We start from the raw sequence: 60948 nt of genomic DNA, 5'->3' as shown, positions 1-60948 counted from the left end.
GGGCCTCGTCCTGCGTGCCCTTGTTGGAGTGACTAAGTGGGTGTGGCCCGCTCTCCAAGGTGACTGGGAGCAGACACACAGCGGCCAGGCCTGGTGGTCGAGTGCTGAGAAGGCTTTCAGGTGGCGGGGGGACTCCGGCCCTCGTTCTTTTTGCGGTTTAAAGGACAATAGATGGGGGGGGGGGGGGGGGGGGGGGGGTAGTGGTAAAAAGAAGCAAGCTGTTTCCGCCCGGTTTCGAACCGGGGACCTTTCGCGTGTGAGGCGAACGTGATAACCACTACACTACGGAAACGAGCCAGGCGGCCTAGTCTCCGGCTCTAACCCCCAAAAGCGGCATTTCGGCCACAACTATCGGGCCCGCCGACTTCGCTCGAACCGCCCAAGGCCCTGGAAACAGCCCGCGCCCCTGCGAGCGAGGAGCCCGCGCCCCCCAAGCGGCCCCGGCAAAGGACCCCGCGCCGCCCCGCCCCCCGCCCCCGAGGACGGGACCCTAGCGCCCTCAGCGGCCTGGCCTCGGGAATCGCACCGAACGCAGGGTGTCCGCCTCTAGGACGAGGGGCCCCAGGGCAGACGTCGGGTGCGCGCTCTTCCTCCGCCAGCCCGTTGGCTCTGCGCCGCCCCGCGGCCCTCCCGGCAGAGCGGAGTCTCTTTGGTGTCCTCTGGGCGAAGGGGGTCCCTCGGGCTCCTGCCTGCGCTGCTTTAAAGCCACTGACAGGAGGTCCGCGGCCAACACGCTCCAGTGAAATCTCGGTCACGGACCAGAGGGATGAAAAGGAAGAGCCAGAAACCGAGTTGAGTGGCACCGAGCGGAAGAGTGGCAGAGCCACGACTGGGGAGGGAAGGTCTCTTCCTACCTGGCGTTTTGAGTGATTCTTGGGTGGGCTGCCTTGGAGTCTCCCGAATAGGCTGGTGGTGAGACTCGGTGTGACCACAGCCACTTTCAGGGGGGCCTTCAGCACTGGGAACAAAGTGAAGACGAAAAGCCTAGAAAAATAGGTATCTTTAAAGCGGTTTCCTCTCTCCCTCCCGCATCGGAGTGTGTACGGTATTACTGCGTGATCTTGACTGCACTGTAATTTAGCACAACGACTTTCCTAATATTTGGCAGTTTCTCATACAGTGAAAAACCTGACCTGCCCCGTTACCTAGGAATATTGCTATTCACTCCCCCAGAAAAATGAATGCCAACATCCAAAGAGGCTTCTACACCAACGTTCGTGCAACATCATTCATACTAGGCAAAACCGGATACAACCCAAATGCCCGTCAACAGAGGTGATACACAAACCCTTGTATATGTTTAGAATGGATTAAGTACTCTGTAGTAAAAACATCCAAACTATGGTTTAGGCGGTAATACGGATAAGCCCCTCGCATAGTTATATGTACCTATCTGATACTCCTGGGTGATTCCATTTCCAGGAAGTATTAGCAGAGAAGAGTGGTTCCCTCTTTGAAATAATTTGCCAGGAAACTTCCCGGGTTGATGGATATGTTGCATATATTAGTCTGGCTGTTAGTACAAGCATTTACACGTTTATCACATTATTGCACTGTATACTTGGAATATCTTAACTCCACTTACCCTCCTCATTTTTGAGTTATTGGCATTAATTTTATTTCAAAATACATCTTATCTATTTTATTTATTTTTGACAGAGACAGTGACAGTGCGTGAGCAGGGGAGGGGCAGAGAGAGACGGAAACACAGAATCCGAGGCAGGCTCCAGGCTCTGAGGTGTCAGCACAGAGCCCAACGCGGGGCTCAAACTCGTGAACTATGACATCATGACCAGAGCCAAAGTGGGACACTTGACCAACTGAGCCACCCAGGCGCCCCTCAACATACATTTTAAAAACATAAGCATTATTACCATTGCTCAGAGAGTCATATTTATTTGACTTAGCCACGTATTTTACCTATTCATTGCCCGCCCTTCCTTCCTTCCTTCCTTCCTTCCTTCCTTCCTTCCTTCCTTCCTTCCTTCCTCCCTCCCTCCCTCCCTCCCTCCCTCCCTTCCTTCCTTCCGCACAGTTCCCCTGTGACCTGTGCAGTTACTTCTGCCTGAAGAGTTACCTTTTGCACTTTGCATTTCTTTTTCGTTAGCTTATGTGGAAAGGTCTTCACTTCACTCACCCTTGAAAGATACTGGGTCGGGGGCAGTACGTGGTGGCTGGAAATCATACTGAGGTCCTTCATACTGAGGGTCCTCTCATACTGAGACCTTCATTGAGCTCTTCTTTTTCATGTTTTTGCTGAGATTTCAGCTCCCAATCTTTGGACGATGTCATAGGAGTGTCCCCTCCTCCCCACACCCCAATCTGGGTGCTGCTGTGATTGTTTTCAGCTGCCCTTGGTTGTTCAGCAGTTTAAGGGTGTGACCTTCTTGTCCTTACCTGGCTTGCAGTGCACCGAACTTCTTGCACATGTGGTTGGAGAGACCATCATGATTTTTCTTTGATTCTCCATGATATAGTTTCTGCCCCACTTTCTGGTCCTCCAACCCCTGAGACTTTAATTACACACGTGTTAGGACTTCATGACATGGCTCATTATCTTTGTTACGCTCTTAATATTTCTTCCTTTTGGCTCTGTATGCTTCAGTCTGGAGAGTTTCTTTCTACTTACAAATTTTGAGGTTAATACTCTCTCTACCATTGAGTCCAAGCTGCAGTTAAACTGACCTGCTGACTTTTTTAAAATGCCAACTATTACATATATTTAATTTTCATGTGATTTTAAAACTAGATTCTATTTCTCTGATGAAATATTTTATCTTGTCATCTATTTTCTGAACAGCTGAATCATACCACTTTATCTTTTTTTTTCTAACATTTAAGTAATATATTTTTTCAAGTTTCAATTTATTTATTTTGAGAGAGAGAGAGCGAGACAGAACAAGCTCGGGGCAGAGGAAGAGGAAGAGGGAGAGAATCCAAGCAGGTTCTGCCCCATAGATCTCACCAACCTTAAGATCATGACCTGAGCCTGAGCCAAAATCAAGGCAGATGCTTAACCGATCGAGCTACGCAAGTGCCCCTTGATTTTTAAGTAATTTAAAGAAATTTTATTCAAGTGACCTGTACACCAACGTGGGGCTCAAACTCACAACCCAGAGAGATCAAGAGTCACGTGCTCTACCCACTGAGCCAGCCAGGCTCCCCTAAAACCTACCGCTTTGAGTTCTTATCTGAGAACTCAAGATCTCAAGAGGCAATTTCTACGGTTTGCCTTCTTTCTCTTGCTTCTCTTCCTTTACAATCCTAGAATATCGTGGTGTGAAGGACAGCCAGGTTGGAGATGTTGTTTCTCTGAAGATCTTTCACCTTCTCCCCCAGCAGGCAGCAGAGGGGCGCATCACCTCTAATCCTTGACGAAGCTGATTTGCAGCTGGTTCGCCCTCAGGGAAAGCCTCAATCTACAGCTAGTTTGCTCACACTGCTGTGCTGCAGACGTCCGGGGCTCCTACCTGCGACCTTGGTATGTTTCCTTGGGCCCCTCCTCTTCCATGAATCCTGAGCTTCAGTTTTTATCCCCTAAGCACCACGGTAGTGCTGCAAATTCCACTCTCTTTCAGCCACACTCTGCTGGCCTTCCAAGCCCCTTCGATGCACATAGCTTAATTTGCAAATGTATTGTGGGGAACTTCTGTACCAAGCACCGAGCTCACTTAACCCATTCCAGGATCTTGGCTGCTCAAGTCTGAATCCTTGGACAGTTCCATATGTCCTTCCTCTTCCCCCCCCCCCCACCCCCTGGCCCCCCAACTTCTCTGTGCATAGCTGAAGTTTTCTTTTAATACCCCCCGGGTAAGTCTGACTGGATATCAAAAGCTCTTGCTAGAAGCACGGGCAAAAGATTGTCTACCTGGAGCTGAACACTCATCACGCCTGTCCAAGGTCCGAGAATTTGATCAAGTTGGATCCAGTTCCCTGCTGCACTGTCCTGTCAGTTAACTCACCATGGAAATTATCAAGCGACCAGTTTTCCAGGTGTTGGTCACTGATACAGAGGCGGAGAGCCCATGGGAACCATTTAACACTCCTCATTTATTCTGGGGAATGCTGAAAGTCAGCAGTGGTGCAGTTAGAAGTGAAAACGGAAGTCTTAGTTACAATGATACTGGCAGTTTTCTCAGAGCGAGCTTCACCGTGTGAGCAGCACGCAGTTCCTCGGTGCTGTACCGAGCATAACCTATCTAGTCCCCATAACAACCCCGAGACGGTGTAGGTTATCAGCACCCCTGCTTGCAGGTGAGGACACTCAGGCACTGAAAGGCTGGTCTGACTTTCCAAGGGGCCCAGCCCTGTGACGGGGAGGGCCAGCACTCAGGGCCAGGCAGTTTGCCTCCAGAGCCCTCGTGTTTGGCCAGCCTGCCAGCGCGCACTGAGAAGCCTTCACCAAGATTTGCCGTCCCCTCCTGGCTCAGCCTCCCTGATGTTGAAAAGAAAGAGAAGGTTAAAAGTAAGGCCTACTTAACACTGGCAACTAATGGACGGAATGAAGAAGAGAAAGAACAAAACGATTTAGTCCTCCCCAGAAACAGACTCCATGGCTCCTGGGATGATGCAGTCACATCTCCCAACGGAAGTGTTTACTAAATCTTGATTCTTTTTAATAGTCTGAACAAGGAAGTTCCCTAGAGAGGCTCCCCAAAACAAACAAAAACAAAAACAAAAGAAAACAAATCCCGTCAAGTGTGCCTTTTATGTTCAAAGTGTGGAGCAGACAGCTGAGGCCCTCCCACCTACTTAATGCCTCAGGGCAGGAGGGAGTGCCCCTGCAGTGACAAGGGGGACAGAGGAGATCGCATAAAAATGAGACAAAAATCATGCTTCTCAAAGCTCATTAAGGAACACAGCACTTTCATAGCTGGCCACAGCCATGTACCTTTATCACCAATTACCGAAGAGTTTCCATACTTTGATTTACAGCTTCTACTTAGTAAATTTCTTTTTAAACTCAATTGTATATCAGCGTCATAACGGAAACACCACTAGGAATAGCCACAGGCAGGATGTAACTAGAACGTAAAAGGAGATAGTAGTGTTGTGACAGTCAATGAGGGAGGTAATGAGCGGAGCCCAGGAGCCTCCCTCCACAAGCCTTCCCTTGAGGCATGGGCACAGGCAGCCTTCAGAGGAGCCCAGAGCCACGCTCGGGCTGGGTGATCAGTGCATGAAAACCCTGGCCAACCAGGACGTGGAATGGTTCTTCGTTACCAGCCAAGGGAAAACCCGACAGTCCTCCTCTCGATGATCACAGCTCAGGGGAAGCGGAGACATCAGTACACACACAGGAGCTGCTGGTGCTAGGGACGGACGAGGTGGACTAAAATGAATCTAATGCTGAGCGTGATTTCAGGGCCTTGAAAGAAAAAAGTCTTATGTGTAAGGGGTTCAGGAAGATTGCGGTGTGGGCAAGGTAATGAAGAACGGCACATTGATAGGTTGGGAGATAAACTGGACTGTGATTTGGTACTGCTCCCGTGGAAGGCAAGTTTGCAGGACTTCCCCAAATTAGCAGCATATGAACACTATACTACAGTCATTGCACTTCCAGTTCTGTACGCTGTAGAAATACCTGCACAAGTGGCCAAAAATATGTGTATAGGAATTCGTAATCATAAAACCAACTCAATTTCAAAAGCAATATGGAAGAGGTTAAATAAGTATCACACATACTGTGGAAGAAATGCCTCTGTCAAACAAATGCAGAGGACAATGATGATGAGGATCCACTGATCACAACATTATTGATAGAGCAATGCCCAAATCCAGGCACTCCCTGGGGACGGGACACCATGGTTGGCCTCCTACTCCCCATGAAAAAGAACCGAGGCACATCAACACCAAAGGCTGGCGAAGATGGGGGAACAACAGGAACTCTCACTTACTGCTTGGTGAGAACGCAAAATGGTACAGCCACCGTGGAAGGCAGTCTGGCAATTTCTCACAAAACTAAAAATGTTCTTAATATAGCAGCCAGCGTCCGGGCTCCCTGTTAGCCAGACAAGTTGAAAAGTTATGCCCACACAGAAACCCGCACACGGATGCCTACGGCAGCTGTACTCACAATTGCCAAAACTTAGAAGCAACCAAGATGTCCCTTACAGGTGGAGGGATAAAGGAACTGTGACACACACTGACACACACACACACACACACACGAAGTAGTATTTCAGCACTAAAAGGAAATGAGCTGCCAATCCACCAAAAGACATCGAGGAATCTTAAGTGCGTATTAGTAAGTGAAACAAGCCGATCTGAAAAGGCTACATACTGTGTGATTCCAACTACACAACCTTCTGGAAAAGGCAAAACTATGGAAACGGGAAAAGGATTCGTGGTTGCCAGAGAGGGGGCGCAGAGGATGTTTGGGCTAGTGAAACTACTTTGTGTGATACTTATAACGGTGGACACATTTCCGGATACGTTTGTCCAAACCCACCCTGTAAGAGTGAACCCTAATGTAAACTATGGACTTTGGATAGATTCCTGAGTTGTCACAAAGGCACAAAGGCACTGCAGTGGGGGGTGTTGACAACCAGGCAGGCTATTTGTGTGTGTGTGTGGTGGGGAGGGCAGGAAGGGTGTGGGCAATCTCTGTCCCTTCCCCTCAGCTTTGCTGTGAACCTAAAATGCTGTAAAAAATGAACAATTAGCATTTTTTTCAAAAAAACCTCAGCCCCCTAGACCAATTTTCCCAAAGCAAGCAGCTTGAACAATGAAGGCAATCATGTTTAGAAATTAAAAAAAGAAAAAAGATGGAAGTCACAAAAAGTTTCACTTACTCGTCCAATCTTTCAGGGCGGACTACAGAGTTTTACCACACTAGGTAGAACCCGGGTTCTTCTATCTGTTTGAGAAGTTGGCGTTGTAGAGGTATAAAGCTCATAGGCCAGCAGATACCGTCAGAGAATGAGGTTGGGGAGGTGGGGTCGCTCTGAACAGTTAGGTGCTGTGAGGTGGCTAGGACCCAGAATCCAGTAATGTTGTGTACTTTATGTGAGGAAATGTGCAGGTGCAAAACCGCAGGTAACAGGGGAATTGAGGTAAACGTGAAGCAGCCTGTCCCTGGGTGGGCTCAAACCACCAACCTTTCAGTTAACAGCTGAACACACTAACCAATTGCACCACTGAGACTTTACTGGGTGGCTTTTTTGATTTCATTGTGTTGGCACTTCCACCCAGGATGTACGGTTGCCAGTCCTGTAGGAAAACTGCAAATTTCAAAGCTTCAAAAAATAGATTAGAGAGATAAATGGTGTTGTTTATCCCATTTGAAACTGGTATGTCGGGTGATTATGAAACTAAAAGCACAGAACGGCTTTGCCACAAATTGCCCCTTACCTGTTCATTGCCAGTGCCTTCAGAGAGATCGCGGGCTCTGATACCCTGGACCTGAGCCACATAGGGTCCTTAGGAAGCTCAAGGCCTGGTGGGCTCCCATGATGGCTCTTTCTGTCACTCTGCCCTCACCCAGTGAGAGAGTTTGCCCACCCTTCCAAGAGGCCTCGATGTAGATGTGTTGCTTTGGTTCCTATGTGTAGCACGGGAGCTCCAGGGGCAGGGGTCGTTCTGAAGGTCCGTCTTGTTGCCCCTCCCTGAGAACAGAGTCTGACACTCACCAGAGTCTGATACCAGGAAGTTCTGTTAAGACTTGTTGAATACATTGTTGTCTGTAGCTTTTAGCCCCATGAAGAACCCTGAGAATGGAAATGAAAAGTTTTTCAAAGCCCAAAGTTCTTTGTAAAAAGCTTTTATCCAGGTTGACTCCTCAGCCTCCCCAGCAGCAGGCAACAGGAAAGGCCTACAGTGGACCCTCTGCCCAGGAGGCCCCTGCCCCCTTTAGGAGAGTTGTGTCCGCACTGTGGTAGGTGGTGTGGACCCCTGAGGGTGGGGCAAATCAGTGGGGGGGTGGGGAGGGGGGAAAGGGGGTGTTTGGAAAAGGGCAGTGAGACCTCCTAGGAGGTCTTGTGTCGGGACAGAAGCCGGATCCAGAGAGGTGGGAATTGTTTTTGTTATATAACAGAATAGGGAAGGAGGGTCTGAGCTGGGGTGGGAGAGAAAGGCGGGAGGAGGGGGTGGCGGAGAGAGACCCAGAGGGAGGAAGAGATGGGGAGGGGATGAAAGAATTTATACTTACATCCCTCCCTCACTTGCCCTCTCCTTCTCCCTTTTCTTCCCATCCCAACAGCTGAGGAATCCTGATGTAGGGAAATTTAAGGAGACCCAACTAATGTATGCTCAAGAGGGCAAGCTCTATGTTGTAAAGATGGTTTGCCCTGGAGGGTGGGGGGTGGGTGACATAGATAAAAGGGATTAAGAACACTCCTGTCATGATGAGCACTGAGTAATGTATAGAAATGTTGAATCATTATACTGTACACGTGAAACTAATATAAGACTAATTAATATATATTTCAATTAAAAAAAAAGAAACAATGGTTCTGCCCTTGTGTGGCTTTGGCTAAACACACTTCAAGTGTCTCCCTTCTTTGTTCTATAAAATGGGACTAATTAAGAGCATTTTACTTCATTCTATTATCAGATGTGTTTTGACTTAGTTACTATTGGATCAGTCATGTTAAAAGCAGAATCATGAATATTACTGTCATTATCCTCCTAATCTTTTGAAAGCCATTATCCTTATTTATTTCACAAATATGTTTTACTCCTTCTAGAAATTACTGTAAATGGGATCACAGGGTATGTATGCTTATGTCTACTTGCTTCTCTCTATGTAATGTCTTTGAATTTTATCCATTTCATTGAGTAGATCAGCTTTTCATTCCTTTTTATTGCTGAGAAGGATTCTCAGCATAATTGCATAAATATTTCACAATTTCTTTACCATTCTCCTGATGATGGATATTTGGGTTGTTTCCAATTTGAGCTGTTACGAATAAAGCTGCTATGAACATTCTCATTACAAGTGGGTTTTTTTCTTTTTTTTTTAATTTATTCACTTTTTGAGAGAGAGAGACAGTATGAGCAGGGGAAGGACAGAGAGAGAGGGAGACACATAATCCGAAGCAGGCTCCAGGCTCTGAGGGGTCAGCACAGAGCCCAACTCAGGGCTCAAACTCACCAACAGTGAGATCATGACCTGAGCCAAAGTCGGTCACTTAACCAACTGAGCCACCCAGGCACCCCCAAGTGTTTTTGTAGACACTTTTCCACCCCATTTCTTTTGGATAAATACCTAAGGGAGGACTTGATGGAACCAAAGAGGGAGAGGTGTATGTTTAATTTCATAAGAAACTGACAAAATGTTTCCCAAAGTGGTCGCACCATTATAGTCATGCCAACAATGTATGAGATTTCTGGTTGTTGACAAAAATTCCTTGACAGAACTGTCAGGATCCTCTAAACTCTCTTCTCAAGCGGGCCCTGACCTTCAGCCTTCGGAGTTTGTCTTTGCATTGTCCAATTTTAGCAAGAATCCTGCTAAGTCATTTTAACCAGAACCCCCCTCCATGACATCTAGTCAGGTTCCTTGTCCTCCGTCCTGGGAGGCCTGATGACTTTGGCAGGCCTTCAGCAAGAGCCCCTTGGGCTGGTTTAGCCAGAATCACCCCCCCCCCCCACTTACCCCTGAGGTTTCCTCTTAGTAAATGTTCACTCATTAACCCTCTCTCTGGTCCTGCTCTGGGCTATACGTTCCCACTCTCTCTCTTGTTGTATTCAGAGCTGAGCTTGGTCTCTCCTACTACAAAACCCCATTTAGTAGTCCTCCTTAATAAAGCCTGCCTTACTGTTCTTTAACACAAGTCATGTATGATTTTTCATTTTGTTTATTCTACTGAGTGTAATAAAATCTCAATGTGGTTTTAATTTCCATTTTCTTAGTTTAGGGGCACCTGGGTGGCTCAGTCAGTTAAGTGTCTGACTTTGGCTCAGGTGATGATCTCATGGTTTGGGAGTTCAGGCCTTGCATCGGGCTCTGTGCTGACAGTTCAGAGCCTGGAGCCTGCGTTGATTCTGTCTCCCTCTCTGTCTGCTCCTCCCCTGCTCTTTTTCTGTCTCTCAAAAATAAATAAACGTTAAAAATTTTAAGAAAAAAAAGTTTGCTTAGAAGAGTTTATGGTAAGTCTTAAAGTCAGGTAGTGTAAGTTTGCCAGTTTTGTACTTTTTTTTTTACACAGCTCAATAAAATTTGAAATATGCATATATATACACACATCTATATGTACATATATGATATTTCAAATTTTATTTATATATGTACATATATGTGTGTGTGTGTGTGTATATATATATATATAAAATCATCACACAGATCAAAGAATGCTTTACTCTGCTCCTCTCACTTCAATATTGTATCTGTGTCCTTACATGTACTGGTTGATCATATGGCTAAAGATACTCTTTTGTATTCTCTGAAGAGAATATATCTTCAGTCGTCTGCAAAGATAATGGAGAGACCCAATGTCTACAAAATTTAGCATTTCCTCTAGATTGTTTCTTGAAATAAAAGTTAGTTCATTTTCAAGGCCTTTAAATTACTTCTGATCATGGGGGCCTGGGTGGCTAAGTCATTGAGTGTCTGGCTCTTGGTTTCAGCTCAGTCACAATCTCATGGTTTGTGAGTTTGAGCTCCAAGTTGGGTTCTGTGGGGACCGTGCAGAGTCTGCTTGGAATTCTCTTTCCCTCTTTCTTTGCCCCTGCCCTGCTCCTGCTCTCTCTCGTGCGCACTCTCTCTCACAGTAAATAAAAACTTATATCATTTCTGATCATGAAAAATGTGTTGTTTAAGTTTTCTGCTTCATTCTAGGGACAGTCTGTTTTTATTTTCTTATTTGAGAGAGCGCACTCCTGTGACCTGGGGACAGGGGCAGTGGGAGAGAGAAACTCAAGCAGGCTCCATCCTTAGTGCAGAAGCTGATCCCACAACCCCTGGGATTAGGACCTGAGTCCAAACCAAGCATCTAACACTCATCAGCCCAGTCCGCCCCCCAAGTGAGCCACCCAGGTGCGCTTGAAGAGAAAGAATCTTATGGGGAGTCCCATTTGCTAGGCCGACTGTCAAACATGAGCAAATTGGCAACTCCAGGATAGCTGACTTTTTTTTTTCTTTTTGGCATATGAAAGAAGATAGGGGAGAGGCTTAGACACTGTATGGGAGATACAATATGGGGAAGAATAGGCTGGAACCAGTAAACTGATTTTAGGGTTTGGCCGTGGATATCAGATTTGGGATAAAAAGAGGTTATGAATAAGACAGGAAAAACTTTAATAGAGAAACATCAGAATTTAAAGGCTTTGATGCTTTATCATTGATTCTTCTTTGCCATCTGTGTAAAAATAGCAAAAGGTGTACTCAATGTACTAGATCTATACATATCTCTAGATCTTTGAATGTTTATTTTGAGAGAGAGATGGAGAGAGAATCCCAAGCAGGTCTGCACTGATGCAGGGCTCAGACCCCCAGAACCATGAGATCATGACCTGCATGGAAACCAAAGGGCTTACACTTAACCAACTGAGCCACCCAGACGCACAGATATTTTTCAAATGCATATTTAAATAAGTTCCTCAATTCATTGAAAGTAAGATAGGCCCAAGTAGGAGTCAAACCTACCTGGTTGAAGTACCTCTAGGTGTGTGACATTCTCAACTGTAGTTGCTGTGGCCTCTCCTAATGGGATGGAGGCCCTTAAACGTGGGGCGACCCAATGTAGGGGGGGAGGGGGTCAGTGTTGTTGGCAGTGAAAGCATTCACGTGAGGCAAAACAAAGAAAATAGAAGTTTATTGAATACACCGCAAGGGAGCTACAGATAGATCAGCAAAGCAGACTGTCTGCAACGAGGCAGTGGGTGGGAGCTGTATTTAAAGAGGGAAGGTGAGGAGTTTGCGAACGTATGGCATTTTCCCTTTTTTGGGAACTGTGCCTGGTTTTAAGTAGCCTATTGGTTAGTTAGGGCCTATGGGTATTTTGAGATGGGTTGCCTGGTGGGCCCGACTGTATTCAGCCAGAGAGTCGCTGTGGGCCCTTTCTACATTCCACTGCTCACGCCTGTTGTCTAAAAGCGGCCTCTAACAATTGCTTTCGCTAGTTTTCCCCACACCTGAAAGTCCTCATCCAAAACTCATCAGACACTGCTTCCTTCGCCAAAAGATTTTAAAGTAATCTTAAAGTACGTACTTTAAAAATAAACCTGCCAGGTGCATCCTTGGAATCCACAAGAAACCCAGGGACAGACGTTCAAGGGCCAAAAGGAACTCACTTGGGAGCCGGGCCAAGACTTTGGCTCCCCCCCCCCCCGCGACGGAACTCACCTTCACCAGCTACAGGACGCCGATTTCATCTTCGGGCTGTTTGCAGAGGAGGAAAGTCGCGTGGAGTTCCTCCCTCCCCTGGGCTCTGTTTCCACCTCTCCGTTTCTGTCTCCTCCACGACGGTTCAGGAGCCTAACACTGGACAGGGCTGAAAGGGGAGGCTGCCCTTCTCCTCCGCGTCCCTCCCTCCGGGGCGTCGGGGCAGCTTAGTCGGGGCCGGGACGTTACGGCCCGCGGGTGACGCCCGCGGGGCCGCGAGGGCAGCGGGGGCGGGGTCGCAAGCTTGCCGCGTGCATCCGCGTGCATCCGCGTGCACCGCGCAGCTGCGCGTCGCCCGCACCGGACACACTGAATCGACGCCGCCGTCGGGGGGCTCATCCGCAGGCCGCACACAAGGGTGCGGGGCGCGGCAGAGGGAGAGAGAGGGCGCAGCGCGCCGAGGGGGCCCGGCCTTGCCCCTGACCCTGGAGGCCGGGCCCGGAAGAGGCTAGTTTGACGGGCAGAGCCCAGAAAGCCTCAACGGCGGCCCAGCCCCGGGTCCCGAGGGTAAAGGCCCCAAACCCCGAAGTCCTAGTGGAGCGGGGGTCGCGAATGGCGTCATTCTCCCCGCCTGTGTCGGGAGAGTCGTTTGCCTGAATCAGCAAGCCGGTTGTGTGCCGAGACGGCAATTAACAAAAGCAGCAGCAGGATTTTCGGACAAAGCGGGCGTGTGGCGTGAGGGGAAGGCCGGCGTCGAAGAGCACTCTGTGTGGGCCCTGAGCGTGCAGAGCAGCAGCCGAGGTAGGTGGAAAGTGCAGGGGCGGCGGGCTGGGAGGGACCCGAGTCCAGTCTAGGGGCACGGAGCCTGCCTCGAAAGCCGTCTCAGTCCGCGCCACTTCCGTTGCTGCGTCCCTTGTCTTTCGGAATCATTTGGGGGAAGTTAGGGACCCCAGGGTCTAAGGCCGGGCGCCTCCCCTAGGCAACCTCGTCCACTCTTTGCTGAGGAAAAGAGTCGATGAAAACTGGCTTAAACAAACCAGGTGACTCCAAGAGCCTTCCTTTTCCAGAGTCTCCTCCAAAGCTCCAGAGCTAGTGATAGTCATGGCCTTCCCCCAAGTGCTGCTAATATGTAAGCATTAAAAATGAGCCACGTACCAAAAGTCTTACTTAGATGGGGCACCTGGGTGGCTCAGCCGGTTCAGCGTGGGAGTCTTGATTGTGACTTGGGTCCTAATCTCAGGGTTCACCGGAGCGAGTTCCCCTGGTGGTCTCTGTGCTGGCCGTGCGGAGCCTGCTTGGGATTCTCTTTCTCTTTGTTCGTCCCTTGCATTTGTGCGCGCTTTCTTTAAAATAGTAAATAAACATCGGAAAAAAAGGTCTTGCTTGGGGGAGTGTAAAATAAACATGATTTTCTTGTACAGGCTGCTCTCCACTTGGGGCTCATTCTTGTCCTTAATTTTGCCAGGACCACCGAAGTCTAGGGCCTACCCGCACAGAAAAGTCTGAGGCCCCTCTCTGTAGCTTCCCTCATGTCCATGCCAATTCCTCCACACAACCTTTCCTTGGGCTGCTAATGTCTCCCCAGCCACGAGGGTGTCTGCTGGGCCCCACAGCCTCTCTCCTTCCTGGACTTCCCATTTCTTGATAGTCACTCTATAGGGAGACACTGCTCAGTGGTCAGCCCAGCCCAAGATCCAGCATGCTAATCAGTGACCGGATGACACTATATTCCAGATATTTGCCAGCAGAAAAAAAGTAACAATGGCTTTGGTTTCAAGTATTCAAAAGGACCCACCATACTAACCTGTCCTTTCAAAGACAGAGCTCTAAAAAATCCCTTGTTTAGACTTCAGTGTGTTTTGCTCTGGAATTAACCTAAGGGGGTATAGTTGCCCTTTTTTCTTTTTAGCATTGCCTCCTGAGACCCTCAACCCTGTAATAACTTGTGCTGCTAGTGCAATAGATAATCCAGCAGAGAGAACACTGGACACATAAAAGTGCAAGGAAAACCCTCCTTTGACTGGGAATGGAACCCAGACCTCCTGCATAGAAGGCCAGAATTCTACTAGTGAACCACTGATGCTTGTTTCACAATTGCTGGAGTAGGTCTAATCAGAAAGAGTGTCTGGAAGGACTTTGAAAAAGCAATTCTAAAATAGCTTTACACATCAGTTCTCTCTGGAAAACAGAGGTAGCATATAGAAAATACCTGTAGCAAAGACTGTCCTGGGGGATTTCTGTAAGGCAGCACTGTAAAGTAAAGTAATGGCACTCAAATCAAAATATCTGATTTGAAAGAGCCTAATTCTGGGGGTGGGGAGGAAATCTCTTTCCAAGTAGATTAATAGACTTCTAGAAAAGCATCAGAAAATAGGTCACCTGGTTGGCTCAGTTGGTGGAGCATGTGATTCTTGGTCTTGGGATTGTGAGTTTGAGCTCCATGTTGGTGTAGAGATTACTTAAAAATAAAATCTTAAAAAAAAAAATCAGCTCTTGTGTCTGGTCCTTAAGCTAGTGTAGACCTAGGGAAAGTTAATTCCCTCCCTGGCTAAAGCTATCTCTTTGCCTTCTCATTGCTGAGTGCCTCCCAAACCCTTTCCTCCCATTTTTGCACCAGTTCTTCACCCAGTGAAGGTTCAGGAGGCTGGATCTTTGGGTATGTGCTGAGTTACTGAGGAAAATCTGGGTGGTAACTGAGTTCCTCACCTCTGAAGCTTCTTTTGAGTGTCCAGAGAAGACCAAGGATCAAATAGCCCTGCTTTTAAGCTGTGAAGTTTTGCAGAGACCTATACAGGATGAATAAAAGTGAAAATTCCAAGATTTCTTTCCTTCATGACACCATCTTGGCCAGAGAAGGTGGCCAGGGAAAAACAATTTGATGTTTCCTGTAGATGCTAAAATATTGTTTCTTCAACCAGTTTAAAAACTTTCCCCTCCCCTCTGTCTTTAAGAGTCATATTTTCACTTTTTTGCTTACAATTAGCCTGGTACAGATTGTACTGTTCTTAATATGTAGTCTTTTTCTGTCTAACACACTGCTGTAGCTGAAATTTACTTTTACATCCACTTTGAGGGGATTTGGATCCATTATAATTGGTTGTATTTAGTGTTGGTTGGAGATTGCTGAGAGTTGTTTTCACTTCCACTACCTCTGTGTAATTTCTGTCCTTAATAATTTCTCCTTGCCTATTTTAACTGGTCTGTTTCAAAAGAATTTTGTTTTCCTATTGCATTTTTTGAAATTTCATGTCACTGATTAGTTCATGGATTTCATAGATCCCAGGTACAGAGGATAAAGCTAACTTTGTTCCTTAATTCAGGACACTTGATGGTGGGTGCCCTGAGCAATGAATGCCCTTTCCTCCTTGTTGTCTTTCATTATTTTCTTGGTTCATCCCACTCCCATTCCCCCACCCCCACCCCCCACCCCCGACCCCTGGGAGCACATACTCTAAGGAGTTTAGTATATGTCCTTTAATTCTAACTTCTCTTTGCATATTTAAATGTGTGTGTCTTTAAAAAAATATGTGGTCCTCTCTTTAGGGGGGATTGGCTTAGAACCACTTTAAATGTGGATTGGCTCATTCAAAATCCATTTCACCTTCCTTCTAGTTGAAGAGTTTAGAAAACTAAGAATCATACTTCTCAGACTTATTTGCAGGTTGGGTTCTGGGTAGAAATTATGTTCTACTGATTAGATGCACTCATGTGTTTTTGGCAAAAGTGAGGAGAGGCAATCTTCCTATTGCTGTTGCTGATGGCAAGCAAGGTTATGGAACCATGACTCTTTAGAGATACTCGTGGCTGGCAGCCTTATTCTCGTGGCTAGTCACCAATTTAGAGTGTGTGTGAGGCAGTGGTATTGGCAGCAGTCAAAACTTCCTGACTCCTAGGCAGCAGGTAGGAAAGGCATTGAATTTCATGTACCAGTGCTTCTACCTGTGTTCTACTTTGCCAGCCCTTCCAAGGTGAAATCAATAGTTTTCTGATAACATATTTCCTAAACTGAGCTCTGATTCAATAAGATTATTCCATAAATATTTTTTCTATTTCCTAATTCTTCCTATTAGCACTGTTTTCAATATTTAGTTCATCATATCCATCTGCCGCATAGAATACTGTGGCATGTCTCTACCATGTTTATTATCTATTCCTACATTTACAGACATCTAGTTTGTTCCCACCTGCTGGACACTACCAGCTAAAAAGATCTTTCCCATCCATGTCTCATCATGGAATCAGGCAACACTTTCTCTATGGTATACACACAAGGGTAGGATGGCTGGAGAACACTTACATGTGTTCCAAATGGTGACACTAGTTTACTTCCCAAGTATAGAAAAATATACAGCAACACATATGGTGGCTGAAGACCAAGTTTGTGCTTTGTCTGAGTCTTACTCCTTGAAGATAAATTCCCAAAAGTTTGCACCACCCTAACATGTTGGTTCCCAATCATCAAGGTCCTGAAGGCATCTGGACCACACTGATCAAAGGAGTTAATCAATCAAGAGCAGTCCTCTCTCCCTTGGCCATTAGGACCATACTGACCCTGAGAGGTGATGGGAGAAGATTTGCAGGGCCCAACCTCCAGGGACATGGTTCAGTTGAGGCAGTGGGCACTATACTTGTGTTAGCTTTGAAACATGGATTCATAATGAAAGAACCAAGCAGCCTCTGCCTGTGCTCAGAAATTAGGAAGTAACAACTCTGGTGTGCCTGACCTTCTGGCTTCTGAATTAATTCAAATCTGTTCTGTAGCAGCTGGAATAAAGACCACTAAAGATTCCTCTGAGGAAGTTCCTGGAGGAAATGTCCTAGAACTTGGTCTTAGAGGAATTCTTAGTAGTCATGTCTCCAAGGTGCCATTGGAGCATGGAGACCTTTGTTCAGGGGCAATTTTGGATTGCAGATGTCAGCTGGGAATTTCTAGCCTCTTTCAGTGTAGTTCTCTTCCAATTGGTTCTTTCCAGACCAACCTCCAAAAACAGAAGGGCTCTCAGTGTAGTTGGGAGCTATGGGGTCACTGAATCTTGAACCTGAACTATTGGGAATGTTATGAACTATGCAAGCAACCTTGAATTCAGACCATTGATAGTCCAGTGGCAGTAGTTGTGGCTTTATGTACCCAGGTTTGATTCCTGGCCAATGTGTGTGTTTGCTGTTGACCCTAACACAGTTCATTTGCTGCCCTTGCAGAGCATCTGTGGGACTCTCTTGTGCATGCAAGATTAGAACAGTAATCCTTTTTACTACCTCTGCTGGACTGTTTATTTTACTAAACAGGACTGTTTACTAGATTTGTAAATCTAGTCTATGCAGAGATCTAGCATCTAGAAGCTGTCAAACAACAACAAAAAGGGAACCTGGCAATTATTTTGGAATAAAAGATATTCAAGAGTTTGTCTAAACCATAGGTTGACAGCTTTGGGGGCCAAACTGTGATTCTGGAAGGATTAGAGCTTGGCCTGAAGTATAACAACCACTCCTCCAGGTTGTATCTTCCAAGATGGGAGGTTAAATTCTAGTGTGTTTCTGTAGCGTAAAACATTTAGAAATAATATCCTTGCCACATTTGCCTACAACTCCAAGTGATCTAGAGAAAGTATCATCATTTAACTTTGATTTGCATGCTGGACCTCCGGCTGGCCACCTAGTAGCTTCTCACTATGCAGTAGGGATGCAGTAACTGAACCTCCAGGAAGAAGAGTAGCTCTGGGGTGGGCCAGATACCCCAATAATACTAAAGACGTTACAGGTCCAGGGAAAGGCAAGGCTTTTAGGCAGTAATCCATATATTGCTGACAGGAAGCTGTCAGGAGTGTGCTTGGGCCTTGTAGGCAGGTGAAATTAAGTCTAAATCAGGAGCCTGTGGCTTCCAATAAAGCCAGCTGCCCTGTGTTCAGCCCCCTCAGTGGTGCCATTTGGCTCCAGAGAGCCATAGCACATGCAAAAAAAGGAGAAAAGGCTGAATGAAGCACTGGCAGTTATTCCTAAATCTAGACAGATATAGTAATGTGCAAGTACAAAGCAGAAAAGAAGGATGCACAGAGACAGTGAGAGTCTGTCTGACTCTGTATAGCACATACTATAAATGTATTTTAAAAAATTATCAATTTGGGGTGGGGCGCCTGGGTGGCTTAGTCGGTTGAGCATCCGACTTTGGCTCGGGTCATGATCTGGCAGTTCATGGGTTCCAGCCCCGCATCGGGCTCTGTGCTCACAGCTCAGAGCCTGGAGCCTGCTTCAGATTCTGTGTGTGTCTCTCTTTCTGCCCCTCCTCTGCTTGCACTCTGTCTCTCTCTCTCTCTAAAATAAATAAGCATTAAAAACATTTTTTTTTTAAATCATCAGCTTATGTTTGTAGGTAGCATTAATTATGAAGCTGTAGGACTGAGGATTTGGTTTCTGTGCCTGTGGCCCCTTCCATCTTCAAAGGCAGCAATGAAGAGTTTCTCCCTCGTTGAATCCCTGACAAGCTTTGAATCTCTCTGACCTCTAGACACAGATTTAAAGAGTTCATGTAATTATGTCAGTCCACCTGGATAAGAACCCCCAATTAAGGACAACTTAATTACATCTGCAAAATCTCTTTTGCCATATAACATAGCATAATTATGCAAATAGCAATCATAAGAAAGTTGGAATGACTAAACTAGTACCAGACAAAAAAGACAGGAGACTTTAAAACAAAAAATGCTAGGAGAGATAAAGAGTGATGTTTTATAATGATATAGAGCCTAATCCATCAGGAAGTTATACTACTAATAAAAACATTTGCATCTAACAGAGTCCCAAAGTACAGGAAGCAAAAACTGACAGAATCAAGGGAGAAATAGGCAATTGAACAGTAATAGTTGGAGACCTCAATACCACACTTTCAATAATGGGTAGAAGATCCAGGCAGAAGACCAACAAGGAAATAGAAGATTTAAATAACATGACCTAACCGCCATCTATACAACACTCTACCCAATAAGCACAGAATAATACAATTTCTCTCAACTGCACTTTGAACAGTCTCCAGGATCGACATGCACTAAGTCATAAGAGAAGCCTCAATACATTTAAAAGGACTGAAGTCACTTAATTTGAGACATCTCACAAACCAATACTATCACATAGCCTAGTTGCAAGTGGGCAAGTGGGATGGGTAGTCTGTCTGGTCTTCTTTCACTTGGTCATGAGTGTTCAGTGACACAGATGGAGGTGGCCATGGTCACGCATGTGTGGGCCACTAGCCTGGAAAAGCAAAGTAGCTAAAGGGAAGAGACAGATACTCCAGAGAAGTTTCTCTAGTGTCAGGCTCACAAAACCAGGAAGAAAATGATCTGTAGGAAATAAGGAGGTGTCAAAGGATCACTTTCTTTCTTACCTGTGTGGCTCTTTAAAACCTTAGCCTCGGGGCGCCTGGGTGGCGCAGTCGGTTAAGCGTCCGACTTCAGCCAGGTCACAATCTCGCGGTCCGTGAGTTCGAGCCCTGCGTCGGGCTCTGGGCTGATGGCTCAGAGCCTGGAGCCTGTTTCCGATTCTGTGTCTCCCTCTCTCTCTGCCCCTCCCCTGTTCATGCTCTGTCTCTCTCTGTCCCAAAAATAAATAAACGTTGAAAAAAAAAATTTAAAAAATAAAAATAAATAAAATAAAACCTTAGCCTCAGGGCGCCTGGGTGGCTCAGTAGGTTGAGCATAGGACTTTGGCTCAGGTCATGATCTCTCAGTCTGTGAGTTCGAGCCCCGTGTCGGGCTCTGTGCTGACAGCTCAGAGCCTGGAGTCTGTTTTGGATTTTGTGTCTCCCTCTCTCTCTGACCCTTCCCCGTTCATGTTCTCTCTCTGTCTCAAAAATAAATAAATGTTAATAAATAAATATAAATAAAACCTTAGCCTCTGTGTCACTAAATCTCATTGTACAGGAATGATGTGGACCACCAGTAACCACCATTGACCTATCACCTTGATTTTTACCATGCTCTGAGAATACAACCGCAAGTCAACAGATATGGGTCAACACAAACTATCAGTCAGTGTTCTACAAAAATGGCTCTGGACATGAAGAATAACATCAGTTTATAAGTCAGCCCAAGGTGGCCACAACATGCATTCAAAGACATATACAAAAACTCTTTCAGTGACTTTGACAAGTGGGAAAGATACCCTGTGGAGCTAGAATGAAATTCATAAGTGACAATCCCAAAATATGTATATAGAGTGGTTCCTGGGTGGCTCAGTTGTCTGACTCTTGGTTTTGGCTCAGGTCATGATCTTATGGTTTGTGAGTTCAAGCCCCTCAAGGGGCTCTGTGCTGACAGCACGGTGACTGCTTGGGATTCTGTCTCCCTATTTTTCTGCCCCTCCCCTGCTTGCTCCCTATTTCTCTCTCTTTCAAAAATAAATAAATAATTTTTAAAAACCCAACAAAATAGGTATATAAAGATTATGACACAAAGCAATCCATACATACAGGAAGAGGGTGGAGCTAGGAAGAAGGATGTCAAACTTGACTTCAAGTTTAATGCAAAGCCAATAAGCTTCCTCAGTGAGGGAAAAGAAGCAAACATAAGCCTGTGGCAAGAAGAAAATTGAGATACAGGATAGAAATCCTTATAAATTAATTATTCACACATTGAGTTATACTCAGAAATTTTTCCTATAATATTAAACCGGTATGGAATAAAACTAGAGAAGCAAAAAGAACACCAAGACTATCTAAAAGTTTTAAATTTTTCATGAAGGAAAAGTGAAGTGACTTCAGGACAGTCCTTAAGACAATGAAAGATTTTGGGAAAATATTGATTCCTTCATATTTTCTGTGCACTTACAAGAATAAACAATGAAAAATATCCTTAAATTTTAGAAAGAGCTAAGTCTGTGGTATCAGTACATGGCCACACAAATACTGAAAATGGCTGTTGGGGGATGGGGTGGTCCCCACTGGTGGTGACCTTCAGAACAGACCAGGTGATCTTATATATCAGTATGGCCTCAGCAATTGGAAGACTGGGGCTCCTAAGATTCCATGACACTCCCTACTTTCCAGTTCTGTTATTGTGACTCCAGACAGTTGCCCGGCAGGCTGGATGCTTCCTCTGGCACTCTTATCAGAGCCTAAGCTGCGCATGGTAGCCTTGGCTCTGAGCTCTACTATCTTATGCCTTATTTTTGTGGTTGAGAATTCTTAGAGTTGTGGAATGCTGACAGAGTTTAGCCCCAAAGTAAGTATGAATTACATCTGCATACTTTAGCATGTTTAAGTCCATTTTTTCCCCTTAATGAAACTTTGAGGTATAATTTACATACTATAAAACTCACCTATTAGAGTTGTACAGTACAATGATTTCTAAGAAAATTTTTAAAGTTTATTTATTTTGAGAAGAAGGGGCAGAGAGAGAAGGAGAGAGAGAATCTCAAGCAGGCTCTGCACTGCAGGGCTTGAACTCAACAAACTGTGAGATCATGACCGGAGCTAAAACTAAGAGTTGGATGTTTAACCAACTGAGCCACCCAGGTCTGCATGTAGTAATTTACCAGCAGTGCAACTGTCACCATAACCTATTCACTTGTTTATGATTATTTGTTTGGGCTTCTGCTTCCTAGGTTCTGGCTCTACTTCTGCCACAGCTGCAGCATGGCAGAATCTCTCACCACTTTCTCTGATCCGAGGACAGAAATGAGCATCCTGGAAACCAACCAGTACTTGCGCTCCCAGCTGGCAAAAACCAAACAGAGCTTCCGAGACCTCACAGAGAAATTCCTCACATCCAAGGCTACTGCTTACTCCCTGGCCAATCAGCTGCAGAAATACAGTAAGCCCAGTGTGGTCACAGTCACCAGAGTGACTGCCCATCTTCCCTCTGAGAAACTAAACACTCCCCAAACTTTATTCTTCTCTCTCCATCAAAATAAATCTCATCCTGACTATACTCCTGGAAAAGTAGAAGTGGATATGTTACTCTCAATTTGCAGAAGATGGAAACACTGAGGCACAAAGGAATGAAGTTTATAGTGAGAGGGTAGGAAGGCATAGAGGCTAAACTGTGGGTTCAGGCATTAAACTGTCTTTTCTCTCTCAGGAACATGTATCAGACTCTATAAACATATAGTAACACTGTTGGCTTAAATATCTCAGGATTCAGTTCCAACTTTTTCTAAGTACCCGTTTGCAAAGCACTGTGCTAGCCATACTAGCGTAATAGTGTAATAGCATACCCTCCCTGTCTTATGGGAGCTTAAAGCTGTTTCCCACTCAACCAGGTACCTGGAGATGAGAACATCAATAGCAAACACCGAGGGAAGTCCTGATGCCTGGAGCCAGATTCTTTTCCCACGTAAGTTCCAGGAAGCCGTCCCTTACACTCTGTGAGATTGAACGTATTTCCAGGAAAATCAGAGACTCTTTAACACCTTTTTGATCTCTCCCTTGAATATGAACTTTGAAGACAACAAGCTGGTCCAGGATCTGGGCTTTGAGATGCAGGGCCAAAATGAGAATGAGGCTAAGTGGGTGAGGCCTCCAGTGCAGCAGACCAGGTCTGTATAGGAGCTGGCCCTTCCCTCTCCATGCTCAGCTTTCACATTTGGAAATCCTTGGACAGTCTCACACGTGTTTGTCATGGGGTTGGGGGGGTACCAGTGGGAAGCTGTAGTGACTGAAGGAAACATGATGGAAGTGAGGACACATGAGAGACAGGAACAGTAGAGGAGGATGCTTGCTGACATTGAAGTTGAGTTTGCTTTCAAATTCCTACAATTTTTCAGTAAATTAGTAGAGGATGAAATTTGCTTATCCAACTTACATGGAGAAAAAAATTTAAAAAATGCCTACTTATTAAAGAAGAAAAAGATGAGCTTTGGGGTGTGGAAGAATAAAGGGCTTTTTTTCTACATCACTTATTATAAAATCACAATTGTAGGACGAATATTTTGGAGCTAGTAAAGAGATCTTGCCCTAGATCTTAGTGTAAAGATAATACAGTACAGTGATTATGAGCATGTACCCTGGGACCAGACTTCTGGGTCCAAATCCAAGTTATCCTTTTTGTGCCTCAGTTTTCTCACCTGTGATGGTAGTAAGAATATTTGCCTTTGCAGTTAGTTGTGATGATTACATGATAATTCTCAAAAACCTAGGACAGTGCAATGGTAAGCACCGGGTATTCTCTCCCTCTAACCTAACACAACACCTGTTTGCATTTGAACATACGTCTTTCAGATTTTTTCCCCTCCATATACATTTTACACCCTTGTATCCAGATAAACTTTTAAATTTTTGAACTATTGAGGGAATTATTGAAACTCTCAACGTGGGAGAACCATCAGTCCGACAATCTTCGGAGACATCCTAAACACAGGAAATCACTACTTCATGCTTTATGGTTTATTTCAGGTTAATGGTTTATTTCCGAGGCTACCAAGCTTGGTAAAATGGCCCAAGATTTGGAGTCAGACCTCAGGGGATGTGAATTCCTCAGGGATTGTCTCATTCCAGTTGAATCCAGTTGAGCAAGTTACCTGCCCATGAGCTTCTCTTTCCCCATATCTAAGATGGGGAGCAATCATATGCCATGTAGCCTGGGAGATTGAGGAATGAAATGTGGAAATCCCAGCAGAGAGCCTGGTAATGGGGTTACATTTGTCCTTGGGGTGGACCCTGCCTCCTCGTGTGAAGGCAGTGACCAGAGCAGCGTGTCCAGCTTTCCACTGAGGCAGGTGTGTCTGTTTTTTTCAGAGAGTGAAGAGCACAAAGCCCTCATTGAATCTGTGCTAGAGGAGGGAGCGCGGTTTGAGGGAGAGCTGGCAGAGAAGAGGAGCCCAGCTGCAAGGCTGGGGTAAGGAGGTGCCTGTGCGGGAGGGTGTGAATTACGGTCTTAAGTGGACCTTGCGGGCTGCTAGTATAGAAAGCGCATGTGCAAGGAGAAGGGCAGGAGAGTACCTGGCAGGCACAGAACCAGACAAAGACAACCGGCGGGGTTGTGAGAATGGGTGGGAGAACAGTCTGGTCTCTGGGGTTCTCTCTTAAATAGCATAAGAATAAAATGGAGACAGATGCCTGGGATGGAATACTAGCAATGTGGCTTCCAGCTGGGTGGCCTTGTGCAAATTCACTCAGCTTTCCTGCATTTCAGTTACCTCAGCTACCTCACCTGCAAAATAAAAATACCAATGGTATCTACCTCAGAGGGTTATGAAGATGAGACACATGATTACAGGTTAAAACCATCTCCTATGCGTATGAAGCTCTCAACAAATATTTTCTGTAATCATTATACTTGCTTTTATTTTTTACAGGAGTGGTAGTTGTCATTAATGGACTAACATTTTCTACCATGAGAGAGATTTTCCCAAGTTTTCCAAAGTGCCTTTTTCATGATAAAAATGTTTCTCCTTCTCAACTTTGATTTTTTTTCTAAGTACCATACTATGTGGAGTACTAACTGGTAGGGCTGTTGGGCAGATAGATAATCAAGCAGTCTGGGAAAATGGATTATTAATGTGCTGAGGACTAGCCTTGTCCATCCTCAGATTGTTTCAAATATAGGGGAGATTGTGGGATTCCAGATGTCTTTTAACCCTTTGTTGAAAGGGAATCTGAGAAGCTCAAATGTATAAAACTTCCTAAAGCAGAGATACTTGATTGAAGAAGGCATAGGTCTGGAGCCTCTGTTGCTCCCTAGTCTATGCCTTCACCAACTCTGACACTTTTTAAGAGCTCTATGGAATAGAATTTGAAAGACAATCTGTAGAATATAATTTAGTAGACAGCAGGGAGGAGATTCAGGCATCAGATGAGGTAGACCTAAATATCTCGTCCAGCTTTAGGATTATGTGGTTCTAAGTATTAACCGAATGCCTACTTGTGTGTGTACACTCTGTTGGGTACTGTAAGTTGGGTACTACATGGCACTGTCTCTAGCCTCGCAGAGCTCACACTTTTAGATTGGAATCTGTGCATAATATTTGTATAATAATTAGAAAATGGTGAAAACCCACTTAGAGTGATGTAATTGTTACTCAGAACTTTATTTACTCTTAAGTGCCTCCTTACTGATTATTACTCCTTTTCACGTCACTCAAAAGAATGTTATCCTTCTTGACCTTTACATTGATTTTCCTTTTCATCCTTTGAATTAACACCACACGTACCCATCCAACACTTCCGTATCTGGTTTGTGCGTGTGTGCGTGCAACTTTCTGTATAATGCTAGGTAGTATATATTCCATGGAAATGGATGTGGGCTGAATTGAGGAACTAAAGGGGCATCTTTTCAAAGCAAAGCTAATAAAACAACAAACAAACCCAATGCTGTTTCCTCATTCCCTCTGCCACAGGCAGGCCAAGTCACATGACTTGTATAAGAATTCAAGTTGGGGAATTCCTTAGGGGCATTCTAAGAGATGTCTCTGTTGAAACTCCCACAACCTATCGTTCACTACATGCACTGTTATATTTTACTTTTCTTTCCTACTTTAGGAAACATGATACCCTAATTCAGGCTCATGCCCGAGAACTGACCCACTTACGACAGAAGATACGAGAAGGGAAAGGTGTCTGTTATCTTTTCATTCAGCATACGAAGAGCATAGTGAAGTCTTTTGAGGGCCTCCTCAGGAGTGCTGACATTCCCTACTACCAGGGACAGAGATTCTGTGAGCAGCTGGCCCAAGGAAGCCAGCTGGCAGAGAGCCTTGCCAGCAAACTCATCACTGGTAAGTTGGCTTACGGGTTCTGGAGACCCTTAGCTCCTCCCAAGGTCCTAGCCTCACATAAGTCTCCATGCTTCCACATGACTCTAAGAGTGACATTTTAGCCAGTTGTCCAGCTGTTTTGTGCCCTTCTCAGCCTATTGATAGTGATGCTATTAGGTAGAACTACCTAGGGGCACTCACCTGGGCCCAAGGTGAGCCCCCATAGACATTTCTTTCTTTTAAGGATAATTGATTTACACTGAATTGGCCCACTGTAGTGTCAGTTCTGTGAGCTTTGAGAAATCCATACAGTGCTGTAAGCACTGCCACGATCAAGATGTAGAGCAGTCCCATCACTACTCACAGTTCCTTTGTGCCTCTGTGTAGTCAGCCATTGTGCCCAACCCCAGTTACTGGCAATCACTGGATCTGTTTTCTGTCCCTACAGATTTTCCATCTCCAGAATGTATCAGTAGTTGGTTTCCTTTTTTACTGTTAAGTACTGTGCCGTTATACAGACGTACCACTTTTATTTATCCATTCATCCACTGAAGAACATTTGGATTATTTCCAGTCTGGGGCTATTATGAATAATAGCTCTAAAGATTCACCTGCAGATTTTGGTGTGAAAATATGTGGGGTTTTTTAAATGTTTGTTTCTTGGGGCGCCTGGGTGGCTCAGTCGGTTAAGCGGCCGACTTCGGCTCAGGTCATGATCTCGCGGTCTGTGAGTTCGAGCCCCGCATCGGGCTCTGTGCTGACCGCTCAGAGCCTGGAGCCTGTTTCAAATTCTGTGTCTCCCTGTCTCTCTGACCCTCCCCCGTTCATGCTCTGTCTCTCTGTCTCAAAAATAAATAAACATTAAAAAAAAAAATTTAAAAAAAATAAATGTTTGTTTCTTTATTTTGAGAGAGAATGAGTGGGGGAGAGGGGCAGAGGGAGAGGTAGGGACAGAGAGAGAGAGAGAGAGAATCCCAAGCACTGAGTGTGGAGCCTCACTTGGGGCTCGATTCCACGACTGTGAGATCATAACCTGAGCAGAAACCAAGAGTTGGACGCTTAACCAACTGAGCCACCCAGGAGCCCCTGAAAATATGTTTTCACTCACTTCACTTGGGTAAATAGGAGTAGGATTGCTGGGTCATGTGGTAAATGCACGTTTAACCTAGAAGAAACTGCTACACTGGTTTCCAATGTGGCTATACCATTTCAGATCCCATTGGCAATGTGTAAAAGTTACAGCTGTTCCCCAGTATTAACTTTTGATATTTTCAGGTTGTTGTTCTTTTGCTTTTTGTCTTTTTAGCAATTGTAATAAGTGTGGGGAGGGCATAGCATTGTGGTTTAAAACAGATTTTTCTTTTAACGTTTATTCATTTTTCTTGAGAGACAGCACAAGTGGGAGTGGGGCAGAGAGAGAGGGAGACACAGAATCTGAAGCAGGCTCCAGGCTCTGAGTTGTCAGCACAGAGCCTGATGCGGGGCTCGAACTCATGAACCGTGAGATCATGATCTGAGCCAATGTCAGATACTTAACCGACGGAGCCACCCAGGCACCCATGCATTGTGGTTTTAATATGCATTTCCCTGATGACTAATAATTTTGAGGTTCTTTTCATATGCCTGTTGACTCTCCTTGTATCTTTGGTGAACCAAGTGTTCATATTTTGTCATTTAAAATTGATTTGTTTGTTTTATTATTATCAAGTCTTGAGGGTTCTTTGCATTTCTGGATACAAGTACTTTATGAGATGTTTAACTTGCAAATATTTTCTCCCAGTTTGTGGCTTATCTTTTCATTCTCCTAACGTATCTTTCAGAAAGCAGAATTTCTTAATTTTATGAAGTACAACTTATGGATCATGCTTTTGAAGTTATATCTAAGAACACTCTACCTAAAAATAAGGTTCTTTGCTTTTCCATATAAATTTTACAATCAGCTTGCCATTATCTGTAAACAACAACAAACTCCTTCTGGGATTTTGAGTCACATTGCTTTCAATCTATGAAAAGTTTGAGAAGAATTGATATTCTTATTAATATTGAGTTTTCTAATGATCATAGTACCTTATCAGGTTGAGGAAGTTCCCTTTCTGTTTTTGTTTCTTTTATTCATATTTGAATGAACAAACGAATCTTTTGTTTTTTATTTTATGATAGTAACTGCTGACAACAGAGGAAAAAAATTATGTCTCCTAATGCAAACATGAGTAGGCATGGTCCAGCCAAGAAATGTTTCCAACTTATTTGAGGAAGTTCCTTTTTATTCCTTATTTTCTGAGTAGATGTTTAATTCTGTCAAATGATTTTTATTCATTAGTGAAATGATAATGTTTTTATTATGTTGAGTACTTTTATAGGGTCCTCTGGATGTTTTGAATATTGTATTGTAAGACCCTGGGTCCTGTTAAAATCTTCTGGAATTGTTTTTTTAGCAGGCAATCAACCCCATTAGGTTCAGACCAAATTCTGCCTCACCTTCTACAGGTAGTATCCAATGTCAAATCAGTGTTCATTGCCTTCGATATGCTGTTTCGGTCAGTCTAGCAAATACATTCCTTAGGTTTCTTCTGGACTAGTTGCTGGTTTGTGTGGTAATTCAGTTTTCTCATCCTTTGCCATGATTCCTTGGGTCTATTCCACACATATTCTGGGGATGAGCCCTGGGACTTTTATCAGCTCATAGACAGTTTTCCAGACTCTCTTCTCTCTGGTATTTCTTCCATACTTTCCAGTTTCCCAGGGTCCCTTTTCCCAGTTCCTCTGTTCAGAAAGAGTGAGTTCTCTCAGAGATTTCTCTTCTCACACTGTTTTGCTTTTCTTTCTTTCTTTTCTTTCTTTCTTTTTTTTTTTTTAAGTTTATTTATTCTGAGAGAGAGTGCACAAGGGCCGGGGAGGGGCAGAGAGAGAGAGAAAGAGAGAGAGAGAATCCCAAGCAGGCTCTGCACTGTCAGCATGGAGCCTGACTCTGGGGGACAGGGGTAGGGAGGGTGGGAGGGTGGTCTGGAACCCACAAACCATGAGATCATGCCCTGAGCCAAAGTCAAGAGTCAGAGAGATGCTTTAACTGAGCCACCCAGGTGCCCCCTCACTGTATTGCAGTTCTGAATGACTGGGGCTACTTTAAGAGCAAGGAGGCAAGAAAATTGAGAAATAGAAAATAAAAGGGGGCACTTTTCACACTTTTCAGGCAAGAGATCCCGTTTTCCTAGTTCTTTTGATCAGAGAGCTAGATTCTCTTTTGTGATTTAAGGTTTAGGCAGTTCTGCAACTGGGCTGGTCTCTAAGCCGGGTCAGGAAAGAAGAAAAAGAAAAAAAGAGAAGTTTCTCTTCATGTTCTCCACTCACTGACATGCACAGGTGCCTTTGTCCAGTCATTGGGTTGGAAGGGTTAGGTGGTTTCTCCAGAAGTTTTTGCTCCTTAGAGACTGCAGTGAGTTCTTTATGAAAGCCTAATAGGACACACAACCGCAGTTTAGCCATCTGCTATGGGGCAAAAATGAAGGTTACAACTGGAGAAGTCCAGAAGGCAACTGAACAAGTATTCCAAGCACTGGTGAACAGCAGACATTTTAAACTTTTTGCCTTGACTTGGTAGCAGATGCCATGGTGATTATTCACCACACCAGGATACAGTCCTCAGCCTTCTCTGCCAGAGCATTCTACAAAATCCCCTTACAAAGACTTACTGTCCAGTTTGCTCAAGAAAGCCTGCCAGGCTACTTCTCTGAAGATACAGTCCTAAGCCTTCTCTGCCAGAGCATTCTAAACAAACATGTAGAGTATTACGTCCCTGATCATATAGGCCCTAATATTTGTAATGTGTGAAATGGGATCTGCTCAATTTCTGACTAGCTGTTTCTGTTTTTTGGTTCTCAGAAAATCACAATGATAAGAAGGATGAAGATAGACAGGAGCCACTGGCACCCAGGTAACTGAAGGACAAAAGGGCTGATAATGGAATGGTGAAGTATAGGGAAGATTCCAGAAGCAAGTGACCAAGAGGCCAAAGTCCCAGATCTGGAGGAAAAAAACCGAACCCACTAATTGTACCTATTTCATTCATTAATCATATAGTGATGTGTCCTTTTATTTTTTTTAATTTATTTTTAATGTTTATTTTTGAGAGAGAGAGAGAGAGAGAGAGAGTGCAAGCAGTGGAGGGGCAGAGAGAGAGGGAGACACAGAATCCAAAGCAGGCTCCAGACTCTGAGCTGTCAGCACAGAGCCAGACATGAGGCTCGGGCTGACACACCGTGAGATCATGACCTGAGCTGAAATCAGACGCTTAACCAACTGAGCCACTCAGGTGCCCCAATGATGTGCCCTTTTAAACAATGTTGTCTGTTCATGGTAAGTTCTTGTATTGGTTACCATTTCTTAGTAGTTCATCAAGTTTAGTTAGCTAAAGTCAGTCTGACATAAAGATAAACTAGCCAGAGATCCCTGGTGTCTGTGTTCTAAAAATGTGTATGGTAAAAAAAAAAAAAAAAAAAAAAAAAAAATCAAAGTGAGACATTGTCTCAGGAGCCAGCATTCAGTGGACAACTTCCTACGATAGATAGTAAACAAAATTTGTCCGCAGGATTTTAAAACCAATATTCTAGGTCTCTGTGTGTCACAAGTGCCTTTTAGAATAGTTGAGTCTACTTCCTCATCCACATGTTATGAGGTCAGTACACTGAGCACCTGCTGCCCCCTTCTATCCCAGTTCTAGGCTCATGAACCCATCAAAGTGGATTGCTATGCTTTCTCTCTCATCCAGATGGCCTCTTTGCTTTCTGGTGTGGCTTCCAGGAGCTTCAAACGGGACCAGCTGCGAAGCTGTGGTTCCAGGTTGCCGCAGTTTAATCTCCTGTCTTACCTCCCTGCCATCCTCCCCAGGCTCAGCAGGGGGCTCCAGGAGGAAGAAGTGAATGAAGCCCTGGAAGCCTCACTAGATGAACAGTATTTGACTCATTCCAGTCGCCATGACTCTCACCAGCTTCCCCGCAGCAGTTCCTTCCTGCTTGACATGCAGGAAGCCAGCTCTGCTGTGGAAGTCACCAGTGAGTACTTCCATTATAAAGAGAATAAAGGAACACAAGACTGGAGAATAAAGCTCCAATAGTTTCTACATGCTTACCACCTTGGTTTAGGCTGAGTGAGACCATCTAGTAGGCAGGCCCTAAAGATTAACCTTGAAAAAGCTATCAGGCTGGACGTGCAGCTCGGACCAAGTTTCAAATACAGGTCCTTGGTGGGTCAGGTAATTTGTTGCATTGTTCGTGGTCCACACCTCATCTCAGTCACTCTGTCCCCCACTGGCATCTGCAAGCTAATGGAGTCTAGGCAAGCCAGATTGGAGAATGGAGAGATGATGGTGGACTGTGTGCCACTATTTCAGCATGTGCACAGAATCTAACAGACCTCCTCTAAGACGAAGCAACTTACCTTTCTGGGAATGTTCTTGCTGATTATAGTTCCTGAAGAGTGTCCCTTAAGCTTTTCTAGCTGAGAAATACTGGCAGTGCTGCCCATATTTTTGGAGGTGCGGTTATCATGATTGCAGTCCCCATCTCCCCTCAGATGGCTTGCTTCCTCATAAGGTTCCATCTTAGTACCAGAGCATCAAGTGGTTTCCCTAAAGACAAGGCTCAGCTCTTGGCAACCCTTGGGTAAGTGACCAGGGTTCCCGTCCTATGTGTAGCACCATTTTTAAATAATGTCTGTGGGTTTAGTCTCAGTACTGTAATCTAATCTAAAACCAACAGCCAGCCTATCTACTGAAGAAAAGGCTGGGTCTAGCAGCCATGCCACAAGCATGCCCCTTTCCTAAAAAAGCCCCACCTAGCCAGTGTAGCTCCTCCAGGCATGTAAGAGCCCCTCGGGATAGCGGCCTCACGGGTGTGTGTAGATTAAAGCCTCAACCTTCATTTCCTCCCCCCCCCCTTTTTTTTTGACTATTTGACTTTCCTTTGGGGATAAAAGTTTGGATTATTAGAGAACTATATGTCTTATGTCTTCTTGTAGGCATGAGAAAGAGACTATATTAATTCACTCACTGTTAACTGAGTTTTTTAATAGTGATATAAGCCATGTCAGGCTTTGTCTTTTTGCCAGTGGTGGGTGTCTTTTCTTACTCAGGCAATCCCCTTACAAAGGCTTCCTCATTCCCATTTCACTTTGAGATGTAGTGGGAGGTTGTCCTCTATAAATGACGTTCAGACACAAATCATGTGGGAGAGATATTTAGTAGAGACATTCCTTAGTACCCAAAAGTCTTATATAAGAGGGGCCACACCTTTCCCAGTACTAGATAAGCCCTACTCTGAAGGCTGATTCCATATTTTACCACCTTATATCAACCTCCTTTATACTTCCCATATCCTTGTATGGGAGGTGGCCCTGTGAAGTTTGCTTAGCACTGGGTCATGCTTTGTTTGAAGGCCTGCAGGCTCCTACAGGAGGTTCCCAGGTATTTCCTGATGAAAGCGGAAGTTGGCAGAAGAATGGTGCAAGGCAGGGATCTTGCTGAGAGGCCCTTGGCCACCCCATTAGTGATAAGGATTCTCCATCTTCTACCTCATTCCCTGTCCTGGTGGAATGGCTGCAGAAGATGAGATCCAGAACCTGTACCAGCACCTGAGGGAAATTCTTTTCATCAATGCCTGCCTTCAAGAAAAGCTGGAACATCATCTCAGCATTTCTGACCAAGGAAACGGTAGGGGAGGCCCAAGTCTGTCTGCTTCTGGCAATATGTATCTTTCTAAGGACTTGTAATGTGTTGCAGGGCTTCACAGGTTTCAAGAACTTGACGTGCTTTATACTTCACTTATTCTTACAAATGGCCCAACTAGGGAGAATAGGGCAGGTATTAACATTCCTACTTTTTAGATGAGTAAATAGGCTCAGATAGAGGTTTGCCCCAAGACTGAGCTGTCCCTCCATCTTAAGAGTTATCTGACCTCCAAAAGCCTTCTTGTGACTCCTAAGCTGTACACTTTCTGCTGCTCTTCTCCTCTTATGCAGTCATTCAGTAGAACCCAGGTTGCTGAGCACCTCATTCAGCAGAGTGAGGGTCTCTGCTGCTGTCATCCTTACCCCCCTCCCTAATGTCTTGGTTACTCTTCATTGTTCTCAAGGTTGTTCTTCTCCACACATCTTCCTCTTACATTGCACTCACGCAGAGGCCATCATTTCCCAGTCTCAGGCTGGGCCAGAACAGTGACTGGGCCTCTTTCCATATCAAAGGAGCAACTATTTAATGAGAAAAGTCTCCTTCATAATTTCAGCCATTGGGTGTGATAATACAAAGGAATGAGCTGGCATTTGTTCAGGGCCTGGTGAAAATTAAGCATCTGCCCCATAATGCTGAAGTTCCAACCTTTGAGTCCCCAGAGGTTTCTCCTGGGCTGAGACAGAAGGGGAAAAGGAATTGCAGAAAGCATTATCTTAAGCAAATGTGTGGAACTTGCCTAAACTGCTAATTATTTCCTGCAATAGGATATACTTCTGACTTCTACAGGGAGAGCTTGGACTCCCTTGCCCAGCTGTACAATGAAAACAGAGATATCAGGAAAGAAAGTCTGAGCCTTCTGGCTCACCTGAATCGTATTTCCAGAGGTAAGTGGTCAAAAACCACAAGAGGAGGTCACTCTCAGAGCTTTCTTTTCTCGTGCCTTACCCAGCTATAGAAACAAAAGATGATGGGGAGGCCACAGCTACCCAAAGCCTCTTGACTCATAATTCTCATAGTTTTTCTCAATATAGTGAGGGCTACCTCCTAGGTGCTCCCTCTACAGGTCCCCAGACTCTAGGCTCCAGGAATGAATAGCTCTGGGAAATTCACCTTTCAGGTACAAACCACACCTCACTAATGCAAGGCTTAGAAGAAAAGAACAGTCCTCAGAGGTGAGAAGACATAAGAGAATACTTATTTTGATTGAGTAAAATTTGCCAAAATTAGATAAACTCTGTCTTAGAATGCTGAAAGAGCAAGGAACCAGAATTTAGATTCTAAGTCAGTAGTCTTTGAGGAAGTATGAGGACCAGAAAGGTGCCATAAGCCTAAAAGAGCAAAACCCCAATTTTCAAACTGATGAAAATAAAAGTACTAAAAAATCGAAATAAGTATAGCTTATATTGGTAATAAAAGACAAACTTGTATTTTGTATAAAGAAAATAAAATATTGGTACAAAATACAAACTATCTATTGCACTCAAACAATAATATTCCAGTCACCTTATGGTTTCCAACTCTTACCATTGAGGAGAAAAGCAAAACCAAACCAAATTACCTTCAGATTGACAAAAATATTTACAAACCTGCAAAATACCTTCAGCCTATCCCCTATACACCAGGCTCAGTATTTTTTGAGTTTTTGCTGTGTGCAATGCCCACCTCAGTAGATATCCCTGCCAAATCTATTAGGGGCCAGTTTAGGTCACCTAAGATTCCTTTTACCTTTTCATGCCTGTGCTGCTGTTTTCCAAGGACTCTTCTGAATAGGATTGTCCTCGGATTACTAGAACCACTTGGCTGATGACTCAGAGAACTGGAAGGACCTGGGAGTTTCTGTCAATCCCACAGCACCCATTGACCCTGCCTGTAAATCATTTACCCATGATTGACAGGTCCAGGCATAGGAAAGCCTAGCTACTTGACATGAGGGGGCCTTTGTGGTGAATTAGCTTTGGAAAAAGGAAATGCAGAGGCGAGGTTTGTAAAGGCCCAGGTAGATAAACAGAAGGAAACTTTTCCCTTGGAAATCCAATTGAGAAAGAGAGATTCACCTGAGACCATAAGAAGGAAGATTAAAATCTTTAGGTCCAATGGGAAAGAAGCCATGGTAGGACAGCTAGAGAGAAACAAAGAGAACCATGGGAAATAGGGCAGGTCTCCTAAGTAGCTTTAAATCACGTTGTTGTTATAAGAACCTGGTTTTGCCTAACACAAATGCCTAGCTACCATACTAGAGATTCTGATTAAAATGGTTTCATGTGTGTTTGGGATATTAGTTTTCAAAAGCTCCTAGGTGATTCAAATATGTGGCTACCAAAGGGAAGGACCGTCAGTCTACCATGGTCACCCAATACAGAAGTATCCCAGATGTACAGTTTCTTAGGAAAGCCGAACACTAGTCATTGATGGGATTTGCATTCCTCTCTCAACAGGCTTGTTTGTATAGCATGGAAAAAAGAGAAAAGAAGAGGTAGATATATAGATTAGACCTGTAACCAGTCTATCTAGAGCAGTTTCTCGGATTTTTCTGATCACAAGACACAATAAAAAACAATTCTTTGTGATCCAGTGTCATGTTAAAAAAAAGCCCTTACTGTATGTAATGGGTCTTATCTAGTATTTTCCTTCCTGATTCTTTAAGTAAAGTCTGTAGTAAAGTCTACAGTGTTGACTTGACAACCTACTAATGGTTACCAGTTGCAATTTGAAAAATTTTGCTTTTGATTAGTCTTTTCATTAAGCAAAATCCTAAAAGAGAGTACTGGGGGGGGGAATTTTTCCTCTACCTACTTAGGTTTGAATGGTCCAGGGACCTTGAATTAACTAACAATAGATAAACATGAGAAAAGACAAGGTTCAGTTACACATGCATGTGGTAATTGCTTAGTAATTAATAATTCCCAGAACACCCAGAGGTAAAAATTTATGTACCAATTTAACAAAGGGCTTCACTGGAAAGGTATGGAAAACTCTTTTGAACTTTTTGATTCTCTTGGTAATGGACAGTCTCCATGGCCGCTGAATTCCCAGGAAACTCCCTTGGAAGTAGGGTTTCATGTGGCACCTGTATTTTTGGTATGTTCTGCTCTAGTCAGATAAAGGAAATTCAGATAAGATTTGAGGGTTTTTTTTAGTGGTTTTTTGTTTGTTTGTTTGTTTTCTTTTTTTTTTTTTGAGAGAGAGAGGGCGCATGCACGTGCGCGCAAGCGGGGGAGGGGCAGAGAAAGAGGGAGACAAAGGACCTGAAGTGGGCTTTGCAATGACAGCAGAGAGCCTGATGTGGAGCTCTGAATACAGAATACAGAGTGTAGGGGCGTACCTGGGTGGCTCAGTCAGTTGGGCGTCCAACTTTAGCTCAGGTCATGATCTCACAATTCGTGAGTTTGAGCCCCACGTCTGGCTCTGTGCTGACAGCTTGAAGCCTGGAGCCTGCTTTGGATTCTGTCTGTCTCTCTCAAAAATAAATAACCATTTTTAAAAAATTAGAAAAAAAGAAAATACGGAGTATAAATGGATCAGTCCAAGGTTTAACTTTGCTCTTTATTTGCTAATTTTCCCTTTTCTCTTTCTGATTTCTTTCTTTCTCTCTAATCTCTTTACAAGAATACTTACATGAAACTTTCTATAAAGCCTTATTCCTGTCCTAAACATGGTACTCAATAGACTGTAGAGCCTGTTACCTTTTTCCAGATTGGAGCCTTTCTTCTCCCTTTTCTTAAATTTAGAGATTTAGTGAAAAGGCTTGAGGCATGGATTTTAGCCTCAGGTCTTTCATTTATAGGTCCTGTGGCTTTAGCTAACACTAATAGCTAAAGTAGTTAGCTATTTCCTCAATGGCCAGAGGTAGAAGTTACCTACTAGGAGATAGCACCAGATTCCACAGGTTAGGGGTTTAGTCCTGTGCGACTGCACTCCTCTGACCCCCACTCCAGATGCCAGTAGCAAATCCAGGTTGTCACCTGTACATCTGACTGACTAGAAATCAGAGTTGACTGAGAACCCCCTCCTAGGGTTTAATTTGCTACAGTGGCTCACAGGACTTAGAGAAATATTTTACTTACTAGATTACTGGTTTATTTTATGTTTTTCAAATTATTTAAGTAATCTCTGTGCTCAGTGTGGGGCTCAAACTCATGACCCCAAGATCATAAGTTACGTGCTCTACGGACTGAGCCAACCAGGCGCTCTGATTACTGGTTTAAAAGTACTGGGGTTCAATACTTTTTGAGTATTGGGGTTTGGAGTATTGGGATTCAGAGCCAATGGCCAACAAAGAATTCTTGAGACCTCTCCAGTGCAAAAAGGTGATTTTATTAAAGCACGAGGACAGGACCAGAGGAGCTGCACTGGGACTGTGAAGAGCAATTGGTTATTACTTGGGAGTTGGGGAAGGTAAAAACAAGGAAAGTTTCCAAAAGGACTTTCATATTTTTTTTTAATTTTTTTTATTTTTTAATGTTTATTTATTTTTGAGAGAGAGACAGAACACGAGTGGGGCAGGGGCAGACAGGGGGAGACACAGAATCCAAAGCAGGCTCCAGGCTCTGAGCAGAGCCTGATGTAGGACTTGAACTCATGAACTGTGAGATCATGACCAGAGCTGAAGTCTGACGCTGAACTGAGCCACCCAGGCACCCCAGAAAGGATTTTCATGTGCTAAAGAAGACTCACAGGAACTTGGAGCCCTAGCTGTTGTCAAGCTAAGGTTATTTTCCCTCTAGCAAAGCATTAACATTAAGACAGTAGGGAGTTCCTGGAGGAGTGTCACACTCTGCCAGCCTCAAGTATTTATCAGTGGGCTGCAGGTTATAAGGAGATTTAATTTTATTTATACTTCTTTCTACCTTTGTTTCCCACATCAGATATAACTCAGGAAGCACGTGGCAGGGCTTGGGGAAAGGGTGCAGACCTTCCATGCTATCTCTGGGAGCTTCACTCTCCTAGCACCCCTATGTGTTCACCAGCCTACAAGCTCTCTAAATCCCCATCCTTTTGGGTTTTTAATGGAAGCTTCGTAACATAGGCATGATTGATTAAATCCTTGGCTGTTGATGGTTGAACTCCATCTTTAGCCCCTCTCTCATCCCCAGAGGTCAGGGGGGATGAGACAACCCTCCTGTCACATGGTCAGTTCCCTTGGTAATCAACCTCCATCCTTCTGGCACTTTCTAAATGTCGCCGTATTAATATATCAAAAGACTAATTCCAAGCGGTTTAGGAGTTCTGCCAGAAACTGAGACAAAGACCAAATTTACATTTCTTATTATAAACCACAGTATTACAGATGGTGTCTGAGGACCCTGCACATTCTGGGACTCTTCCTTTGGCACCGCCCTCCTATTTAAAAAAAAAAAAAAAAAAGACATGTATTTAGGAGCAAGATTTCCATGCAAAATAACCTCTCATTTGTAGAACTGACTGCTTCTGACGGTACATATTTGAAGCAAGGCACATCTTTTGGAAGGTGTGAAAGGTCTTCATTTTTCTCCAGAAGAGTAGAATGGAGAGTAAACTGATCCTGAGGGGGGAGGTGGTATGGATCTGGCTAACCCACTGGCAGCAGCATTGAGTGGGGCTCTCAGCACTATGAGGCGGTGGGGCCTTGTGTTCCACGTCACAGGGCAGTGGTTTATATCGGAATACTTGTCCTAGTTTGTCCTAGAACACTAGTCTGCTAGTACAACTCTTTCCAGACTGTAGTTTCCGACCATGGCTTCTCCACCAACTGCATTCAGGTTGCACATGGCCTCTTTTCTTCCTTAGCTGTCACTTCAGCCTCTGGTGTCAGCAGAACCAATAGAAGATTCTCATTTTAACTTAGCTTTTTTCCCCCCTTCTGTTTCAGGTAAGAACTAGGAGTGGAAATATGAAAAGTTCTTATTTCAACAAAGCTCAGTCATGAACATCATTCCCCCATTGATGAGAAAAACTAAAACAACAAAACAGTGAAAGCCCCAAATCTGAAAGCGAGAGGGCTCCACCTTTAAGAATCAGATTTCTCAGCCACTTTGGGTTTTTACTCCCAACGGATAGTTTCCAGAAATCACAGCCCTTCAGCCTGCAAATTTGATAACTACGTAAGAGACACCAATACCTAGATTCACAGATAATCTCGAGATGCCCTAACCCTCTCCTCTCCCCACCCCCATTCTGTGGACAACTGGAGGCAGCAGCAGCTGGAAGAAAATGTCAAGGATTTGGGTCAAGAGTAAGTCAGAATGACGTTGCAGACTATTCATCAGCTCTTCTGCACATGGCCATTTTCCTTGAAGATGAAGATTCAGAAATCTCAGAGAATAGAATTTATTTTATATACATTCTGTTGCCTGTCATTTTTTTTTAACAAATCAAAATCACAAAACTGTCTCCAGCTAAAAGGAAACTCAGTATGTCCACTATATTTACATCCCAGGGTGATATCAACAAAGTCCAGGTGCGTCACTTCATTCCAAAATTAAATGTTATTGAGGGGCGCCTGGCTGGCTCAGCCCAAAGAGTGTACGATTCTTGATTTTGGGGTCCTGAGTTCGAGCACCCTGTTGGGTGTGTAGAGGTTACTTAAAATATTAACAATTTAAAGGTTATTGAGTACCTGGTGTTAGGTACAAAAACTACATCGTGTTTCACACTCTGGGAACTGAGATAACTCAGGCAAAAATTCTGCCTTCACAGGCATCTGTAAAGTCTGTAAGTAGAACAGCAGTCTCACATGCCTAATTGTTGGGGACCCAAAGAAACGATGGTATAATCTCTCCAGAGAAGGATCCTGAGAGTTTGCTGTTCACCCTTATATTTCCCGTACAGGTCTAGCAGAAGTTCCATCCTAGAGGTCTCTGTTTAGAATACACAGGGAGAAACAGAGTATCTACATGGAACTGGTAGGTTTCAGGTAACTCCGCTCTCATTTGGGCTTTTGTTTGTTTTTCCTGAAAAATTCCTTATATTTGAAAATAAGTACCCATTGACTTGTCTTTTGCAAGCAGCTATAAAAGCAGGACATCTTATTCTGAAGCTCTGAAACACATAAAGTAGCCTTAAACTTACTAGATTTCCAGGCTAGAAGGCTGATTTGTGTAAGAAGGACAAACCCTGGGTGGCAGTGTCACAGATCAGGAATTCTACGTTCTCTCTTATCCGGCAAGGGAACGAATGCAGAAATGAAAACGAGAGAGGCAAATGTCTGGGAGGAGTCAAGAGCCCCAAACGGGGATTTCCTCTCTGTATTGAGCTCTCAAGATTTTACATGTGGTGAATGTGCAGAAGGAAACCATCACATAGTAACCATTAACCTGTGTTACATGTAAGAAGCAAAGGGTCTGGGGGGCAAGTGGCGTTTGAAGTTGTGATCAAAGCACAATAAGATACTAGTGCCAGATGGAAAGTAGTTTCCTGTAGGGGATATAACTAATTAGCCGTCTTCTTTAAGATTGATGGAGCATGCAGCTTTAAGGATAGCAAGTTACTCGTGATCCCATTATAATATCTCGCTAGCTAACCTTGGGTGCTTTGGCCTGTGGAGGCGGCTTTCCACCCTAAGCCTTTTTAACCCATTTATCTAGGTGTAAGGAATTCTTGAACTTCCTTCCCATGTGGCAGGAAAGGATCCTTTAGATAGGTGTGTACAGCAGACTAGTGACTTACATTTTCTTGTACCAGTAGGTAGTATTGAGGACTGTCACACCCTTCTGTAAGGGGGAGTCCAGGACTCAGCCGTTCAGTCTCCCATGTTTTACAGTCCATTTCCTTCAAAATTATTCACATTGAAACATTTCAAACCTACAGAAAAGTTGGAAGAATACAACTAACACCTGTATTCTGTTCATCTGAATTCAACAATTAACATTCATTTGCTTTTTCTGTCTACATGCACCCATACTTGCATTCCTATTGCTTTAGTAAATGTAAGCCCACTTCGCGCCTAAATACTTCAGCATGTATTTCCTGATATTAAGGGCATTATCCTACACAACAATAATACAATTCAATTATCAAATCTAAGTACAATATTAATCCAGTAATGTTACCTAATATATGCTGCAGATATAATTTTCCCTTTGTTTAAAAAATGTTCTATCTATATAAACATGTATGTGTATACATACAGATGCATTTAACATCTGTGTCTATATCATGTAAATATGAGAGACAGATTAAGGATTAAGAGTGTGTATTGTGGTACTGATATTTCCCCAGGATCTAATTAAAGTTCCTAAATTGCACTTCCATCCCTACTACCTGGAACTGTCCCCCGATGTCTTTGTTTTTGTTTTTTTTGTTTTTTTTTTAATTTTACTTTTTATTTTTTTAAATTTACATCCAAATTAGTTAGCATATAGTGCAACAATGATTTCAGGAGTAGATTCCTTAGTGCCCCTTCCCCATTTAGCCCATCCCCCCTCCTACAACCCCTCCAGTAACCCTCAGTATCTTCTCCATATTTATGAGTCTTCTGTTTTGTCCCCCTCCCTGTTTTTGTATTTTTGTTTCCCTTCCCTTATGTGTTCATCTGTTTTGTCTCTTAAAGTCCTCATATGAGTAAAGTCATATGATTTTTGTCTTTCTCTAATTTCACTTAGCATAATACTCTCCAGTTCCATCCACATAGTAGCAAATGGCAAGATTTCATTCTTTTTGATTGCCAAGTAATACTCCATTGTATATATATACCACTTCTTCTTTATCCATTCATCCATCAATGGACATTGGGCTCTTTACATATTTTGGCTGCTATAAACATGGGGGTACATGTGTCCCTTTGAAACAGCACACCCATATCCCATGGATAAATACCTAGTAGTGCAATTGCTGGGTCGTAGGGTAGTTCTATTTTTAGTTTTTTGAAGAACCTCCATACTGTTTTCCAGAATGGCTGCACCAGCTTGCATTCCCATGTTTTTGTTGTTTCTGATGGCATTCCATTTTTGAAGAGGACAGCCTAGTTATCTTGTTCAATATCCTACCTTCTGATCAAACAACATTTCTGAAAAGAACAACACATTAAGTATTTGTGTTTTCTATAGCATCCTGTCCAGAAGTAAACTAAGAACAAAGCAACAAAATGTGAATACTCTTACAGAGGAAATATGAAAGGAAATGCATCTGCCAGCAGGGTGAGCACTCTGTGTTGTGGCAGCAGTAACCTCGGCTCCGATCCAAAACGTAGCGTCTGGTGTCTGTCTGAACAGCAACTGACTCATCTTTCAGTTCGCTTTCAATCCCCAGCACTGGCTGTGACCCTGTTTTGCCACCAGGGATTTACCACTGACTCGTGGTCAGAAGGGAAGGAAAACCCACCCACAGTAAACACTCCTAGAGCCAGGTGTGTGGGAAACCTGGCTGTGCTCCACGTCTGCGCATGTGCAGAAGCTACTACAAACTGCTTCCTCTCAGGGAGTCTTGTCTGTCATTTCCGTTGACGAAATGGTGCTGTTGTAGCTGTTTTTCTGGTTGAGATATTTAAAATTATGGGGGCTTTTTAGGAGAAATGAGGATGAGCTTCGCGTGTTTTAATTAAAATCCAAACTCCTTGCCATAGGTCTCTATGTCTCCATTCCCCATCAATATGGACACTGTTTTGTTTTGGGGTTTTTTTTGATATCTATTTTTGAGAGAGAGAGAGCACAGGCAGGCAAGGGGCAGAGAGAAAGGGAGACACAGAATCTGAGGCAGGCTCCAAGCTGTCAGCACAGAGCTCATCGTGGGGCTCAAACTCACGAACTGTGAGGTCATGACCTGAGCTGAAGTCGGACACTTAACTGACTGAGCTACCCAGGCACCCTATATAGGTACTAGTTCTAACACCATTTATTGAAACTATTTCCTTCCCTCATTAACTATTTTTTATGAAAACCAGTTGACCAAGTAGATGTCAATTTCAGGGCTCTCAGTTCAGCCTATTTGTGTACCCTGCTGCCACTAGCACATTGCCTCGCCTACCATAACTTCTCGTAAGTCCTAAATCAGGTAGCACAAGTCCTCTAGTTCTGCTCTTCTTTTTCAACAGCTCAACTCTGAAAAAATGTAAAACTCTATGTAACAGTCACACAGGTTAAGATGTGCTGGCATTTCATTCCTCTCATTTCAGTGTAGGACACATGCCCTCCTATGCACTGGTTGACTCTCGTGGTCAAAGATTCTCTATCGGACCCTCTGGGAAGAATAAATCTGTTGTCTGCAGTCTGAGGAAGAGGCTGTCTACAACACTCAGCAGAGTCTGGATTTTTCCTGAACAAAAAAAATTTAGATCACTTTTCTGGCCTTTGATTTTAGGAACCATTTACTATGAAATAAAGCCTTGTGTTATTTACACTTTTTCTTTCTAGGAACATAGGGGCCTACGGAAGATCTCTAATTGGCTAACCTGAGTGTGAGATCTGATGTTGCAAATTGGAGATTTAAGAAAAGACTTGACTTTTGGGGCGCCTGGGTGTCTCAGTTGACTAAGCGTCCAACTTCGGCTCAGGTCATGATCTCATGGTTCGTGGGTGCTGACAGCTCAGAGCCTGGAGCCTGCTTCAGATTCTGTGTCTCCCTTTCTCTCTGCCCCTCCACCTCTTGTGCTCTCTCTCTCTCTCAAATATAAAGATGCATTAAAAAATTAAAAAAAAAGAACTTTTTTCTAAATAAAAGAGGATGAAAGAGAGGCAAACATGCTGAGTGGAAAGAATAGTCTGGAATCAAAACACTAACGTTAGGATTTGGCACTGAATGTCAGATTTTGAGAAAGTGAGAGAATAGACTAGGAAAGAAAAAAAGATCTAGGAAAAAGAGATCTTTTCCTTAGTGGAAACAACAGATAATTAGGGTCCCTTTTATGACAGCGTTCATTTGCTAATATATAATTCTTCTTTTCCATCTTTGTAAATGTGATACTGTTGAGCTTAGTGTGTTATATGTTTTTCTGGAATGTATATGTTTATTATTATTATTTTTTTTTTTTAATTTTTTTTTCAACGTTTATTTATCTTTGGGACAGAGAGAGACAGAGCATGAATGGGGGAGGGGCAGAGAGAGAGGGAGACACAGAATCGGAAACAGGCTCCAGGCTCTGAGCCATCAGCCCAGAGCCCGACGCGGGGCTCGAACCCACGGACCGTGAGATCGTGACCTGGCTGAAGTCGGACGCTTAACCGACTGCGCCACCCAGGCGCCCCTGTTTATTATTTTTTAAGTAAGCTGTACACCCAACATGGGACTTGAACTCATGACCTTGAGATCGAGAGTGCCAGGCCCTACTGACTGTTAGTCAGGTGCCCCTGGAATGTATATTTTTAAAAAATGACTATTATACTTCAAATATTCATCTGTGAACCTCCTAACCTCATACATGGCCCTATCTACTGTACATTGAGAGTAAAATGGGTCCCACCTGGGGATGTACCTGGGAAAGTGCAATTAAAATTAAGGAGGGGGTTGTGAGGGTATCAAGAATGATAGCTTTCCTTAATGTAGCAGTTTTCCTACTTCCTTCACACCTGATCTTCCCTTCCTTCCTCCCTCTCTTCCTCCCTTCAAAAGTTTAAGTAATTGCTACACTCACCCCGGGGCTCGAACTTGACCTGGAGATCAAGAATCACATGTTCCTTCAACTGAGCCATCCAGGGGCCTCCTTTCTTCTTTAAGTAAGGGCAAATGAAAAAAGTATTCAGTTGCACCCTTGGAATCCATAGAAATCCTGGCTAAGGAAGTTCAAGGCAAGATTGGGGATTGCCTACTCACTGGTAGCCTGACCAAGGTTGTCTGTCTGTTTACTTTAGCAAGGAGACTCAACTCACTTTCACCAGACATGGGAAGACAGGGATCCAGATGAGATTGATTTATGGTAACTTTAGGTCCTGAAATCTCACAGGCTTTCTTCCCTTCCTAACAGGAGGGAATGGCTGCCTTTCTTTCTGGCCAGGACTCTTTTGGGGCCCCTTGTGGACATGTCCGAGGTAGCAGCTGGCTTCTATGTGTCTCTCCCAATCTGGTTGTTTTGAATGACCAGAAGTGACCCACGACATAACTCCCTGCCTGTGGGACCGAAAGGCTCTGGAGAGCAGCGCAAGCCACAGAGACTACAATCAGCGAGGTTGCTGATCATTCACTTGCTCCCTGGGTTTCAGGTAAAGAACAAAGTGCTATCTCTGTATCTTCTCTGCAGGCTAAACTGAAAGAAGTGTGAGGTTCCAAAAGGGTCATGAAGAACCTTGCTGAGTTGACTCAAACTCCAGCCTGGCCTGGAAGGCCAGGCTTGAATGAGGCTGATTTTAGGATAAAAGCAAAGAAAAGGAGCAAAGGTAGCATAGCCGGAAGATGCTGAGACTAAAGTCTCAAATCTTAATCTCTGAATGAGCTCAGGGCCAAGACTTGAATCAGTTTCCCGCATTTATGAAGAAGGTTATTAACCCCAATTCAGACAAGGGGCAGGAGTTTATCAGTGGTTCTTAATGGAGGGTCATCTTGCCCAGCCCCGCCCCTTTTCCCACTAGGACATTTGGCAATGTCTAGAAACTTTGGATTATCACAACTTGAGGATGTGTTTGGCTTCTACTGGCATTGAGTACACAGGGAAGCCCCAGCCTGCAGTGCACCAAAATGGCATAGAATTCATGGGAAACCCCTCCACAAGGAAGAATTACCGTATCAGTGGTGTAATGTTGAGAACCCCTGGTGTAGATCAATGTCCCCACTTTATCTACAAGATAACACTAATTACCAACTTAATGGACATGGAGTCTGAGGAAAGCTGGTGTCAGAACGAACTCAGAGTTTGGCCGGGGCACACGGGAGGATGTCGGCATCAATTAAGTTGGGAGAGCTGGCAGGGGCGGCAGGCTGTAGGGGAAGGACACAGAATCCAGTTCGGGGCACACGGGAGGATGTCGGCATCAATTAAGTTGGGAGAGCTGGCAGGGGCGGCAGGCTGTAGGGGAAGGACACAGAATCCAGTTCAGGGCAGCCGAGGCTTCCTTGAAAGCCGTCATCGCCTCTGTCGCTGCAAGTCCTTTGGGGGATGTTGGGGACCGCTGGGGCTCACGCTGGGGCGCCTCCCCTCCTGCCTCATCGTGGAGACCTTCTGTCCTCACGGGGCAGTCTGGAAAAGTCTGGGTTGTGGACAAAGGCTGGTATATATACAACTACGAAGTTGGGGAGGTAAAGACAAAAGGGAGGCCTCCAGGGGGACTTTGCTGTGATAAAGAGGACTCCGGAGATACCTGATACCTGAGGCCTTGCTATTGTCCAGCTAAGGTGGTTTTTCCCTCTAGCAAAGCATTAGCATTAAGATAGTGGGGAGTTCCTGGGAAACATTTTACTCTGCTGGCCTCAAGTATGAGTCAATGGGCTGCAGGTTATAAGGAGACTTAGTTTCCTGCCATTTCCTTCTGCCTTTGTTCTCCATATCACTGTGGAGAGGCGATGTTGGGGCTCCAGGAAACCGAGTCTCCAGGTTTCTAGACATTAGGCTATTGATAAGACCGCCTTTTTCTTGTAATTTACTGAGATATTTGTAAACGGATGGAGACCCAAGTCCTGTATGACTGTGATCTCTATCAGCTGGCCATTTGTTTTCTTTCCTTTCCTTTGTCCTGGGGCAGCCAGGAGTGCCTGAGGAATGTCACACACATCCCATGGGATGTGCTAGCGTGCTAGCTTGTATTTTGCCCTCAGCCTGCCTGAGGCTCCCTTGTCAGAGATCTCTTTTAAGCAAGGCCCTGATCAGAACTCGGATTGTCGCCCCCCCCCCCCCAAAACATTTTGAGACTTACATTGTTTCCATCTCAGTTGGAATCCTTTGTTTCCAGGCTTCCAATGCTCAGAGCAAAAAACCTTAAGAGAGTTCTTTTTGACTCCAATGTAGTACTCAACCCCCACATCTAGTTAGTCAGGAATTTGTGTTTTCCACATCTAATTAATTAGTCAGGAATTAATTCATCAAGTATGGATGTTGATCTACACGTTCCTCCTCTTTCTTGATTTCTGAATAGGTCAAACAATGCTCGATAAAAGTGGGGAGATCGATTTAAACAAGCGATCCTTGGCTCACTCAAGGTCTTAGGTTCCAGACAGTCTGAGGATGGTTGGGTGATGTGATCTGATGCTTGGGTCGAGAGCGAACAGTCAAGAAAGAATTCTTCAGACATTTTCAGTGCAAAAAGGTGGTTTTATTAAAACATGGGGACAGGACCTATGGGCAGAAAGAGCTGCATTGAGATTGTGAGGAGTGACTGATTATATAGAGTTTTCTATCCTATGGAGATGAAGGTGACATTAGAGCTCCAGGAAATTGAGTGTATAAGGTTCCTGGAGGTCTGGCGATTATTAACGTTGTGCTTTTCTTGTAAACCATTAAGATGATGGGGAAAAAAAAAAACCCTGACCTTGACAGGGAAAAATTATGTTATAAGACGGCCAACTGTAAAGGGCAAACATAGCTAGCCTCCTGTACCCCAAGAGTAAACTCTGACCTATGTAAGCTTAGAAGGACCCCAGCGTATGAGATGCTGAACCAGTGTTTGTTTTGGGCTTTCATAGAAGTGCTGCTCCTGTTCCCTAAATATTAGTTCTGCTTAAAACCACATTTGCTAAGTTACTGGGAGATAAAACTCCCTCTTAACTGCTTGTTTGAGCTTCTGTAAACCTGCTTGGGGTAACCACCCTTCCCCATTCTCGGGCACCGCATTCTGTTCGAACTAGATAGAAAACTAATATTATAAACAATATGATTCAGCATTCAACTAGCTAGAGTCAACAAGTTATATTGTAAGGGTTAAATTGTAGTGTAGGGCTAATGCTTAGCTTGAAAAATAACAGCTTTGTGTTGACACTGAAGGTTAAGAGATAACAGCCTTGCTTTGCTCTGGTAAACTACGCCTCATACCCTTGTAAATTAGGCTTCACCAGTTAAGGCACAGTTAGGCAACTGTTTCTAACTCATCTGGAACCTGTTTCTTTGTTCTGTTCCCAGGTGATGATAAAACGATGTGATCGGTTATAAAAACTCTGTACCCCGGCTGTTCGGGGCCGCACTCTTATCAAGAGTATTGGTCCCGATCGATCGGTCGGCCTTGCCTCTCATTGTAATAAACTTTGTTGTGACTGTCACTGGTGCCCGTAGCATTCTGTTTCAGGAGTCGTGTGGATGCAATAATATTTTAAAATTCTTCAGGACTGTGTGATTGGTGCCCGCCTTATATTTTAAAGACCTACAACATTGTGTGATTGGTGCCCGCCCTTTCAAACTGCCACCCTTTGCAACCCGACTGGTCAATACAGCCTTTATAAGACATTCCCAAAGCTTGTTCGGGGCCAGACTTTTGGGACCTGTTGTATTTCCCTGTCTGGCCTGGCCGCAATAAACTTGTTTTGATCCTGTTTTTGCTGTCCAGAGTTCATAAGCGATCGCGACCTACAACACCGACAGGACTGATAGGGAATTCCAGCCCCTGCCCCGAAGACTCTCCTTCCGGGATCTTCTTCCTGCCCCACTTGCCGCATGCCAAATTGCCACCAACGCGGAAGTAGCAGGCTATAGATTGCCCCCATGCTTATGCTCGGGGCTCAGATCTTTGGAGAGACCGTCTCCCCTGAGCCCACTGATGTAAATAAATCTCCAATCCTCCAAGATCTCCTGGCTCTGTAACAAAGACAGTGACACACTGATGGAGTTTCATATCCTGCATGACTGTGATCTTTTGATCTTTAGGGGTTGACCATTGTCTTTTCTTTGTTCCTGGGCAGATATTAGTGCTTGAGGAATGGGGGTGGGGTATGTAGGGTGTCACTTTGCCTTTCCCCTCAGCTTGCCTTTTGTTATCTCATCGGTGGAGGTGATGAGGTTTTGGGTGATAGTGGGGTTCGTGGGGTCCGGAGCCGATGGCCAAGAAAGAATTCTTGAAGCTGTCTTTGATGCAACAAGGTGAATTTATTGAAGCACGGGGACAACAGCCATGGGCAGAAAGAGCTGCCCAGGGACCATGAGGCCATGAGGAGAGACTGGTTATATACTATGGGGTTGGGGGAGGTAAAGTCCAAGGGAAGTTTCCAGTGAGATTTTCATATGCTAAAGACTCACAGGATAGTGGAGGCCTGGCTATTGTCAAGCTAGGGTTGTTTTCCCTCTAGCAAAGCATTAGCATTAAGACAGCAGGGGGTTCCTAGAGAAACTTACTCTGTTGGCCTCAAGTATTTGTCAATGGGCTGCAGGGTTTAAGGAAACAGTTCTATCTGCCATTTCCTTCTGCCTTTGTTTCCCCCCATCTCTATGCAGGGGTGATGGAGACTTAGGTCCTGCAGGACTATGATCTCTATCAGTTAACCATTGGATTTCCCCCTTTCCTTTGTTCTTGGGCAGCCAGGAGTGCCCAGGAGTATCACACATGTCCTACATGGGGGGGGGGGGGAGAAGTTTTCAGCCTGTCAGTTTGCCTTTTGCTCCCTCATCAGGGGTGGCTTGTCTTTGGCTCTGCCCCCAACTTCACCCTCTTACTGGCCTGTATCCTGTGTGCACCTCCTCCCCTGTAGCAGAGTCAGGAGCCCCACACATTCCTGTTCAACCTGCAGGGAAGCGACAGGTTCCTTGGCGGAGTTTGGAAGGACCCCGAGAGGTGCGAGTGTGCATGGAGTGAGCTTGTGGTTTCCTCACTGACTGCAGCCATTCACACTCCTGTAGAAGAAATGGCACCCGCTCCCTCTCTTCTGTCTTGATGGGGCCCCCAAATCCCACAAAACAGAAAAATGATGAATCTTCTCTAACTGGGCAGAGAAAGAGGAAGATAGATCAAGGAGGGAAAGGGAATAATGGCATTAAATTTCCTGATCTAAAGCTACCATAAAGTCTGCCTCCTCTAGGAGCTGGCCATCCAGTCACTGATGAGAATGATATGGTCCATTCCTGTTCTGGTCTCCAGTTTGGGCCAAAGTTGAAAAAGGCCAACCACCTCGGTGGGGTGTCTAATAAAGCCATTAGATCAAATTACTCAGTCGAATTTTTGTTCTTTAACAGAGGCAAACCTGAAAACGTTTCAGACATTACTTTTCTCTGAAAACTATCCCTGCCTCTGCTGAAATTCACACTGTAAGACCTGGTCAGTACGGAAACTAAAGACGAAAAAAAAAAAAAAAAAAGGTTGGGGTGTTGCAAAAGTTGAAATAAAACTGCCCCTAAAAAAGAATCTAAGACCTATGAGGAGAAATCCTGTGATCACAAAATATGCACGGAGCGTCCCTGGGTCCTCCACCTTCTGGCAAATCCTGAAACTCTTGTGGTTTATATTTGGCCTGGTCGCCTAAGTGTATTTACCACAGGCCAGAAAACATGATTTGGTCTATATTGGATATTTGACATTTTCAAACAGACAAATGCCCTAAGATGTCAACCTATGTTACCGAACCTGCTAAAAGACGAAAGTGTGATTAAAATATTGAACTAAATGAGCCGGGTAGAATAAGCGACGGCGGCAGGAATCAGAAGGACCCCACTGCCAGGAGGGTCGCGGCGCGACGCAGAGCCAAAGTGTTCGCGGAGGAAGAGCGCACACCCGACGTCTGCCCTGGGGCCCCTCTTACTGCAGGCGGACACTGCGTTCGTTGCGGTTCCCAAGGCCAGGCTGCTGAGGGCGCTAGGGTACCGTCCTCGGGGGCGGGGGGCGGGGCGGCGCGGGGTCCTTTGCCGGGGCCGCTTGGGGGGCGCGGGCTCCTCGCTCGCAGGGGCGCGGCTGTTTCCAGGGCCTTGGGCGGTTCGAGCGAAGTCGGCGGGCCCGATAGTTGTGGCCGAAATGCCGCTTTTGGGGGTTAGAGCCGGAGACTAGGCCGCCTGGCTCGTTTCCGTAGTGTAGTGGTTATCACGTTCGCCTCACACGCTAAAGGTCCCCGGTTCGAAACCGGGCGGAAACAGCTTGCTTCTTTTTACCACTACCCCCCCCAACCCCCCCATCTATTGTCCTTTAAACCGCAAAAAGAACGAGGGCCGGAGTCCCACCGCCACCTGAAAGCCTTCTCAGCACTCGACCACCAGGCCTGGCCGCTGTGTGTCTGCTCCCAGTCACCTTGGAGAGCGGGCCACACCCACTTAGTCACTCCAACAAGGGCACGCAGGACGAGGCCCACTTCAGGTTACCTCTACTTCCACGCATCCGCTGGCCTGCTCATCTGGCGCCTCCGTCTGCCCCACGGGCTCACAGCGACCGTGGCTCTGAAAAGCAGCACGTTCTTCCCTGGGCGGCACACTTGCGCAACAGGTGTATGTATTTATTTGCCTGACAGAACGCAAAGAACACAAACCAGCTGCACCTGGGACCCGAGCCAAAGACGCGTAGGTGAGGCGTTTCAGGCTCCACCTAATGAGCCCATGGGGACACCAAAGGAGCCCGTCCCCGCGCCGTCATCAGGACAGCTCTGGAGCTACTTCGGAAGTCGCCAAGTAGAGGGACTCCGCCCCCCCCCCCCCCCCCCCGCTGAGAGCCGAGTCCGCACCTTACCCATCAGCAAACGAGGCTCAGAAAGAGAGCACGGCCTTGGCTCTGCAACACACACGGCTCCAGCTGGACTAGAGTGTGGCACAGGCCAGTCACCTTGTGGTCAGGGCCCAAGGGGTCGCTGAGGCTGGAAGAGGTGGTGAGCAGCAGGGCAAGGGCTGGGAGCCTTGTGCGGCTGCATTCAGCCCTGCGCCGCTGGGAATCGCCTCCGCTTGTGCTCTGTCCGCCTGGGAAATGTCACCTTGACTTTCAGGGTTTTCATCTGCAGGGGCCGAAGCAGGGATCCTGTGTGGGTGGATTCCCCCCGGGATCGGATCGGTGGGATGGGATTTGGATTTTTCACCGCTACTGCTCAGGTTCGATTCCAATCCAGGAGACTTTGTGGTGCTGTCTCCATACTTAGGATTTGCCTTTTCATCCCCCAAAGTCTGGTGTGCACCCAGGGACGCTTGCAGAAGTGGCTGTGCACTGAGCCCCTAAAATACGGGAGGTCAGGAGTCCGGGTCCTTGTAATGGCCAGGCTGGGAGAGGAGAGCTGGGATGAGAAGCCAGGCCAGCGGCTCCCTTCCATTCACCTCAGAAACCCAAGGTCTCACTTCAAGCGTTTTCCTCTAAAGAGAACCTGGGACTTGACTTTGTCACTCCTTTCAAACAAACAAACAAACAAACAAACTTTGAAACATACCAAAACAGTTGCCAGAATGGTCACATCCTATATCCCTCACCCAGGTGCACCAGTTAACATTTCCCCACATTTGCTTTCTCATTCTCGCTCCACATGTACAGACAGGACTTGTGCAGTCATCTCCAGATGATTGGTCCGTGGTTGCTCCTTTGCCTTGGGCAGTGTCCCGCAGAACCAGCTTCTGCAGGACCTTTCCTCCAGGGCCAGGGGAGGGCTTTGTCCTCTGGAGGAGAGCCCTCCTGTTCCTTCAGGAAGCAGACACCTGTTCCCTTCAGGCTGTAGAGAAGCTTCAGGCAGGCAGGCGGTTCGGTTCTTCGGCTCTCCTGGAGAGGGCAGGCCAGGCGTGCCCTGTGCTTGTAGGAACACGTCCAGGTTGTCGTGCCCCCAGCACCGGCTGCCCTCCGGACTCCTCCTGGTGGCTTTGGTGGGCAGTGGATCTAGGGTGAGCCTGAGCTCTCGAACCCGCCACCCGGGGAGAGACCCTTCAGGGAAGTGCAGCTGCTGCCCCCTGGATCCTCCTGCCCTCCAGGCTCTCCTGCCCTGCAGGGATCTTCAAGGGTCCTGGCCCAACAGAAGGTGAAGAATCCTTTCCCCGTGGTGGGAGGATGAGGGGGAGCGGGTGGGAAAATCTTCAAGGGGAAGGGGAAGTTTTCAAGAGCTTTCCAGGATTGTCTGCCTCGGCACTGTCAGGTAGGTGGCTGCCCTGTGATAATGGTGCTTGGTCTTATCTCGTCCTGTCCTTGAGCTTGTCCTGGCTCCACTCTGAGTCCAAGCAGACACAGGCAACCTGATTTGTGGTGTGTATTCAGTTGAGCCCCTTCCCCAAGTGGGGTAGTGACTGAGCTTCTATTTCCAGGACCCAAGGGGGGCGTGCAAGGACGCTATTGATGGGGTTTTGTCCCCCTCACCCTTTTCTTTCTCTGCCTCCGCCCTTCCTTCCTTCTCTTTCTTTTCTTTCTTTCTTTTTTTAAAGATCAAGGGTCCCATGCTCTACGGATTGAGCCAGCCAGGCACCCCTCCTACTTCCTTTCTTGCTGAATCTGTAACCCGGGAAAACAGACAAACAAAAAACCCTGTTTAGATGTAGATAAATTGCTCTCCGTGCACTCAGGTACAAGGGGAAAACATCAAGTGGATAGTAAGGATGAATCTCGAATACGTTTAAACACTTTAAAGGATTTTAATAATTTACATATAATGGCATAGAACATGTTTATATCATGTCATATTTCTAAAGAGGACTTTTTGTGTGCATCCGACTGGTTTAATAGTTGTGGCCTAAAAACTGTTTTATGTTGTCTTCCAGGTTTTCTAATAATATAGAAAATATTGGTAGATATATTCTAGTTTATACAGGTCTTGGATTTATTTTCTCTTCAAATTCCTGGTGACACTTAGCCACCTAAATTTCCTATATTGGTTTTACTGGCCCAATAAGCGCACTTCAATTCCAATAGTATTTAAGGAGTTTATACAATATGAAATTATGTGTTTCAGTACATTAAAGAGATCCTATAAGATTTGTAAATGGGGAGTAAGTCTTAGAAGTCTGGAACTCATAGTGACTTAATTATTCTTACAATATTTTGGGGTAAAGGTTTTTAGGTATCTTATATTTTTATATTCCACGTGCATTTCTCCATTATGTGTTGAGTCAATTTGCAATTTTAAGACCTACTGTTATCTTTATGTTCTTCCAATGATATTAAATTGAGTTAATTAATGTATCATTTTAGCCTAGAGCATTTCTAATTAAGAGCAAAAGAAAAAAACACTTTTTTAAAATAAAATTCCTTTAATATTTATTCATTTTTGAGAGACAGACACAGTGCTTGCAGGTGAGGGGCAGAGAGAAAGGGAGACACAGATCTGGAGCAGGATCCTGGCTCTGAGCTGTCATCACAGAGCCCGACGCTGGGCTCACTCAGAACTGCAAGATCATGACCCAAATAAAGACAGACACTTAACCGACTGAGCCACCCAGGCACCCCAAGAACAAAACACTTTTAATATAATGCTGCTGCACAGCTGCACATATTTAGACATCATATAGCGTAGCCGTGGGCAAGAGGTTAGGAGGAGGTGTGGGGATCTTGAGGCGATATTGGTGATACCCTGTCCCAGGCATAGTCAACCATTGAATCCTTTCAACAGGCCCACTTCATATCACTGTCCTCATTTTCCATGTAAGAAAACTGAGATCCAGAAAGATTAAGCAACCTGTCCAGTCACTCAGCCAGTGAGTGGGATTGGAAAGCAGGAATTTGGACTGAAGACATCCTGGCTCCAGAAGATAGGCTGAGAACCACAATGTTTATACTCCTCCTACTTTTAAAAACCGCTAAAAATGCTGGACAGGAAATTTAAGTCTATATAAATTCTTTTGAAAAAACACCTAGGAGGAACCATGCAACAGGCATCAAACTATCCGAACATCCTTATGACCCCACTGCCTCCCGCAAACCCTTCTTATGCCCACAAGTGCTCCCTCAAACTCTCCAACTTAAACACACTTCCTGCCAGAACCAGGTTTTCCCTCCCCTTTATGTTTTCCTCTCACCTACCCCACACCTCTTTCATAGCTATTCTGTTCTTTCACTTCCAGGACATTCATTTTTTAAGTTTAAAACTATGAAAACTAGGGGCGCCTGGCTGGCTTAGTCCATAGAGCATGCGACTCTTGGTCTCAGGGTCTTGAGATCAAGCCCCACCTCGGGCATGAAACAAACAAACAAACAGAAGAAGATAAGCATTCATCCTTATCCCACCACCTGGAATTAACTACTTCTAACATCTTTACATATTTTTCTTCAAATCTATTTTTAAGTTGTTCTAGATTTTTTGCAAAAGCTATACATGGTAAAATTACACAAATGGTAAAATGCAAATGATGTACAAAATACGTATATGTAAAATTTTGAAACAGCTTAAAATAAAAAATAATTTTGTATGCATTAGGTAATTACTAATGGAGCCATATTTGATAAATCTATAGGGAGGATGTATTTACAAATATTCTTTTATAAAAAACTGAGCTCTTATAGAGCCTATTTTTATTTGAAAGTATTGAGTTTAATAGGGCATGAATTTCACGGAAGAAAAAGATACAAAACAAATATGGAGGGATTGTTCACTACATGAGTGATAGTTTTCTAAAAGAACTTTCCAAGGCTAATACTAATTAATTGCACTTCAGACACTAAAATTGGAATGATTTGTTTTTAAAACCAAAAGTCTTAAGGTGTAATTTGTAAATAATACAATGGATCCATTTCAAGTTTGATGAGTTTTGACAAGTTGGATGCACCCAGGCAACCACTACCCTGTTCAAGAGCAAAGAACATTTCTATTGCTCCAAAATGTCTTCTTGTGCCCGTTTGCAGCCAATCCCCCACACCACCTCCTGTCCCAGGCAATCAATGATCTAGTTTTGTCACTATGGCTTAGTTTTGCCTGTTCTAGACACTGACACGGATGGAACCACAGAGTATGTGTGGGAGGCCGGGCCCCGGTGCCAGGCTGAGACCGGGTCGAGCAACGGTTCCCTGTTGACTCAGCCAACCCGGTGGTTCCCCCTCCCATTCCCCCACTTTCAAGGGCATACGAAAGCCTTGTCAAGGCTGAGAAAGTTAATTCCTGAAGCCTGTGGTCTGCGGGTGTTGGCAGTAACGTTACCTCCCCTTTTTCTACCCCGAGTCAAATAGAAACAAACATGGGAACTGTGTTTTGCTAGCAATCTATCAACAAGGTCTTGTGACCCGTTCAGAAAGTTCACAAGGTACACAGAACTAAATGTTTTGGCTGGCAGTGGTCATGTGAAACCTGTTTATTCTTAGAATGACCTGATCCATAAGAGTCTTATATTATAAAAGATTGTGTACAGCAACAATAAAGCCGTCACTTGGGCCATCAGCCCATGGGACCCTCCTGTTCCCAAACTGTCTTCTCTTCTCTCTTTTTTTCTTACATTCCCCTACCCTCAGGCCCCTGATCTCGGTGTTTGTTGCGCCGGTCGCAACAAGTATGTATTCTTTTTATCACTCAGCATGCTGTTTTTGAGGTTCATCTTTATTGTTGCCACATATCAGGAATCTGTTCCATTCCATTGAAGAGTAGTATATTTTTGAATGAATAGACCACAGTTATAGCCACTCATCTTTTTTTCCAAAAATTCTTTTAACATTTATTTCTTTTTGAGAGAGAGAGACTGAGTGCAAGCAGGGAAGGGGCCGAGACAGAGGGAGACGCCGAATGTTCCGATTCGGAAGAACATCCATTCTGCTCATCTGCTCTGCTCAGAGCCGGATGTGGGGGGCTTGAACTTAGGAACTGCGAGATCATGACCTGAGCCAAAGTCAGACACTTAACTGACTGAGCCACCCAGGCACCCCCCCCCCCCCATCCATTCAGCTCTTGATGGGCATTTGATATGTTTCCAGTTTGGGGGACTGCTATAAACAAAGTTGCTATAAACAAGTCCCTTGGTGGGCACGTGTTCTATAAATTCCATTTAAATTTTTTAATTTTTAATACTAATTTATTTCGTGAATGGATGTTACACTCACAAATACAAGATTCACTCAAATGTTACAAAAAGTGTGAAGCAGAAGTCTATACACTTTACACTTCGTAATTAAGGGTTAAAAAGCTTATCTTGGGTAGTTTCCTATTAGGACGTATTTACTATAAACCGTACACTACGCTAGGTGTGCTGTTAGGTTATCTCACGTAATCTATGCAATAATTTCTCTATGAGTTGCTTAATATTATTATTTTCATATTATTCTTGCAAAATTGGCCTAGCAATAGAAGGGGTTGGTTGAATGTCAAACAAAAGGCAAGTGGTGGAGCCAGGACTGGAAGGGAGGCCTCCCAGAGGTGGTGCTCCTCACCACAGACTGAACCTAACTTCGTAATAACCTCGGTGTTTGATAGGCTTGGCAACCAGTATCCAAGCACTGGTATCGGTCATTGCTGTCTGCTCAGAAACTCCTCCGTCAGGGAGCATAACAGTGCTGACAATGGAGACGGGGGAAACCTGTTAAACACTCTAGAAACCCAAGTTTTCTCATCAGTAAGGCACTGCAAGTTGACTTCAGTCTTGGTTCAGATATTTTGTATTTGTTTATCCCACCGTGGAGAGAAATTCAGGGCTCTTCATCAAACTAGGTCAGTCTGCAGGACCTACGACTTCTACTTTCAGTGTCCTCAATACTCCAGACGCATTCCAGTGTACTTTTTTAGTCTTCTTTGGACCTGCCCTTGTTTGTATACAACCCCTTCCCCAACTCTACTCCCTACCTCCAACTCAACTCCTGCTCCTAGTCTCTCCAGTGGTCTCAGCAGCTTCTGAATGTTGTTCCTGAGGTAGCCACCAGGGAGGCTTGATGGTTCTTCCCGCCATGGCCCTGCCGTTTGCTTTTGGTCAAGTAGTTTCTATTTGCCAGGACAACTGTGGATCAGAAGTGAGCAAGTTAAGAAGACATCCTGGGAATTGGCAAAATGTGCACGACTGTCAACACTGGACCTGGTTGGTTTTCTTATAAACCGGAGTTGGATATACCACCGCAACTGCATTTTCAGACAGGGAACATCTAAAATTACTTGAGAGCTTAAAAAAAAAAAAAAAAAAAAAAAGTTACTTGCAATTGTTGCTGCCCTCTTATTAAGGAAGCTTCCTAATTTGCCACACTACTGAAGAGTGTCAGGTGCAAACTGGAGGCTGAGAGAGAGCTAGTGTTTTCGTGTCTATAAAAGGTATCAAGAAAGAGCCTGAGAGAAGAGATGGAAGGAAGGGAAAACCAAAGCCAGAAATAGAAAAAGCTGCTTTGGGGTGGGAAGGATGAGTGGGTGGTGTCTTTGGAATTGGCTAGTAACGGCTTTAGTATATGTGCTGCCGAAGCGAGCACTGCTAGTAACGGCTTTAAGGCGTAAAAAGCAAGACAGACACCAAACAGGGAAACTAACGCTTAAAAAATGAAGTCTTAGGCAAGGTTAGGTATTTAAAGAGTAGGACGCGGCAAGGCAGCCTAGTTGCAGCCTCTCACAAGAGGAGAAACTGGTCACCTTTGACTCCCAAGACTCTCTAGTGTAGGTTTCTGGTTGGATCACAAGGCTTCCGGCCAAGATTCAGGTCTGACTGCGGTTCTGATTTGCAGGGAATATAACATGTGTAAAATTCAGAGCTGCTTCCTCGCGTAAGCCCAAACATGTTACGAACGGAAACGAATCTGGATCACGGTACAGGCAGTTTCTCCCTAGCTTTTGGAAGTGTGTGCACCATGGCCTTAGCCTACCCAGCACGAACCACCCACAAAGAGTTCCTTTAAGCCTGTACACTAAAGAAAGCACCTACGAAAAAACACACCCGTTCATGCGAACTGCGTGCACTACGGTGTCCTCACACGTGTTATATTCATAACAAACCCACGTTTGGCCTGAATATACACGCAGGACTACAGAACTTCCATGCCCAAAAACACCAATACGGAAACCCACAAGGTGAAACAAAGGCAAAACTCAAAAAGGTAAGAAGTTTTCAAAGGGCCGTGGCAACGCATAGAACCGGATGGAACAAAACCAGCTTGGTTAAACCAAGACACCACCACGCAGAATAGCACCTTCTCTTCTGTCTTTACCACGACGAAGGTTCAGGGGAGAGCGCGAACGCAGTCCCCCACTACCACAAATTATGCAGTCGAGTTTCCCACATTTGGGGAAATCGCAGGGGTCAGCACATCCCGAGTGCAATGGATAGGCCTCGCCCTGGGAAAACCACCTTCCTGATCATGGTATCTCCCCTGCCAGGTAAGTATGACTTCCGCCTCCTCCGCCCCACTACACCCTCTCACACCTGACACTCTCTACACACGGTCACTTCCGTCCGCACACCCCCGAGCCTCCCTAAGACTTTGCCACACGCAGCACACGCACTTGCAACCAACAGTCCTGGAATGGCTCCCACAGCACGCGAGATCATACGCTATTTAAGCGGTAGTTACCGAAACAACAGCCCCTGCGCTCCCCTATTTACATAGCACACGCCCTATCCGTGACGTCACGGGAACGCGCCTTCCCTCCAGCCCATGCCTCGCCCTTGCCCCCTCCTCAATATAGCCAGCCAACCCTCAGGAGGGGGAAATTGGCTTGTCCCTCTTTTCCTCCAAGTGCCCGCCTGCTGGGGCAGAGGGTGTGAGTTCTGAACCTCCGGCCGGCGGGGAACCTGTCTGGGAGGCTGCTGGCGCCTGTGTACCTTTCTTTAAATAAATAAGGCCTTTTGCAGCGCCTGAGTGGCTCAGTCCCCTTAGGGTCTGATTCTTGGTTTGGGTTCTCTCGCTTCGTCTCTCTCTGCCCCTCCCCTACTCACAAGCGCACATGTGTGCGCGCTCGCGCTCTCTCGCGCTCTCTCTCTCTCAAAGTAAATAAACATTAAAAAAAATTACCTTTCAATGTGTAGAGCGCCACATTTAGGACTACAAAGGAAAGGGTTCCTTTCAAGTTCGGTGAGTTACCTCTGCGATGCATTTCAAAAAATTTTTGAAGCTATCCGGTATCGAAAGAAACTGAATTTATGAAACTAGACACAACAGCCAGGTGACTGCAAACCAACCCTTCTGTTTTTAACCCCTATTGGTGTTCCAGGCTGGAAACCCAGCTTCAAGGCTATGTGAACGTTAAAAGTAGATTCTATTCTGTTGCTCAAATCACAAAACATTTACTGAAAAGTTCTCCTCTGGAAACGGTAAAGCAAGGGCTCTGTGGCCACTGAGGCCACTGAAGGACATGGCAACAGGGATTAGGTGACAGTGTCGCAACTGAATGTGAATCAAGTTTGATCCAGACCCCATTCCCTGAATCCTGGCAGCCAGACGCGCTGTCCAGGTGCGAGTGAAGAAATACTTTCCGGAGAACCTGACCAGCCTTGTAACAGAAACACCATGTCCGACTCCATATTGCTTCTATTTCCCTTGCTGCTGCATCTTACAGCTTAGAATTATCTGCTTGCTTAGCTCTACACTGGGCATGTGACAGCTAAGATTTGCAAAATCTGCTTTGCACCTGAAATCTACCTCACCTGAGGAGACGAGGAAGTAGGTACAGAAAGGACTATGCTCTGTTTTAAGATGTACAGGATCGACATGACCAGATTCCTGTACACAGAGATCAACTGACCAAGGACAAAAAACCTACACGGCCTCCCTCAGATGTCTGCAGATGTCAGCCACCTTTTGACTGCAGCCCCCTCCCACTTCCCCCTTTTGCCAACATAAAAGAAACATGGATTTCATGCCAAGAGGAGATGGTTCTTTGGGAGAATAGTCCACCATTTCCTCGGTTTGCTGGATTTCTGAATAAAGTCGCTTTCTTTGTCCCCACATCTTGCCTCTCCATTTGCCTGTCACACAGGGAGCAGGAGGAGCTTGGACTCGCTAACAGCCTGAGAGGAAAGACGTGGCATCAGCCTGTAAGGGATTGCCTGGAGAGATTTGGCTTTAGATACTGCAGTCGGGGAAACAAACTTCAATATAAAACCGAGGGCAACTCCCAAAGACGGCAAGGAGAACCGTGGATTTACAGCCAAAGGAAAGAGTGAGGGAGTCAGTGACTGGAAAATTGCTACAAGGAACTTGTTTAGATATCAAGGATGGGGGGATTCTTGCTGGAACTGGGCTTGGAAGGCTGAGGACTAGGACTAACTGAGGGCCCCAGGAGCCTGACTTAAGTTAGTCAACGAGGGAGTCCTTGCCAACCCTACAGTGACGCTCCTGTTAAAAAGCAAAAGCCAAGCAAGAAGAGCAAAGGCTTATTTATTCAGGGCTTGCGTTTTTGCAGAGACTGAAATGAAAGGAAGGCAGAGGAGTGGGAGAACTTTACAGTAGAAAAATGGGAAGGCTTCAGGTGTGCCCTCATTGGAGGCCGTTGGCATGGGTAAGCTGTAGGCAGGTATTAACCTTAAAAAGAAAAGTTATTTTCCCAGCAAAAATGGGCTTATTTGGGAACAGCAGAGAAATGCAATCCAGGACATTCATGCTATGGCAGAGCCACAGGCAAGCTGAATAAACAAAGGAGGGGAATATCACTAGATGGAGGAGAAGGAGGCAGTTGAGAGAGGCTGTTTTGAAGTAAAGTCCATCGGAGA

At 45.0% G+C, this 60948-nt stretch overlaps 1 protein-coding gene and 3 non-coding genes across 4 annotated transcripts; 2 read left to right on the top strand and 2 right to left on the bottom strand.

The window, feature by feature from the left end:
- Positions 1-219: 219 nt before the first annotated feature.
- TRNAV-CAC lies at positions 220-292 on the bottom strand. Its single transcript has one exon. It is a non-coding gene; the product is annotated as a tRNA-Val (tRNA).
- Positions 293-21887: 21595 nt separating this feature from the next.
- On the top strand, positions 21888-32967 carry NBPF10 (NBPF member 10). The gene is made up of 7 exons (XM_030323668.1): positions 21888-22065; positions 23988-24087; positions 25731-25966; positions 29825-29876; positions 30830-30993; positions 32541-32648; positions 32957-32967. Exons 1-7 carry the CDS (start codon positions 21888-21890, stop codon positions 32965-32967), a joined length of 849 nt encoding a protein of 282 aa, XP_030179528.1.
- Positions 32968-50470: 17503 nt separating this feature from the next.
- TRNAV-CAC lies at positions 50471-50543 on the top strand. Its single transcript has one exon. It is a non-coding gene; the product is annotated as a tRNA-Val (tRNA).
- A 7917-nt stretch (positions 50544-58460) lies between these two features.
- Positions 58461-58624, bottom strand: LOC115522669. The gene has a single exon (XR_003971555.1). It is a non-coding gene; the product is annotated as a U1 spliceosomal RNA (small nuclear RNA).
- Positions 58625-60948: the final 2324 nt, after the last annotated feature.

Source organism: Lynx canadensis, chromosome C1, assembly GCF_007474595.2.
Source record: "Lynx canadensis isolate LIC74 chromosome C1, mLynCan4.pri.v2, whole genome shotgun sequence".
Classification (NCBI taxonomy): domain Eukaryota; kingdom Metazoa; phylum Chordata; class Mammalia; order Carnivora; family Felidae; genus Lynx; species Lynx canadensis.
This window is presented reverse-complemented; position numbering and strand designations above follow the sequence as displayed.

Coding starts and splice junctions, on each gene's coding strand:
- NBPF10 (XM_030323668.1), top strand. CDS start 21,888: ATGGCAGAATCTCTCACCACTTTCTCTGATCCGAGGACAGAAATGAGC. Junction 24,088..25,730: donor AGCCCAGCTGCAAGGCTGGG/GTAAGGAGGTGC, acceptor TTCCTACTTTAG/GAAACATGATACCCTAATTC. Junction 25,967..29,824: donor TGCCAGCAAACTCATCACTG/GTAAGTTGGCTT, acceptor TTTGGTTCTCAG/AAAATCACAATGATAAGAAG.